Source organism: Olea europaea, chromosome 7, assembly GCF_002742605.1.
Source record: "Olea europaea var. sylvestris chromosome 7, O_europaea_v1, whole genome shotgun sequence".
NCBI lineage: Eukaryota > Viridiplantae > Streptophyta > Magnoliopsida > Lamiales > Oleaceae > Olea > Olea europaea.
The window spans coordinates 9,567,673-9,623,744 of record NC_036243.1 but is presented as its reverse complement, the minus strand read 5'-3'; the positions used below and the strand labels follow the sequence as shown (position 1 = coordinate 9,623,744).

Sequence of the window (56,072 nt, the reverse complement as noted above, 5' to 3'; positions counted from 1 at the left end):
GCACATTTATTTATTTAGTTTATTGTTCAATAGTTTCTTGTGATATAATTAATTTGATCTTCTCGTTGCACACTTTGATAATTAGTGATGCTGCACAAAAGAATGGTTAGTATTATAATATGTTTTAACATAATACAGGAGTACAAGATCAAGAGAATCTATAACAACACAAAAGTGTAGCCCAAACTGAATAGCCCAAGGAATGAAACCCAATTGGACAATTCAGGATAAAGGCCCAGATAGAGTTATTAATGAATACGGTGGAAGCCCACGAACACGGTAACATCATTGCCCAAACTTGCAAGACGCTCAAGATCTGAGCGAATGAAGTGTCTTACAGTCGCCCCAGAGCTATGACCCTGAAACAGAAATAAACCCAAAAAGTTTGATCTCTAGCAAAGTCTTTGAAGGGTCTAAATAAGAATGGTTGAAATTATTAAATATTGAATATGTAATTAATGAAATTGCATGCATATGTTCTAAATTTCTTGCAATGATTCTCCCATTTGCTCGGGTCTCCATCGTGGATCAATATATTTAAATAAGGGCGTATATGCCTTATAATTAATGTCTCATTTACAAAATATTATATTTTGCAATCACTGGTCTGTTGCACACTTATTGAAAAAACTCATACTGTATTGCCTAAAATTTGCAACCTCAAACTGGCGTCACTCCGAGAAGGTTAATGGCCAAAACTATACCACTTTAAAGTTTAGTGAGCAATTAGAGATGCCTGGCAAAAAATAATAAGCCATAAAAAACGATTTGCTTATGTAAATTTTTTCTCCTTCATGATTGGGCATTCAAAATAGTAATTGGGTGCTACATATGAAAACTGCCTGCGAGGTCAGCTCCTTTTGGAGATGGGAAGCAGAAGTGATTTTAGTGAGTAACGTCAATACTTTTAAAAGTTTAATTACCAAAATCCGACAAATTAAAGTATAATGATCAATTAAAGACGTCTATTTGAGTTTAGTGAGAATTGGAACAATTAACTCGATAAATTACTGCATAAATTGTTGGTTCATGTTTGTTTGAAGTACAATTAAAAGTTGACTAAAATTCAAGTTAAAATTAGTAATTAATTTAATAATATATTTTTTTTTATTGACCCAAACTTTTGAGACACATTTAGCCCTATTCGAGCAAAATGTTTTTGGAGAAATAGATTTTGTAATAGGATTTTTTTTTAATTTTTAAATAGAAAATGTATGAAAAGTATGGAATAATTTTGAATTTTTGTACAAAATTATTTTATTCAAAGGAGGTGTAGTTAAAAATTTTATTTCAGGGTTTTAATTTAAGATGTCCATTCAAAGCAAAAATTTATTTGAAAAGTTTATGAACTATCTTAAATAGTTAGATAGCCGAAAGATACAAAGAAAAGGAAAATACAATTTGTAAATTACTAAAATATCTTTACATGTAAAAAAGACATAATGCCCTAATTCTCCTTTCGATTTCCATTTAGCTCTAATGCAATTTTGGCTTCCTTTTCTTCCATAGTCGGGTCGACAACTCTATACAATTATTTTTCTTTTCATCACCATCTTCTCTCCTTCATGAAACCCTGAAATCTACTATTGTTATTCTCTTGAACACTCACTTAGTTGATGTAAGAATCAAAGCTTACAATCTTTTATGGACATTTGAAGAAGAAGAGAAGTTAATGTTAAATTTCAATATTTTAGATATTTTCTTTTTTCGATTTTTCTGAATCACATGTTGTGATTTGTGTTTATGGTATTCATTTGTCAATAATGGTTATGAATTCAATTTATCATTGAATTAGAGTTTTGATGTGAGTTGCTTTCTAATGTTTCTTATTACCCCTTATTTTTTAAGTGAACGTGTTGATAAATACATGCTTGACTATTCTATTTGTTGTTCTACTGTGAAATATATAATTAAAATTTGACTAAAATTTATGTAGAAATGGGTTGCTGTTTTATGTTATGGACATTTGAAGAAGAAGAGAAGTTAATGTTAAATTTCAATATTTTAGATATTTTCTTTTTTCGATTTTTCTGAATCACATGTTGTGATTTGTGTTTATGGTATTCATTTGTCAATAATGGTTATGAATTCAATTTATCATTGAATTAGAGTTTTGATGTGAGTTGCTTTCTAATGTTTCTTATTACCCCTTATTTTTTAAGTGAACGTGTTGATAAATACATGCTTGACTATTCTATTTGTTGTTCTACTGTGAAATATATAATTAAAATTTGACTAAAATTTATGTAGAAATGGGTTGCTGTTTTATGTGGAAGCCCAGCCCAAATTTAAGGACTCAGCTTATACCCGGTCCAATGACCCAAAATGAAGAAGAATCTCGAAGCTGAAAAATGGTTTTGAGAAAACGCGTTTTCAGTTTTTAAGTAACAACTTATACTAGATTTTGACACTGGGCTAAATAAAGGCCGTTGGATCAAAATGGGGCATCTCTCTTATAAAAGGGGAGTCTAGGGTTTGAGTGGCTCTCTCTCTCTCTCACAGCTTCTATATTTTCATATTGTTCTCTCTGTAATTTTGGGATTCTCTCTTAGATCTTTGTGTAGATTTCTGTAAAGGGATTGAATATTTATGAACTCTTGTGTGAGTTCAATTTGGTGTTGAATGTTTTGATAGTTGTTGTTCTGATTGTAATCGAAGTTTGTGGTATTTAGCCGGTGATTTTAGTGGATTTGAGCCTATTCCTTTATGGATGCTCAACGGGGACTAGGCGATTTGATAAATCGTCGAATCTCGGGGTTTCGGCACTGTGTTTCTACAGATCTGCGTCTATACTTGATTTTTGCCTCGAATATTTTTCGGTCTTTATAATTTCCTGAACCTACTGTGGTATCAGAGCTGGAGAAATTTTTTTTTGGTTTCCCTAGTTAAGGAACTGAAAGTTGAGTCACCGGCCGGAAAGAGAAACGGCAGATCACTACGATCTGCCAACATATTTTTATTTTATTTTTAAATTTTTCTTTTTCTTCGCATACGACTGGTGTAACATAGGCACTATTAGTGTGCTGTTTAAATTTTGAGCTAATGTTGAATCTTTCTTGAAAGGAAATCGGATGTTACTGAGTTAAATTCTTTAACAAATAATCAATGTCGAATCTATTTGATAGAAACTGAAGTTTCTTGATTATCTTTTACCTTGGTCCTCTGATTCTTATTCGTATCTGGTTCTAAAATCCTTATTGAAATCTTTTGGTGATCATACTGCACCCTGCAGTGTGTTGGTAATGAAATAAATAGAAGTTTTCTATAAATGCCTACTGATTACTGCAGTGTTGGTTCTTTGTTTGTCTGTGGTGGCACCTGCAGTAGTCAAGAGATTGCTCTTGTATAAGAATCAAACGTTTTTGGTATTTTATGTACCTGCAGTTTATGTGAGATAATTTTTTTTAAAAAACAAAACGTGTTTTTCAAACATAAGGTCTCATTGAACCTCCCCTACCTTTACCTTTGTCTAGGGTTCCCTAAAAGAATCCTAGAAATTTTGGGGACTAGGGTTTCGGTTCAAGAAACTTGTAATCTTCAAAACTGTTTTCTTAAATATCTCACTGTGAGTTGATAATAAAATCAAAATCATATTTCAATTGATAAATTGTTGTACATTCTATGTGAACTGTACTAATACACAGTTTGATCCTCTCAAGTGCTAACCTACCAAAGTATAATTGCCTCAAAGGTACACACATTGTGTTTACAGTCTTGATAGCTTATTGTGTGTAAGTTCTGTGATTAAATTTGATTGCATGCTTAGTGATATGCATAATTAAATGTGTTTAATGTTGGTTGATATACTCCTGTACATATCACACTTAAGCACTATTTTATATATATAATCTGAAATTGGAATAATAGGACAGTAAACCTTGTGACATACTGTTGACTGAATAATCATTGAGATATATGTGCTTTATCATAACTTGTGAAAAAAAATTACATACTCCTGCACAATATGAACTCTAAGGTAGATGTCCAAATGTGGGATGACAAAGGAGACTTTAGTCTCTGACGTCAGAAAATTAAAGCACTGTTGTTACAGTTAAAATGTGCTAAGGCTATTGATGAATCTTGGCTAGAAACCTTATTTGAAGCTAGGAAAACTAAACAAGATGAATTAGCCTGGAGCACTTTATTCCTACATCTGTTTGATACTGTGATTAGGAAAGTAGGAGAAACTAAAACTGCTGAAGAATTATGGACTGCCTTAGAAAAACATTACCTTACAAAGACTGTGCCACATAAATGTTTTCTTTGAAGACAGTTTTTTAGTTTTAAGTTTGATTCTAATCTTGATGCGAGAGATAATGTTGATAGGTTTAATAGGATCACACAAGACTTAACAAATTGTGATGAAAAAATTTCTGATGAACAGAAGGTAGTTGGCCTACTTAATGCTCTAGGAGATAAATATAAAGATATTAGAAATGCTCTAGAGTATGGTAGAAGTGATCTCACTATTGAAATAATTCATAGTTCTCTTCTGAATAAAGAACTTGAATTAAAATCTGAACACAAAGAAGTGTACCATGTTGAGGGTATGTCATCAAATCAAAAACCATATGCTAAAGGTGTGAGTAACTTCAGTCATTCCAATTTTGACAAGAATAAAATTTTTAACAAAAGAAAATGGAATAACACCAAAGGAAAAGGCAAGAAACCAATCAAAGGAAAGCCAAACAGCAACAATAACAGAAAATGTTTTTACTGTGGAAAGACAGACCATTTTATTAAAGACTGTTTTAAAAAGGCAAATAACCAAAAGAATGGGTCTAACACTGAAAATGCTTCTTTAGCTGCTGCTGCTAATTATAAAGAAGCAGGAGCTAATATTGGAGTAGCCTATGCATCTCTATCTGAGAATACTAATGAGGACTGGGTCCTGGACTCAAGATGTGCCTTTCATATGACACCCAATATTAGCTGCATTTCAGACTTTTGTAGTCTGGATGGAGGATTTGTAAAACTTGGGAATGATGAATCATGTCAAGTTAAGGGAACTGGAAATGTGCGGTTGAAATTTAACAATGGTCATCACATGTTATTAAAAAACATAAGATATGTACCAGCACTTAGAAGGAATCTCATATCCCTACGAGTTCTTGATGATGAAAATTTCCAAATTGGTATTAAAAATGACTTTACAAATATAACAAGAAATCAAGAACTCATTGTCAGTTCTCCTAAGCTTAATGGAATCTATGTAATAGGTGCTAAAATAATTTCACCAATAAATTCTGTGAATTCTGTCACACATCCCGATAAATCAGAACTATGGCATAAAAGACTTGGCCACTTAAGTGAAAAAGGTTTAAAAACACTATTATGTCAAGGGACATTTGGGAAAGATAGTGTTCAAAAATTGACTTTTTGTGAACACTGTATCATGGAAAAACAAGCCATACTGCCTTTTAAGGCAGGGCTGCACAAATCTCAAGATGTCCTTGAATACATACATTCTGATTTATGAGGACCTGCACCTGTTTCTACTGTATCTGGTTACAGATATTATCTTCTTACAATCGATGACTATTCAAGAAAGACGTGGATTTTCTTACTAAAATCTAAATCTGATACTTTTGCAATTTTCAAAGAATGGAGTGTACTAATTGAAAATCAGACTGGTAAGAAGATAAAAATTTTAAGAACTGATAATGGCCTTGAATTCTGCAATACCGAATTTGACCAATATTGCAGTAAACAAGGGATAATGAGACATAAAACTGTGAGCTATACTCCACAACAAAATGGAGTTGCGGAGAGGCTTAATAGGACAATTCTTGAAAGGACCAGATGTATGCTAATCAGTTTTGGCCTTCCAAAAATTTTCTAGGGTAAAGCTATAAAAACAGCAGGTTATCTTATAAATAGATGCCCTTCCAGCTCTCTAAATAACAGAATTCCCGAACAAATCTGGTCTGGTTAAATGCCAGATTACTCTCATCTAAGAACTTTAGGATGTGCAACCTATGCAAATCATACTGAGTCAAAATTGGACCCTAGATCATTGAAGGATGTGTTATTAGGATATGGAGAAAGTGTTAAAGACTATAGATTGTGGTTAAGAGATGTGAGGGGTTATAAGGTGATAACAAGTAGATCTGTTATCTTTTATGAAGATGATTTCCATTGTCTTAGTGGCAAATCTGGTGAAAAATTGGGAAAGGATGACTTCATTATCACTGAAATTAATTTTGATAGCCACAATACTGATGACCAGGTTCAGTTTGAGGTGGAGCCACATCAGGTATTATCCCAAAATGACTCTGATGTTGAAATAATTGAAGATGAACAGCATCTGGAGCCTGCACATGATCTGCAGGGCTACCAGCTTGCCAAGAACAGAGAAAGGAGGGAAATAAGACCTCCTCCCAAGTATCAACATGCTGATTTTGCATCTGATCAGTTTGACATAGAACCAGCCTCTTATGAAGAGGCTATATCTTCCAAAGAATCCTCTAAGTGGATTGCTGCGATGGAAGATGAAATGAATTCACTCTTTAAAAATGAGACCTGGACTCTAGTTGAAAAACCCAAAGATTGTAAATTAATTGATTGTAAATGAGTTTATAAAATTAAAGAGAATGAGACTAAAGCTAGAGATAAAAGATTTAAGGCAAGGCTAGTAGTTAAAGGCTTTAACCAAAGGGAAGGAATAGATTACACTGAAATCTTTTCACCGGTTGTTAAATATACATCCATTGGAGTCCTACTTGCTATAGTGACACAATTTGACTTGGAGTTAGAACAACTCAATGTGAAAACTGCCTTCTTGTATGGCTCTTTAGATGAAACCATACATATCACTCAACTAAGAGGGTTTGAAGTGGTAGGAAATGGAAACTTAGTGTGTCTCTTAAAAAAATCCTTATATGGCCTAAAACAGGCCCTTAGGCAGTGGTATAAAAGATTTGACTCTTTTATACAAGGTTTGAACTTTAGAAAATCAGAATATGATCCCTGTTTCTATTACAAGAAAGGAGGGGAATCTGATTTTTTCTATCTGCTTTTGTATGTTGATGATATGTTCCTTGCTGGTCACAATTCTATTATACTTAATTCAATTAAAGAAAATCTAAAATCTGAATTTGAAATGAAAGATTTAGGACCAGCTAGAAAGATTTTGGGCATGGAAATAAAAAGAGATAGGATAAATGGAAAGTTGTTTCTAACACAAAAATCTTATATTGATAAGGTTGTAAAAAGGTTCTTCCTTCATGAGTCTAAGCCTGTAAGTTTGCCTCTATCTACTGGTATGAAACTATCTGTTGATCAATTGCCTAAAACTGAAGAAGAGCATAAAAGAATGATAAATGTGCCTTATTCTAATGCTGTTTGATATGTTATGTATCTTATGGTTTGCTCTAAACCTGATATTGCTTATGCCGTGAGTGTGTAAAGTAGATTTATGAGTAACCCATGTGAAATACATTGGCAATGCATGAAAAATCTGATTAAGTACTTGAAAGGAACAAGTAACTTAGGTCTAATGTTCAAAACAAATAAAAATGGATTTAGATTTAAGGGATATGTAGATTCAGATTTTACTGGTAATCCGGACAATAGGAAGTCCACAACTGCATACTTTTATGTGATAAATGATACATGCATTAGTTGGAAATCTCAGCTTCAAAAACTTGTTGCATTGTCCTCAACCGAGGCTGAATACATTGCTGCAACGGAAGCAGTGAAAGAGGGATTGTGACTGAAGGGTTTGCTTAGTGAATTAGGTCTTATAGAAAATCAGGTAGAGCTATATTCAGATAACCAAAGTGCTATTTTTCTAAGTAAAAATCATATCCTGCATGATAGATCAAAGCATATTTTATTAGAGATATCATTGATAGGGGTGATATTAGATTAATCAAAATACCTACTAAGGTAAATCCAGCAGATGCCGGAACTAAGGTAATCCCTATTAGTAAGTTTGTTGGTTCTGTAAGATTAATTAATCTTAAAAAAGACTAACTTCCATTATTTTGTTTTTACAAGTAATAAGAGCAAATGAAATTGAGGTATAAGCTTAAATCCACATTAAAGTAGGCACAAAACAGCAAAGGTGGAGAATGTAGAAATGGGTTGCTGTTTTATGTGGAAGCCCAGCCTAAATTGAAGGACTCAGCCCATACCCGGTCTAATGATCCAAAATGAAAAAAAATCTCGAAATTGAAAAATGGTTTTGAGAAAACGCGTTTTCAGTTTTTAAATAACAACTTATACTAGATTTCGACACTTGGCTAAATAAAGGTCGCTGGATCAAAATGGGGCATCTCTCTTATAAAAGGGGAGTATAGGGTTTGAGCGGCTCTCTCTCGCGCGCAGCTTCTATATTTTCATATTGTTCTCTCTGTAATTTTGGGATTCTTTCTTAGATCTTTGTGTATATTTCTGTAAAGGGATTGAATCCTTATGAACTCTTGTGTGAGTTCAATTCGGTGTTGAGGGTTTTGATAGTTGCTGTAGTTGGAACTGTGTGTTCCGGTTGTAATCGAAGTTTGTGGTATTTGGCGGGTGATTTTAGTGGATTTGAGCCTATTCCTTTATGGATGCTCAACGGGGACTAGGTGATTTGATAAATCGCTGAACCTTGGGGTTTCAGCCGAAAAATCTTGTGTTCCTTTCCTGTTTTTCTACAGATCTGCGTCTATACTTGATTTTTGTCTCGAATATTTTTCGGTCTTTATACTTTCCTGAACCTACAATTTAAATTTAAATTAGTAATTAATTTAATCATATATTTTCTTTTTTTGAGCCAAACTTTTGAGATACATTTAGCTCTATTCGAGCCTAACGCGTTGGATTTTGTAATATATATATATAATGGAGAATATATGAGCTTGTTTGTTTCCATTTTTTTTTTTTATCAAGAATGCATTTCAAAATAGTAGATTGATGGAGAATGTGGAGTCAAAAATAAAAAAAAAATTTGAATTTGTATAATATATTATTATATTGAAAAATGCGTGTTGCTAAAAATAAAGAGAAAAATGGATACCCAACAAGGGATGTGAAAAGTATGGAATATTTTCGAATTTTTGAAAAAAAAAAAAATTATTTTAACTAATAAAGCGAAATTTTATTGCCATACTAACAGAAGCATAATTTCAGTAGAGTAAATTGATGTTTTATGGTTTATAGTTAAAAAATAAGAGAGAAATTCTGGTTGATTTTGAAGAGGTGAAGCAAAATCAAAATGCCAGGTGATGAATCGGAGAAATTGGTGATAGAGTACAAGGCGTATGCTAGGTGGGGCTATTGGGGAATCTGCGCGATGTTTATTATGGGCGGATAATTGCTATTAGCCTCGGCAATTTCTGGGCCTCTGTTCGTTTGCAGCCTTCGAAAGATCTGGTCATTTTGCCTCGTCCTACTCATTATCTGGTCCAATTTGATTCGCTTCCTCACTTGGTGTTTTTCTTTTTCCCTCTATTGATCTCGAAATATGTGGTTAAGCTGTACTAAATTGTGGTTTAAATTATTGGATTGTTTACACTTGTGATTTGTTGATTTTGATGCTGACATCTCGAAATGCACATTTGTTTTGTGTTTGATTGTCATTTGAATTGTGTCGTATGAGTTTCTTATTGTTGGCATAAATTGATGTCCACAGAATTTTAGCGGATATTAGATTCTGCATGGTTTATAAACACATTGGGTACTTTCCACATCATAATGATATGATTTCTTGTTTTTTTTTTCTTTTTTTTTTTTTCATCTTCCATAAAGGTCAACTTGTATTGTAACTTCTTTTATTGTAGGTGAATCGGTTGCAAGCTAAAGGGTACTATGGAGGGGTTCGTCTGCTTATGGCGATTTTTAAAGTTTATCATATATACTGCATTAAAAATAGCATCAGTCTACACAGAGAGAATTTTGCGTTGTTCTGTGATACTAATATCCCTCGCCAGGTAAGAGCCGAAGTACTAAAAATGTACATCTTTTGAAGAGTTTGAACGCTATCTTTCAGTAAAATATTGAGAAGAAAATACCAATTATAATTGGCAACCTTAGTCTTAACTCTTACATTAAAGGCCACGGAATGCGAATGCTTATTGTATTGTTCTTGCACCATGCATGAGGTGAAGTGGACGTCCAAAGAAAATGAAACATTCATGATACAATTGATTTGGTAAGATATGGGAGACCGTAGACAGGTTTCTGAATTAGCAACTGGATTTTTAAATTTTAGAAATAATGATGCCAGTTATTTGTTCCAATTCAGCTCTCTTATGCATGCTTTCTTTTTGTCAGAGGAAGTAAATTGTTATCTTCTATGTCTGATTGATTCTCAGAAGTTAAAGTATTCCTTTATTTTTTACTCTGTTCCGCTGTTGATCATATTTATAATTCGGAAAACCATTTTATTTAATCAAAAATGCAACTGAATTATAGTTGTTTTAATGTCTCAGATGGGGCTTTCTTGTTCCAGTGCTATCGTTTGCGCTACTCTGAGCTGCCTGCTTGACTTTTATAGTGTCAGGCATCTGGTTAAAATCGAGGTCAGGCCAAACCTAATTCTCAATGCTGAGAAGGAACTTGGTATTGTTGCTGGTCTTCAGGATTGGGTTGCACAGGTCTATGGGGGCCTTGTGCATATGGTATGCAACGAGACAGGCACTTCTAATCCGTGCAATACCATCTTTATCCAGCACCTAATATTATTATTTCTTTAGATTTAGCAAGAAGTATATGGAAGATCTGGGGCATGGAATATATACACCTATGGATGTCGCCTGTCGGTCTCCTCCCACCACTTCATCCAATCTATGCTGAGAATCCTAGTGATTCTGGAAAGGTAAGCATTGTAGCACTGTTCTTTTCTCATCTGTAAATAATAAATATCAAGACATGCAGTTGTTCTGTTTATTGACCCCGACAGTTTGTTAAATAAAAAGAATAAGACAATTTTGACTTTGTCATTTATGTTCATAGACTATGTAGGCTACATTAATAGTTTTTTCATCACATGTACTATCCAAAGGTAAATCTATTGAAAGATCCACAGAAATCATATCTTCTGTGATAAAGTTTAGCATAAGAAAGAAAATAGAAATAAGGAGAAAAAAGAATATAATCTAGATTTATGTTTCTGGTTCTGGTATAGATGGTTTTGGAATTTATTCTTGTGTTTCCATAACACAATCTGCTCAAATTTCCTTCATGAAATTTGTTGACATATTGTTCAAATTTTCATTTTAACTATTTTGAAAAGAAAAAGAAGTAATTCCATAAGCGAGGAATGAACATGATCTGAAAACGGATGTTTCTGGGACCTTCTTTCTTGCATATTGACCACACGAAAAGGCTAGTTGTAAGCGCATATTTTGATGAAATATTGATGTATTGCAGGTACATACTACAGTTCAACAAAGGTGGTTAGATGGTGATGGTTCATAATATCGCCCATGGAAGAGGTTGCAAAGATTGCTTTACAAGGACAAAAGGCATTGCTTGATAAGGACAATGTCAAATTCGCAAGCCTCATGAACCATAATTTTGATCTGTGGAGGTAAGAGATGTATCCTAGGTGGTTCATGGAGATGTTTGAATTGTATCCAGTGTTTTAAAAAGTGTAAAGCTTAGCTAAGCGAAAAAGTGTAAAGCGTGGCTAAGCGTAGAGTCGCAACTTCAAGTTTTACGAACTTAAGTGAGGCTTAGGCATAGAAAAGCGTTTTCTTATTTATAATATTAGATTTAATTTTTAATCATTTAAAAATTATTTAATAATTAAAATGATACATATTAAACATCTAAAATTATAATAACTTCTACCATTAATCAATTATATAATTTTCAAGTTTTCGAAATGTAAAAGTTAGAATATTTTTCATAGTTTCAATTTTCAACTAGGTAAGTCCACTTAATATATTTATGAAAACTTTTTACATGCTTTTGGATTTTATAATAAAATGAGTCTCAATATCATAATAATATAACGTAAATAACATCAAAGCTTAAATTTTATTTAACTACTTAAATAAAGTCATTTTTAACTTTTGTATATATAAAATCTTTTAAAAACTTGAAATTAAAGTCAAATGAAAAGGTTTTTTTTTTTTTTTTTTTTTTTTTTAAAAAAAAAAAAAGGTTTTTTTTTTTTTTTTTTTTTTTTTGAAAAATAATAATAAGCTTCATTTACGGTCGACGAAAAAATTGGAGTAAAAAATTCAACTATTTAGGAATTGAAGGAAAAAAGCGTTTAGGCACGAAACTAGGCGTTTTGCCCGAGCTTTAAGACAGGCGTTGCTTAGACAAGCTTTTTAGAACACTGCTTGTATTCGTTACATTTTTTCAACTATTTGTTCCTATAAGCTTACTGTTGTAGGCACAAGTTGTATAATCTTTGGTACTTAAGATTATAATACAAGATTGGAAATTAAGGTTTCATTTAGTGTCTTAATTTGAACTAATTTTAATCTTCTAAAATGTGCTCTTACATGTCCCTTCTGTGCCACATGATGCACTATTTTGTTACTTGTGAACACCATTAATATCATTCTTGTGACCAGCTTCTCCATTCTGATCACCTTTATTGTTTTTTTAACAGAGAATGTTTGAAAAATATGAAGTTACAATTAATCTAACATGTTCCTATAAGTCAATTTTCTCGTGTGGGAAAAGGAAAAAAAATTATGTTTTTAAAAGTAATTTTTATCTTACCGTGTTTTGATTGATAAGAAAATTCTTTATGGTAAAACTTACAATTTTTTATGCTTAGCAGAACGTGCTAAGTTTGGTCAAGTGGCCTCAACGTTTGCATAATGATCTTGTATATAACTTTTGTTTTGTGGTTATGACAGGCAAATGTTTGGAGAGGATACCATTGGGGCACTGAACTTAGAGATGGTTGAAGTTGCCAGACGGGTCGGTGCTGCATCAAAATTTACAGGCAGTGGTGGTGCAGTCATTGTGTTCTGTCCCAAAGGGCCTTTACAAGTTCAACTTTTGGAGGCTGCATGCGAATAAAATGGTTGTCATTGAATCAGTTAATGTTATGCGATCTTTACTAAAAGAAATTGACCTTGAAACTCTGTCATCGAAATGAAGACTATGAGAGACTTGATTATATTTTTTAACCTCGTGACCATGAACAATGAGATCTATGCAATAAATGTTTCTGCATCTTTATCAAGTGTCATCAGATTCTTTCAAGAGTTATATAAATCATAATGGCATGGTTGATAAGGATGGAGGGTTGGATATTACTATGATATTGTCGAGTCATATCCAATTCCATGATAAATGCACAGTGCATACAAGTCTGCAAAGCTTGCTCGAGAATGAGTTGTATGATTCGTTTTCTTGTCTAAAAGGCATAATCATACTTTGTCTTGTTTTCTCGACTAAAAGGACTTAAGTCTAATATCAAGGGAGCAAACTGGCTTTGAGCCACCATTATGCAAATGTCAAAACAACTAAGATCCTCTTGTCCTGTGTGAGGATGTGATGAAGAAGGGATTCCCATCTGATTGAAGGTTTGCTGTGTGGAGATTTGTTCACTTATGGATGGGAGAAATGTAGCCACAATGGTTCTTGGCCAGGTAGTGAACCTCAGAACGCTTGCATTTTCCTCTGTTCAACATTGCATTATATCAGTAAAGAATTTTTACCCACTACTAATTTCTCATAGTTGGAGCTTGTATCTTGCCGCAAACCTTCACGGAACGTGTAGTAAGGGGTTGAAGAGTAACGTGTAAAAGAAGTTAAAATTTCATGCATTATAGCTAAGCATTTAGCAATCTGATGGATAGGATACAAACTTCCCATCACTAACGTGACAAGAGAGTGAAAATTCAAAGAATCAAAATTAAAGTTCTCTTGCCACGTTTGAGCAGTTCAGGAGATCAATTCCACACCACTGCATCGACATTCAAGTAAAGAAACTGCAATATCAACAAGCAATGCATTCAAGAACCAAATATGGTAATCCACATGCCTAGGCATAGCGATTTGGAATCCCAGATTTCATCTCAAATTTACAAAATAACTTTATCAAAATACAAATATCTCATCTCACTCCCCCCATTTCTTTGCAGCCTTTGTAAGCACAAGAACAGGCAACAAAATTCTTGAAAAAGATCAATCACAAACCCTAACTGCACCTACGGTTGAAACATTTGTCTTGGATAGATGATACAAATTCCTAGAACAAACCTATTACTGTTTAGTTAATGCTTCAATGAGCTCGCGTGGCGATGATTCCCAAATCGGAAGGTCAGTGAATTGCTGCTTCAATCTCTCTTCTTGGGCACTGCACAATGCTTCTGCTAAATCGCACAGATTCGAGACGTCTCGAATTATCGCCTCTTGTGCCTCAGCCTATCAATTGAAAATAAGAATAAATAAATAAAAATAAAAATGAGCTGAAATGCCGCAAATCGAAACCCTAGAGAGGGCGTAAATCAAGCAATACCTGAGAGAAGAGATCGTCAATGAGTCGCCGGTGGGTAGAACCCGACGTGGACTGTGCCGACGGTAAAATTGAACTACTGGCTTCGTCAAAACGTCTCGTGGAATCCACTTCTCGACGCTTTTGCATTTGTACATTGGCGTTTTCTTGCATTTCCTTCATTGTGTTCGACAAAAGCTCCCACTGGCGGATTTCTTTCAAATACTTGTCTTTGAGTTTGAGGAGAGCCCTTTTCTTCCTCCGACGACGGTTTTTCTCTTCCACAGCCGGATCTGGCGGCTGCAGAGGTGCGGCGGAGGAGGTGGGGTCGAGGCGTGGCCGCTTCTTGCGCTTGTATACAAAGCCATCGTCGTTTATTAGTTCCCATTCCTCGTCATCTTCCCGTTGTACTGTAGACATGGAATCGAATTCGGAATTCCCAATCCGAGCGGGAAAGATGAATATTTGGAACAAACAAAAAGATGGACTCAACGAAAATTTGAGTCGAGATGAAGAAGAACGAGATTTCAAATTTTCAACCGAGTCCAAGTGGGTTGTGCATGATGTCTCTGTCTTTCATTTTTTTAATATTTTCATCCATATTTTCACATTTTAATTTTAATTTTTTTACGAAAAAAGTCATTTTCATCTTATTTCTCAAAAAAAAAAAAAATAATAAATAAATAATATACCATCCACTTTCTAAAAAATAATAATTAATTAATTAAAAAATAAATTGCAATTATACTCCCAAACATATTAAAAAACTGCAAATAAATCCAAATAGTATTAAAAAGGTAATTAACACAAAAACTTCCTTACCTCTCAATATTGTTGTGCCAAACATTCATACATTTCATTTTTTGTCATTTTCACCATTATTTTCACATTTCATTGTGAAGGTTATCATTTTTTTTTTATCTATTTTTTCAATTAAAAGCTATAAAATAACGACTATACCCTACTATTTATATAAAACAAAAAGGAAAGAAAAGAGAAATAAAGAACAATTCGCAACTATACTCCCAAATTTTTCAAAAAAATTACTCAGACCAAATGCTTAGAATCAAACAAGTATCAACAAAAAAGAAAAAAAAAAGATTTAGAGCTCTTTGTTGATCAGACGACATCCAAATAAATTTAAAATAAATAATTAAAAAAATTTTAAAAAAATTTAAATTATTTATTTGAAATTTCTCTGTACTTTTTTGAAAAATTTAGGAATATAGTTTCAATTTGATCTTTATTTTTCTTTTATTTAAATAGGAGACTATATTCGTCATTTTACAGCATTTAGTTGAAAAAATGGATGAAAATGATATTTTCACAAAAAATGTTAAAAAACGAAAGATATGAACGTTTTACACAATAATATTGAAAGGTAGAGAAGTTTTATGCTAATTGTCATTTTAATAATTTATTTGGACTCGTTTGTAATTTTTTAAAAAGTCTGAGAATATAATTACAATTTGTTCTTTAATTTTTCTTTTTCTTTTTTTATTTAAATAAGATGGTATATTTGTCATTTTACATTTTTTTATTGAGAAATTAGATGAAAATGAACTTTTTCGCAATGAAATGTGAAAATACCAAAACACGAAAGTTATGAATATTTTGCATAATAACATTGAAAGACAAAGACGTTTTGTGTTAATTACCCTTTGAAGAAATGACCTTTGAAAAACATTAAAAAAAAATTCAAAACATTTTAATTGACAAAATGACAAAATTACCCTTCAATTAAATAGCAAAATAATCTCTCAATTTCCCTTATTTTCACCTTTCTTTCTTTCTTCTTCAATTGCATTGTAAAAATCCTATAACTGTTTTCTTCTTCACCTTAGTTTCTTGTAGTTTTCAAGATTATAAAAGCCTCTTCTTTCATTCAAGTTTATTTTACACTACTTCATCCTGATAGGTTAAAAAGAAATTCATCTATTAGCATTGTTATAAAATGAAAAATGTATGAATAATGTGATAAAGAAATTGCTAATGAAACTAATGAATGGATAATCGAGTGAAACATGTTTATTCTAGTATCATAATATGTTTTGCACATTTAGAAGGTAGACAAAAGAACAGAAAATTTCATTTACCTCTCCTTTGAGGTATGGGTTAAATTAATTGATAAGGAGGACAAGTTGAGGTACGATAAGCTTTTTGCTCCTATCCGAAAGTATATCTTGTGGCATTGGCATTATTTTTTGTTTCTCATTTGTGATAGTCACGTATTTTTAGTGTTTTGCATTTTACACCAGGTAAAGATGGATGTTCAAAACATAATAAACGCGGAGATTGGTGTAGAATAAAATTAATTAGTGATCGGGTTAAAGTTGGGGATTTGGAGTCAACAAAGGTATATAGAAATTGCAATTCAATATTTTTACATTTCGAAATGTGCACTATATTGGATTGAATTGTGTTTGATCAACTTTTGTAGGTGATACTACAAAGCCTTTGATCAGTATTTCACATGTCTGTCAATCTGTTGAAGAAATCAATGATGCTGAGGATCCGAATTATGAATCAACTCTAGGAAAAGGGCATTGGATCAAGAGAAGAGCAGCCATGTTGCTTCTTACATATACAAATCCCTTAAAGAGGAGAAAATCATCATACAACACATGGACTCGGCCTTATAGTATTAGGGAAGGGGTAGGGACGTATCTACATATATTTCATCAAGATTGTGCCATGTTGGATTGTCATTTTTGGCAACTTGTCGAGATAGCCCACACTGAAAATGGGTACACCTAAAAAGAAAAAAGATGACTACAGTTTGACTAAGAGCTCGTCAATTATGTTGAAGGGACTTCCCTAGTGCTCACTAAACATTGGAGTAGTGACATACGTTAGGGTGTTCATCATTAGAGGTTTCTGTTGAAAAAACCAAAAATATAGGTGAAAACTATAGAATGACACAATTGGCGTTATAGACATAAAAATGACCATTGTGCTGTTACATGTGTAAACATAAGGGTAAGCATCCACGTCCCATTTGTGTTGGGAGAATTAATAAGTATAACTTATTTACATTATAAGATAAACCTGACCTATATAATAGTTGAGAGATACGTTCATTAACTTAATCGACATATATGAGTTGAATGAATTTTATGATTTTTCTAAAATTAAATTTAACCCCTTAAATTATGTATGAATGCAAGATCTAAATTAACTAAAATTAATGTAATGTTATAATTAAATGCAAGTTTTATAAAAATATAATTATGAAAAGCGTACTAGGATCCTGAATCATTTTATATAAATCCCCTAACCCAGAACTTAAAGCGATTCAATTACTAAGATCAATATTTCTAATTTGTTTAACAATATCCCTCAAGTAGAATTAAACATATTCTTACATGTGATCCTACTATATTTCTATAATGGATGTGAACAAATAAAATGCCTTAAAGATTTATGAATACTTAAAAATCATGTAGAGTATATCGGTATATTTTCATCTCATATGGAACTCTACGACAATTGACACTATTTCTAACCTATTTTCAATCTCTCGATTTAAAAATAAATCACAAAACTCATACAACTATTACGCATAGAATTGTAGAGAAAAAGAAATTCATATCAAATATTCAAGAATTAAAAATGTGCTTTAATGTAAAAAACAATATAAGATGAAAAAATTAAATGTTCATGATATAAGTTTCATCATAATTTTAGCACTAAAATAATCTAACCTAGCATTATATCGGAATTAAATACATAAAGGATAAAAGACATCGCCAATAAATTAACTAAACGAGGTTAATTTCCAAAATTCTTACACAAATATTGATGAATTATTCTCCAAATTGCTGCAGCCGTCCGTCTCTCAACACTTCTCCAGCCGCCGGCAGCTTTTTAATCCCAAAGGATGTCCAATTTATTTATTTATTTATTTATTTTTCTCTGTATTCGTGTATCGTCTTTCTTTTTAGTCCCTGTTTGATTTTCATTACTTGAAAATGATAATGGGGAGAATAATATTTTTTAGAAAAATGAGTGGTTAAAAAATAAGGAAAATTTTTTGATTTACGTATAATATTATTTTATGGAAGATTGTGTAGTTAAAAATAGAAAAAAAAAATGAAATATAATGTAATTTAATTTAATGGGGATCAAACATGGCTTAAACATCAGCCGCCAATAGTTGTTATTCTGTTTCTCTGTATTTTATTCTCCAATTTGAGTCCCCTTTGCGTGTATATAAGTTTTCTCTCTGCCACGCAATTATTTTTAATTCAATCAGCCCACTTTTGCAGTATCAGTCCAAGTGACTATTGAATTTGATTTCAAATAAGGTCGAACTAAGCCCATTTAGATTAATGCTTGCTTTCAAGTTCTTAATTCTTCCATGAAATGCAAGTTAATCCTTTTCTTCATTCTTCCCTTGATTTTGATCCTTCAATTTTTATTCAAGTGAGATTTAGTCTACAAACTTCTATTTAATAGCCAATTGATCATTTTTCTTTTCCGATTGCTTTGAAAAGATTCCAACACCGAAATAACAGAAAATCAACTTAAGTAAAGTTTAACACTTTGACGGTATAAAAACTTAGTAATATGTTCAAATAAATACACAAATTGCATTTGTCAATGTTCAATCCTTTCACATTACATACAATAAGAAATCCATTATTAGAGGTTGTTTAGTTGAAAGAAATCCAAAATAAAGACGAAAACTACATAACAACACAAGCGTTATTACTGGATAAGAAAATAGCCATTATGTCGTTACATGTGTAAACACGATGGGAATAAACGACACCACGTAGATGTCAAAAATAATTGATATTCAATCAATAATATGTAGTTATTGAACAACATTGTCGTATTATCTATGTAAAATAGTAAAAGCGACACTGGAGCTATTTTACTATATACCAAAAAACAACCTGTATGTCTTTATTACTTCATCATTCATCCTAAGACAATGAAAAAATCAATCTTTCTAAATATTATAAATAATAGTTTGCATTTTCAAAATTACAAAAGCACTACATCATAACACCACCAACCTCTTTAAGGGCTTGTTTGATAGTGATTATGAATTGATTTTTTTATCATTAGAGAGAAAAGTGGGTTCCACCTATGATTGAATAAATAAAAATAACGACGAAAATAGTGAAATAACGGTCAAAAAATTGATTTTTTTGGGTGAAAATTTGCTATTAAGTGGGGGCTAAATTTTAAAATATGCCTATTACATTTTAATTTTAAAATGAGAGAACCAAACAAAAAATGAACTAAACATTGGATAAATTAAAAGAATGTCTGTTATTCATGTCTCGCTGAGTGGTGCACAATTTGTACAAGTGGTATTATGGAAAATTTTTGATAACCTGCTACACTTGTGAGATTTGAGCTCTTGTCCAGCTAATTGTTTATTTTATGGACGTCTGTTACCTCTTCGTTTCAATAGTCGTATCACCTTTCTGAATCTAAAATTATCAAGAACTTTTCAGTCCACCTTGTTTGGTAGATAATAGCTATAGTGCTATTCAACATATCAGATAAAGCTTGGAGTTGCAGACGACGACAACGAAAAAAAAAAAAAACAACACACACACACTAAAAAAACACCAACTAAAATAACATTAAATACTATATCCAATAATAAAAAAACAATATATATGAGATTTCTATTATTACTTTTCTTCTTTCTTCAAATATAAATGGGATTTCTCAATATAGATTATGTGGTAAACAATTTTTGTTCAAATGCCCAAAAGAGGTGAAGAGTACAATGGAGAATTTTATGGAATCGATCATAGACCGCTAAAGAGGAAGAAAGCATCGAGAATTTGTCTATACCATGAAAACATGAATTACCTAAAACTAAATTGGATTGAAAAGGATGTTAAGGTCTTTTCCTATAGTGAGGTCATTTAAAACTTCCACTAAATAAAAATTGTCTTCGCATCATGCAATAAATGTTACGAAAGACATTTTGTAATGCTTAGGCGGATGTTGAGGGTTTTGATGCTGTCATAGAGTAAAAGACTACGACAACATTCAATAATCATTGCGAAATGTCTTCAATGAACACTGTCTTTTGCAGGGCTAGGCAAATCTCCCGAACCGAACCAACCGAATCGAACCCGAACCGAACTTAACCGAACCCGACGGTTCTTGTCAAATTAAATACCCAAACGGGTATCTGAATTGAGAATCGACGGGTACAGTTCAGTTCTCGGTTCTAGACCAAGAACCGAATCTTTCTAAATTTTTTTTTATATTTAGTAAATCAAATTATTTTAATTATAATTTTGTAAGAAATGCCATTATAATCTCTATCTACTTCACGTAAATCTTTGGTTATATAGTGTCAATAATGTGAACATATGGGTCTATGATATGTTCAGAGTTGTAGTAAATCTTTTGAAACTCTTGTTCAACAAAATGTATCATCCAAATAATCACTAAGAGTCATACTTCAACAATCGAATTGATTGTCTTCATAAGGTCAAGTGTATCTCGACAAGAGCTAGAGTTACAATATGATTTATAATCTCATAACAACACTTGCACAAAGCAAAATATCCATTTTGTTTGGCAGGAGTTGAACTATACTCAGAGAGAGAGAAAAAAAAGCTAATTTTGTATCCGGTGCTGTTCAACGCTACTTAACAAATATCGCTCTCGATGCATGACATTTCCATGTCAATACTACCTAACGAGCTGTAGAATTAGGTGGATCAATTCCCATTGCCTCAAAATAAGCTTTTTCTGCAGCAGACATGCGATCTTGAAACATTGCCCACTCATTTCTGCACCTCTCTCTTACCTATACCAAAAATAAAGAAAGAAGAGGTTAAGTTTAGAACCCTTCACGTCCGAGGTCCCTTAAGCTTTCAAATCACAATTGGCTGGATTAAAAGTTACTTGAGTAACTTTTTATTTCCAATAATGGTTGGATATTTCACTTTTTTCTTAATCATATGAAGAGCGTGTACATCAAGATACGTATACGTTGAGAAAATAATAAAAGACCGGATTATAGTCAAGTTAACCACGTACCCCTTCCCATGGTGCCTTGCCATTTTCTGCTGTACCCTGTTGAAAAAAGATGTTTAGAACAGTAATTCATCGTGTAACTAATCCATTTTGAGACAAGATCTCATTCATACCTGGTTTCCGAGTGAAGGAACAGTTTGATGAACAATCCATTGAGAATCTACTACTCCTATTTTCTCATGAGCGGGCTGCATTCAAGATAAATGCAGTAAGCAGGAAAGGATAGCTATATATCTATTATTCAAGAAGGAAATGATTTACATTGTGAAAGAGAAATGCCGGCTTACCTCTACACATTTCCTAAGAGCAAAATCAAGACCCCATCCATGAACCAAATCATTCTGTAACAAAGAAAGTAATTTTTGAGCTTTCAATATCATCAGTAGATTGACAATCTCTTTTCCCTTTTTTTTTGGGGGGGTAGGGGGGTTACTGTATTCTTATCTTCGACTGTGATTTTTTTAATATTATAGGGATATATTGAACAATCATACATGTATCAAGTTGCTATATTCCTAGTATTTAAAGGACTTATTACTTATTAGGGGACCACAGTGAGAAAAAACTAGTATTCTTCTTCTCCATTGTGAGGAAAACCTGCAGCGACTAGTGGACGTAGCTTTTACATTGAGTTTGAACCACTATAATTTGTGTTTGCTTTGCTCATTTTCTCATTGCTTTACTATTTATTATTGCTCTCCAAACTAAGGATTAGAGTTTAATCAGTCATGGTTGCTGTACTAAAAACATGAACATGAACAAAAAAAACAAAAGAGTACTTCGTGCCTGAATCATATGCCAGACGCAGCGCCATGCATCGCGAGAAAATATGGGTGCCATGATCTCAACGAATCTGCATATGTTGGCCTTGAGTAAAGTTATGGATATTAATTCATCTACATAACGATATTGACATCAATTCATCTACATACGCTGCACAGGGTGGCAAATGAGGATCCTTGCACCAGCCTGGTCTTTCCTCTGTCTCTCTGTGAGTAGAAAATTTAGATAGTTATATTGTAAATGGAGAAAAACTAAACATGACCGATTAAGATAACCTGAGTTTTGCCTTCCTTACTTGTGAACTTCTGTGTCATTTCGCATTCTTGTCATCTGCCATGTCATCCCACTATCAGGGGATAAACCAGGCTGTGAAATATCTAAACCATGCTTCCTCACCAGTTTTATGTATCTGCAATTACATTGGCATTTAGGTTTAAAAAATAATTTGATCAACAGCCTATATATCAACGATAGGATATCAAATTTTTTGTCTCACTCCTCTGGATCAAAATTCTCCACCCCCAGGTCCTCGTCCCAGATAAATATGTAATCATACGGTGCAACAATGTCAGGGTGCAGAAAACGCTTGGCATACCACCTTGTAAGATAAGAAATATGTCTTACATACACCAGAACATCCATTACGACATATAATGGTGCACAAGAAAATGGAGAGAAAATGTGATTGTTGTTTACCATTTAGTTTGCTTCCGCACGCTCACATGGATAGCCAGCTTTGACCACTCAAATTCGTCCCATTCACTTGTCCGACCATCATAGTGAAATAAAAGAATGGTAAAGTTCTCTGTCAACTATACAAGCCCATTAAGTAGTGTGAGAGCTATATACAAATGCATAAAAGCACCCCTATAGAACAGAAGAATGGGGAATTGGCCTAACCTTTTTCACTATAGCATCAATGTTTTTTTTCTGCTCATAGCCGACGGTAAAAGTCACAAGATACCTTGATCTGACAATAATGTCCTGAAATGATCGAATTATTCAATCTAAAATGATGAAGGAAAAAAATTATACAGATCATTTCAAGCATACATTAGAACCGAAATGAGGAAAAAGAAGTAAAATGGCTCATGGATGCAGACATGAAAAGATGCACGCAATTTTTTCTTTTCTTATAATTCTTTAGACAAACTTCAGAGAGCTCTCAAAAATTCACATAAATGGCAGATGAAACAAGCCTATGATATGAAATTACTACAGAATAAACACACCTCATTGGGAAGACCCCACAATCTGCGGAGATATAAATCAGACTCGGTTACAACAATGCCTGGTGGCAGTCCCTCAGCACCTCGCGGATTAGTAGGAGCCCATATCTGCACAAAAATCACTTAGAAAATTATGGTGGATCAAAATGGGCTGAAGTGTTAACTTAAATTTCCACTCCTGCATATCACAATCTCTTCAAAAAAATCCAGACCGAATAAAATCTATAGGAACAGATTCCAGATTTCAGTTCTAAGATTTCCACATGTCATTCTTTAAATTACCCATATCGACTTGAACACTATAGATAGAAGGATGCAAGTTTGATTAGACCTGGACAAAAAAATTGAAAAATCAATCAAACTAATCAAACCGAACCGACATGGGTCGGTTTGATACAAATAATCGGTTTGGTTTGGTTTTCTTTTAAATAAAATCATGGTGGGTCGATATATTCATGGTTTGAAGCCTCAAACCGCTAGTTAAATGAACCAACCCAACCCACTCACACGTTTACCTTGTTTTAGGAAAAAAAATAAATAAATAAATAAATAAGCTCTTATCTCATAAATATATCTCAATTCCCTCCAATCTATAATGTTAACGATAAATAATAGCATTGAAAATTTCCTTTCACAGGCTCATTATGTTATACTTAACATTTTACTTGCTCAAGCAATTAGTCTACATAATATATAAAAAAGCAACAAAATTTTTTAAGTTTTCTGTTGATCCACTTCTATTAACCTAATTTTATTTGTTGTTCAATAATTTTTGTAATATAAATTTATGTTAGTTATTGTAATCTATGTGAGCCCAAAACTTTAACATTTTTTTTAATTCAATTTGGATTAAAAGTCCAAATTAACTAACCAAACGGTTCAGTTTAAGAATTAGAGTAGGTTGGTTTGGGTTGAAATTCACTCAAATCGACTAATTTGGTTATGGTTTCGGGTTGGAGTCTAAACCGACCCAAATCAAACCGCACCCAAGCCTAATGTTTGATGGAATTTTGGGATTAGCTTCTGAGTTACCATCAAGAACAAAAAAGGAAAAGAAGCTACAAGTACTAGACAAACACAATCCACAAGATCTAAATTAAAGCATACAAAGAATGATTTCTTCTCATAAATTTCAATCATTGATCTTTAACTACTCTACAAGGCAAGTAATCATCTTCATTCAGGTGAATAATGTTAATTGTTAGGATTAAGCCTTTTTCCCTGATTCTGTAAGCAATAATAAGCTAGAAAAAAATCACAAAATTGGCCCTAAAATTCTTTATATTTTTTATACCAATAATAAATTACAGCAACCTAATAAAGAATATGAATGCCCAATATCACGTCAATCTGAGGTAGAGGAATAAGTAAATACTATACTTAGGTTCCACAATGTCCAACAATTTGTTGGACAAGTCCGAAAAAGCATCCCACATTGGATAGATGCAAGGATAATCTCGAGTTTATAAATATAAGAGTATTTCACCTAATAAGTTAACATTTTGAGATGCAACCCACGTCCTAAAAAAATAATAACTTCTAAAAGAGAAGTTATTATATATTCATAAAAAGTCACAGCTGAATAATTGAACAAGGACACTTGGTTTGGCACCAGAAGCTTCTACTATTGCAGGTAGAAATTCGCTCTGCATTAGTGCAAAAATATAATTTTATGGCAAGCTTTTCAGCAGATTAACATCTCATTCGAACAAACTTCTTTTTTTGTCAAGGAACCTAGACACTTCTACACCATGAATATGCAAATTAAACGTTCATATGGCACTTACATCAAAGACAAAGTGAATACCTTGTTATTATTAAATTTGTGTGAGATGCCTGTGTTACGCTTAAGAGAAGACCAGAAATTTAACAGTGCTTGGGTTGAGAGACCCGAGTACTTGTCCTCGATGTGGGTAATATCAATGGAAGAAGAAACGCTGGACGGTATATTCATCTGGGAAAATCAGACATGCAACGACATTATTTCTTCAAGTCTTTGTTGAACTAAAATAAAATACCAAGAATTAGAAACAGTAGGTATGCTTGCCTTTGACAAGGAAACAGTAGGAAATGAAACACCTAAAAAGTAGCCGAAAACAAGCCCAACGAAGGTTGTTACAATCAGCCTCATTGTCTCATTTGGTCTTCTTATACCCAAGCTAGAGTTAAAAAGAAAAAAAAAAGGGAAAAAAAAAGGGAGTTGTTAAATCATTGATGCAATTTCAATACTACTTCAAAATTCAAAATAATCTATAAACAAAATTTCTAATTTACTTTGAAGCTGTGGACCTTCGAATAGGTGTCCCCATTTTACTCACAACCTTAGCTGAAAATAGGCAAGTAATGCCTCTCATGTATATACCATCAACCCTGTAATCCAAAATGAGATTGATTAATTTCACTACCTCAATTTTTAATGCAAAAATACCAGACTGAAATGAAAATTATCAACAATTATGGGATAAAAACAAGTAGAAAAAATACTTATACCATTACAAAATTAACCTACCGACAGGAAATTCACTTAAAATCCAACATGGGAATGAAAAAACCATAATTAATTACTGCCTCTATTATTTATTTAAATAACAGGGTGGCAATGATATCAATTATGGGATCCAAATTAAGTAGAAAATTCACTTGTATCACTATTATAACTGATGCAGGAATTAACTGGAAAAGTTCCCCATACTAATCTAACACTATTGGGATTGAAACTACAACCCAGAATCATATATTATTAATCTGAATGGTTCAGCTAACCAGACTGAAAATGACAACCAATTACGGGCTCCGAATTAAGTAGAAGAATTACTTATACCATTATAAAATCAGTCTACAGATGCAGAAAATTCACTGCAAAAGTTCCCATTACTAATATAACAATGTAGGACTGAAACTACTGCCCAGACTCGAGCATAATTTTTCTCAATGATTCAACTATTCAGAAAGAGATTCAAGAAAAGCATTACCAAAGATAAGCTATGGTTCATAATTGACTTACCTAATTAATGGAATTTTGAATTTTCACCTGAAAAATCAGTACTCTGAAATTTCAAAATTAGTGGGTCAAGCTTTAATCGTTTGAATAAACGATGTCGCCTTGAGGGGACCCGACCGGGGGGAGGGGGGGAGGGGGAGCGAGAGAGAGAGAGATGGCAACTTTCATTTGAAAAGTCTTGTGTTTGGACACGGGTTTAAGGAAAGGGTGGGGTCCAGCTTTATGCCACGTGTGATTAAAGCAAATTTCAAATTGATTCTCTTTTGATTGGTTAACGATGGATCGAGCGATTGGATTTTAGTAAGAGATTTCCAGGTCTCACAAGTTGAGATTTTAATTACATTTGGTTTTCTTGCAAGACATCTCAAAGGCTCCATTTGAGTCTCATTATTTCTTATTACATTAAATTAAATTTTTTTTTCTTACTTTTAATCACACAATTTTCAATAAAATAATATTACATGTTAATCAAAATCTTTTCAACCACTCATTTTTCAAAAAAATACTATTCATCTCATTATAATCTAAAAATAATGGGGCTCAAACGGGGGCTAAAGTTCTAATAAGTTGAAATTTTGATGATTTTCGTTTTCTTGAAGGGCATCTCATTATTAAAGTTTCCAAATAAGATATCAATCATTAACTTATACAAGTAGCTTTATTGTAAATTTTAAGTTCCAAACATGATTATAAAAGGTCATGACCCACCAAATTTGATAGTTCGACATGTGGCAAACTATCATTTGACAATTAAAAAAAAACAATTTTCCTTCCAATCATTTTTTTAATACAAAGCGCGGGTCAAGCATGACATACACTTTGAAATGTACAAATGACATTTTCCAAGAGCAGATTTTTGCAATCATTTCATTCATATGAAAATTGATTTTAAAAAAAAAATGGTCACTTTTTCAAAAGATGCTCAAAAATGTCATTTTTAAGTTCAAAAAATCCAATTTACTCCCTCAACACCTTTTTGTGTGCATTTAATGTATAATTAACGCTAAGATGTGATGGTTGTCTTTTTGAAGAATCCATCCATGTATAATGTAAATACATTATGAATTATAGAATTGTTAACCAAAAAATAATAATAATAATAAATTTTCATAATATTTTTTTCGATGATGAATTGAAATTTGCTCTTACAAAATACAAGTGTAAATCTTTCTTCCATTGAAATACCAAGCTTCAAATTTTAGTAGACTCATCTTCCATTATGAGGTTATCCTATACAATATGTTGAATGTTTTTTATTTTATAACTTAGTATTTTAGAATCTTAAATAAAACATGCTCATATTACTTTTTGCAAATTATTCTTCATTTATTACTTTTGATTAGTTTAGTAAACCATTTTGATAAAACATATTTAATTCAAAGTATAAAAAATTGTAAAAATCTTCCTATATAATATAGCATTGTGTAGATTCTTTGTCAAGATTTGGTCATTTGATAATTGAAAATTGATAAGCATACTTAATACTTCATGAATAATGTTTCCCCTTCACACACCTTAAATGCAAGCTTGTCGGATTCGAACGGTCAAGACAGACAATGCAAATTCAATATCGACATTTATAAACTATTAGGATAGATATTATAACTTTTCGTGTCTCTAATTTGTATCTGTTCAGTAGAATTTATTCGTAGGAACCTCTTGTATGCATTTAAATTTCGAAGTACTAAATTTGTGTAGGATGCTTATCATTTTGTTTGCCTCATTTCAAGTATGAGTGCCAATTTGATATTCATCGTGCTTGCATATTTAATTTATTAAAAGAAAAAAATATTTCCATAACATTGCGAAAAACAGTACATAGCATTCTATACATACGGTTGAACTTTAGGTCTTGACGGATTTTCTTTGACTCTCTGACAGTTTGGCCTTCGCGTGTACTAAACTTTACCAGTCCAACAAAATGATTGGTTGGGTACACAATTCTCAAAAATGATTACACTTCAACAAAACGACAATTTACACATAATGTAAAAACATAACATAGACAAAACACTTTCGATTACTAGAAACACCCTTCATCTATGTCAAGCATCATCAACATTTAACATGTCATTACCGTTATACTCCACCCCTTGTTGGAGCTAATCACAATAATATTGGACGATGGGACGTTTGGAATGTAGTCGTCGTTATCTAGATTGTATTTGTAAAGGAGCTTTACATGAATAGTTAAAGTTGGATTTTAGATAAGGTCATAACAAATTTTATCAAAAACATTAAATGTCCTATAGCGATACTGCTTGTCTACTATCCAATAACACTGTATTTGCACAAATAACATGAACTACACATATATGACAATTGAGCTAAATAGTTTTTCAAATAAATACAAAAACAAGACATGAATGTAAAAACTTTCAAAATAACACAAATAACAAGTTCAAAATGTTTCACATTGTTTTTCCAATCAAGAAAGTCCTATTACTTCATGTTCTTTCCTCTCTTCCTACCACTCCTATTGTAAGGAGTCGAGCTTAATAGCAATGGTATTCAGATGCACGTATCATCGGAACAGAAGTTGTTGATTGAGTTGGGCTAAAAGTTGAATGTCAGGCAAATTGGCCAGTAAATAGAGATAAGATCTTTGGAAGTTCGATTTCTAACCTGAATGCAAATTCTGTAGGATCGTCTTAATGAACTTCAAGTTGCTGAGCTGAGATACTTGCGCAAGTAGACTCTCATCTTTGGACAAAACAAACTCGAAATCAGTCTACAAAACCATTAACACAAATGAATTCCAATGGTCAGAGGATTATATAACATGCGTTTAATTCGTACCAGACGTAATGAAGCATCTGGAACAAGTTTGGCATTATATTATAACTATTGAGATACAACACATGCTAACATGAATCAGATGGTTAAATTCCTAAATTCAACCACGTGCAATAAATTGAACAACATTTCAATATACAAATTTAGCCTACATTTAAAGTTTACATTTGCTTATGGTGTAACCACCTACATAAAGATATTATCAATGACATATTTCATCATCCTATTCAACCACATTGCTAAAAATTCAACCACTATTGCTACCGGTATTCAAGCTTTAATAAATTTTGCTAAATGTAAACCCATAAGTACACGAATTGTTTAAGAAAATCTAAACAAGTCGTTGTCATGTGGTTTGAATTTAACGACAGTTAATCTTAAAACAAATTTTAGCAAATGTAAACTATAACAATGATTTGTTATAATGCAGTTAAATTTAGAAAAGTTCAATTTGCCTACACTTTTAGCAAATGTAAACTATTACATTATTTTCAAAATCAAAAATGTAAAAAAATAAATTTCACTCAAATATACACTACCTTAAAAATCAAAGAAATCCCTAAATCGTAAATCCCTAAATTAGAAATCCGTAAATCACACAAAAATATAGTAATAATCAGTTCTTATAAGCAACAAAACAAATTTGTTCCAAATCGCTGGAACTTCAAGAGCATCTTTTCCAATTTCAGAATTTTGAAAGTTTATAGGGGAGGGTAAGGGTTTTTGGTGTTTGACCTTTAGAACTTACATTTTGATTTGTTGCTAACGTAAAAAAATTATGGGATGTGTATTTGATATTCAAAAAATGGTCTCTTGTATGAAACAAATGCTAAATCAATGACACCTAGATGGTTTGGGATGAAGTATGGATTTGGTATATATAATATGAACTGTTTGAGATGATTGGGATGGTAAAAAGGTTAAAATTTGTGATCTAGGGTTTGGGCACATAATACGGTCGGTCAAGCACCACTGGGCCCCCCAACGAGTGCTCACAATCTGTTATGGATGCTTAAATGCCCAGAGGGCGGCCAGTGAGCTCTCTCTAGGCAGTCGTTAACATTTTCATCATATTTTTCTCTTCCAATATCAGATTGAGGCTATTCAAAGTGCATTGAAAAATTAACTCAAAGAATTCTTCTAGAAGTAGCATTTTTAAAATTTTAATGTTTTCTATTTGAAAAATATATTGCAATCTGTGACTAAGAATTTGGAGCATAACTCATGCGACAATTTGACACAACTTTGTCTTCTAATTATATCACATTGATCATATTTCTTGTACATCTTTGAGCTCTTTGACTCCATCAAGACTTATACTACCAACACTATTAACTTTTTTACTTTAATTACAAATTCATTAAGTTAATTTTGTTTATGGAGTAGCCAATAACAAATAGAGATCTAAAACAAGTTATTTTAAATTTTTAGGACAAAAAGATTCAAAAGTGACAAAAAGTGATATTTTTGCAATTGAATTAGTAAAAAGTGATATTGGATGCAATTTCCTCATTATAAAATGGAAAATTTACAAAAATGTCAAAATTCATGCTTGTCAATTGAAAAGTGTCTAATTTTGATAACTATTATAAAATGGTAAAATTTAGCGTCAAGATGTCCATTATGCTTTTAATGAAAAAGAAAAACAATTTTCATTGAGTGTGATACGTATCTCGAAGTTAACAAGTTGCTTCCATTAGAAGCTACAACAATGTGCTAGTTATTACCTAGCCCTTATTTGAGCTCCATTTCGGTGTTTTATGGTATAATAATTTTTTGAAAAATATGTGGTTAAAAAGAAACGAAAAGTTTTCAATTTATGTATAAAATTATTTTATGGAAGAATGTGTGGTTGGAAATGAGATTCAAAAAATGGGGGCCAAATGCAAGCGTTATGTGTCTATTTCTTGCATTATCTACTCGGTATTGACCAATTCTTCTAGGAAAAAAAAGGAAGAAGATGAAGTAGACAATCATTAACACAAACAAAGAACTATATGCTCTAACAAATAAGAAAATCACATAATTTTTATTTTGAGAAATTTAATTTTATCTAAATTTGCAAGTTGAGTGGACACTCTACAAATTTCTGTAAGATTATTGGAGTATTTTAGAAAAAAAAATTCATGTTCATTATGGTGTATTCCCCAAACATAATGTCACACCCTTCTTAAATGACTTTGATAGATAGGAATAAAGGTAGTTGTGTATTGATTATGTCATTAATGGTGAGAGCCTCTTCTTTGGAAAAGTTTAACAAGATGATAAATACATGTGGTGAGGTTTAAGCTCGATATATTGTTCTCGACACATCATAAACGTCGAGAATAATATTTTAAATTTAATTCCTGACATTTTTTCAAATGTTGAGAATAACAGTAAAAATTGTGTGAAGTTAGGAAATTTTGTTTTAGCATTTAAAATATTACGTGTGGGCAGTATATTCATTTTAAATATTTGTATATTAGTTGATTGTATTTGTGTTGATGGCACTCAGGTATAAGGGATATCGGGCCCGTTTGGTAGAGATTTTGAGAATTGATTTTTTGACCGTTAGAAAAAAAGTGAGGTCCACATGTGAGAGAAGAAGTCAAAAATTACGGCTTGAATAGTAAAATAACGGTCAAAAAATCAATTTTTTGGAGCAAAAAATCCTTACCAAACGGGGTCATCATGAGGTTTGTTGTCTCACACGATTGCACATTTATCGATGTGTACGACGAATGGAAGTGATTTGAAGCCGGACAACATCAACTGTCATTCGAAGTGACATTTGATATAAAGAGTTTGTCAATAAATTGTTCAAGAAGTTTAATGTTGATAGAATAAAGTTTTTAATCTACTTGAAATTCAAAGTTCCAAACATAAATATAACCCCGTTGATGTAGTCGACGATGAGGACTTGTAATGGTACATTTCTATTCATACATAGGCATGTGCAAGAGCTATGAATGATTCCTAATATGGAGGTACGGCGAGGTAAAGGAAATCGATAAATTGAAAATGCAATGCAATTTGAAGAACAAGGGAAAATACCGAAGAATTAGAAATAAACAATTACACACAAGGTTTCGACTAAAGGCTTTGACCAAGAAGTTTCATTCAAGGTTAATAAGTCAAATCTTAGAATTCTTACGATATGATGCATTAACAGAACTTGCCATTAGCTAGTGTGAGCTTCGAGGAACAAAAGTCCAACCATATTTAAGATTCAGAAGTACATACTTGAACACACATGTTCTTTCGTTGTATGGATGATGCAAACAAATCATAGTTCTCATAGGTATTATTGTGGATATGGAACGTGAGTTTAGTGTGCGGATTAGCTATAAAAAAGCATGGACAATTAAAGAGAATGGACCTGAACGGCTCTTTAGTTCACTTAAAGAGAGTTTTCAGAAATTACATTCATTCTGTCCCTAAACCGTTACACACATTGAGCTCATCAACAATAACATGTTCTTGTAATTTTTCTTAGCATTCAGGTTGAGTATATGTGATTTTCAAGATTACATAAGATTGATAATATGTATTGATGTGAGCCATTTAAAGGATCAGTAAAAAGAAACACTACTGGTAGCTGTAACTTAAGATGTCAATAAGCGAATATATTCTATTGCTTGAGATGTAGCCGATGGGGGAGACAAATGCATCATGGTAATAGTTCTTCAAAAAGTTGAAAGATGTGGTTGGGGACTCAGACTCAAGATCAGTTAGTGTTTGTATTGGATAAGAAGAAGAGCTTTACGTGAGAAACTACTATGTTGTTTATGTTTTCTTACCACAGTGTTTGCATGTGGCATATCGAAAAAAGTCTAATGTTTAAGTAAACAGTACTAATCCATGTTCTTGTTCAAGCGTGCAAAGTTAATGTACCAAAACTTTAAACTTGAGCATTTAATAGGATAGATCAGAACCATCTAGCCAGCGATAACTTCGTGCATGGAATGTACTGGTATATCTACCTGGTTATAAGCAAATTTCGATGATAACCAATCAACACTATGACAAAAAATAATGTGAGGATCCTAATTCAGTTCTCAAATGATAGCGTAGTTCTCCTACAACTTCGTTGGTTGAAGACATTCGGCTCATGATACTACAATAGTTCTTCGAGATGAGAAGCACATCTACCAAATGTCAGTGATACTAAAAATGGAGGGAGAGTTGAGAAATTCATTTAATGCTGGTACGAGATTATAAATACGTGATTTGGATGAACAGGTTTCAGAGGTTTTGTATAGGGACATACATGCTCATACCAAGAGTTTCAATTGCTATAGATTCCATGCACCCATATATCTTGAGCTATTTGTGTGAAAGATAAATCGCTATATAACATATGTTTTCGCTGTTATACCACAAAGTCCTAGTGAGTTGCGTGCAACAAAGTCATTTATCCCTTTAGAAAGGAGTCCGATTGAATTGTTCTATCTAGAATCTGTTCCATCATGTATCGTCCCAAATGTGTGTAGAGCACCAAGATAACCTAATACCCAACTTAAATGGTCAATAACTGAATGGTCGACAAGCACCTAAAAATTTGGACGATGTGGGCATTCTGGACAAAACAGGCAAACATGTAAGAACTTGACCCTGTTGAGTAATACATGCACTTGAGTGTATTTTAATCTTATTAATCGATTGTCATTCTACACATATTATTCTAGAAATTCGACGATTTAGGTATTAAGAATAATATATTGAGCTTAGAAATGTTTAAAAGTTAAGTTATATTAACTTGACCAAATCTTTATTATAGATCATGCCAACTTGGAGTACTTATATGCACAACAATAACAATGATACTAGAAAATCTAACACAACAATATAAACTCAAATAGAAAAATGCAAAAACCAAAACAATGAATTAAATACATCCACTCATCTCTTTTTTGGAGGCCGAAAATTAGTTCTTGACATTTCATATATGATACTCTTGACACTTGACGTTTTACCTTTCAAGGCCACCTTTGGTTAATTAGTTTTCATTGGTTGACATTTCATAACCTTATTGACATTTGAAAACTAGTTATCGTTATTTGGTTTATGTTAATCCCGACACCGACACTTCATCTCTCTTGAATGAGGTTTCATTCATAGGTTTTCATTTATTCTCTATAATTTATATAGGTCTTAAAATTTTAAAAAAAAATAGTTTTTGACATTTGTTATCTGTTAACCTCGACGCTTGACATTTCATTTCTCAGTGACAATAGTTCGACAATGGTAAAACTTTCTCTAGAAGAACTAAAAAAGAAGAACTTGAATCCATGTACCTCATCTCATCGCTAATAACATAACCAAACTGTATAACATACAAAACTCAAACGTACCAAACTTTCATATTAAAATCAAATTTACATCTAACTCTAAAACGACTTAAATTATTAACACAAACAAACCACTATGAAATATGATATTGTTTACAGCATCATCAATTATTGGAACTCAAGATGGTTCACCCAATAACATTTTATTTCTTTTGCTTAAGTTTACAAGAGGACAAGTTCAAAAAGTATTTTACATTTACTAGACATACCTCTTACCACTTTTACGATTGTTGCATATGTATAGTGTCTTTGAGCTTGCACTGGCATCTTAGGTATCAAGAATCGAGGCCTACATGACGATAGAGCATCATCTTTTGGGGGATTGTCAATGAGGGCATCACCGTCGGATGCTGGATCAATCAAACTATGCAATGCCTTCTTTTTACTTTCACGAACAATATCCTCCAGCAATTGGTTTGAACTCCTACATTTTTGCAACATGCCCTACGCAGCTATCCTCAAACTACCTCCTCTTATATAATTCGATAACATAAAATTCTCATGATACTGGGTATTTGTCCTTGCACAACTCCGTTGGTCTCATTTGGGATGTTAGGATGTTGATTCAAAATAATCGGTAATTAGTGTTCCGTTGTTGGAAAAGTTTCGAACTCATGTAAAGATTGATCACTAGTCTAAAACCACTAGGTTCGTGTATATATAGCTCTAGTGTTTCCCCAAAATTAGTCAATGCAGATTATTAGTTTTAATAATCATAGTCTAAACCCAAACCTTCAAAAATTTTCAACAGAAATACTAATTCTGATAGGCATTTCTAATCTAGCCTATGTATGGGTTGGAGATGCTTAAAAGTAGACTAAATCTCAAAGACTAATTTTGAAAGGCATTTCTAATCTAACCTTGGTCCATACTCAGCCAGAAGGTACAAGAGTTGAAGATTAATCACAAGTTACCTAGAATTATTATTTGAATTCATGTTAATTACACAAAAATATTACGTCATATATCATCAAAAGTACGTTCAAATAACTCTACTCGTCGAAAGTATTATGTTTTGAACAATGATAAAGAAAAATAAATAGTAAATACAATATAAATGACAAATATGCAACTCGTAGAATTTTTTATAACAATTCATAAGGCAAATAGGAGAAGGAAAAATAAATGTCCAAATATCATGAATTTTATCATGATTAGTACAAAAAAAATGCAAATAAGATAAGAATATATTTTTGTACCAGCAACAAAAAGCAACTGAATGTAAGTCCCTAAAAGATGTTATTCACAAACAAAAATAGGGAAAAATTCAAGAAACTAAAAACAATCATCCATTACCTTAACAATCTAGTTCTTGTACAAATGGAGAGACCATACTTTTTTTAATTCAATCAAATGCTAAGATTTCAATGGAAGAAATAACACGAAGATAATGATGATAAAGAACAATGAAGAAAATGGATTGTGAGAATTTGACCAGATAAAGAGCAATTGAGTAGAAATCGAAAGAGTTACAGCAATGAGTGACTACAAGCTCAAAATTGACATCAGGAAGATTTGGGCGGTTGGAGGAGCTGCAATAGCCGAAGTCTGAGATGAAGGGTTGAAATTTAGGGTTAGAGAGAGAAATGGTAAATGAATAGAATGTCTTAGATTATAATTGTGCTTCAATTATACGAGTCGGTTCATGTGGGTCGGGAGGAAATACATGGAAATGGCTGGTTTAACCTGACCATATTTCCACAATAGCCTTTGACCTTATAAAAAAAAAAAGTTAAAAAATTGAAATACATATACGAATTATCATTTGTCAAATTTGTCCTCATCTTCAATAAAAGAAAGTGAGAAGAGAAAAGGAGAAAAAAGAAATTTTTATACAGTCGGCTATAATAGTCAAATACGGTCGAGAGTTATCATCCCTACAATCTATCCAACGTCGACAACCAAAAAACTCGGTTGTTATCTTCTACAAGGTTAGTTTTTTAGGAATTTAAAAGAAAGATTTTCCATTTTGCATGTATTGTGAATTTGTGATTTAAATTGTTATTTATAATATTTATTCTTCGTTATTTGATAGATTATTGGTTTATGATTATTTTTTGCTAAAAAAGTGGATTAATCTCACCAAAAATGGCGATTCCTCACCATTTCAAGTGAGCACAGTCGGTGGGTGCCGATTGTGACAAAAGTCGGTTCACAACCGACTATTTAGTCAGCCCATTTTTTGTTAAATGGGTCAACTGTTCGGCCCAGCTCGTTTGGGCCAAAAAGTCAGCCATTTCTTTTCTTTTTTTCCCTTTTCCCTTTTTTTTTTTTTTTTTTTTTTTCCTTTTTTCTTTTGTTTTTCTCCATTTTTTTCCTTTTTTTCTTTTTCCCTCAATTGTTTTTTTCCTTTTTCCTCATTCTTTTTTCCTTTTTTTTAATTCATTTCGTTTAATGATAAAACATAACTTTTTTCAATTTTAATTAAATAATATTTATTTTAAATTTTAATTTTTTCAATTTTAATTAAAAAACTTTATAATATTTTTTTTGTTTTTGTCTTTAATTTATTTACTTTTTTATTAATATCGATATTAAATGAACCTACGTCTTGCTTATAGTAGTAACAATTCGGTTTGTTTAATGATCAGCATGCTGATATTCTAAGACAGTCGTTCATCTGGGCCCTTATGTAAGTTAAGAGAGGTGTTGTACTCTAGGCAGATCATCTATGCACTATTATGTCGGCTGCTCAGGCTAGTCGACGATAATGCCTTTCACTTCGATCTAGGTGGCAAGGTTGCTACTTTCTCCTTGTTTGAGTTTGGCTTGATAATTGGACTAAAGATTAAGGGCAATGAAGCAACTCGTGACGGTACTCAGAAAAGCAATAGGCTACACGACGCTCATTTCCAGGGATAAGTATCAGTGCTTCTGTAGCAATTGATTGGCATAATCAGGGAGTGCGACTTGATGTTAGATAGACTAAAGTTAGGATCGGTCTACATCCTTGAGAGCGTACGATATAAATTATGGTACGTTCTCGAGTATGATAAACTCTCTGTTATGAAAATTGGAATACCATCATGTATACCACTCATCTATTTCCATACCCGTTGATCATTTTCATCCAATTCAAAACCATAAAAGTAACAATCCAGGATTATTACAACAATATCTGCATGATAAAATATAATTTTCAATTATAAAAAAAAGGTTAGAAATTCGATTCAACCACAGTGGCAACAAAAATTCATTAAAAATTATAGCCAGGTATGTTGTGTGAAAGAATTCATTATGTAAATAAATTTCTTTCTTGTTGATGCTTGAAATGCTTTAAAAAATTTAATATCTGTTAAAAATTTGATCTACATGTTTATTTATGTTGAAATAAGATTCTATCGATTAAAAATGTATACAAATTTAACGAAAACGAAATCAAACATACGTAAACATACTTACCAATTTGAAATGTTTGATATAAAAAAATATTTTTTGGATCAGCGATCGATAAAATTCTGAGATTCTGAATTTGGAGAAAATGGAAGAGGGGAGAGTTTTTATCTGTTCGAATAAATAGATAAAAACGTTAGCTAACTTTGAAATTTTAAATGAGAAGTGTTTCATTTTCACTTGTTAGCTAAAAGGATAGTATTGTCTTTTAAACAAAACAATATTTCGTAATTGTATAATATACTTAAGGGCAACTTCGTCTTTTACGATCCATAAGGCCATTGTGGAAATAAGATTTAATTGAAAAGTCAAAGTGGAAAATACGGGATTTGACATGGTCAATTTTTAAAGTTTCCCATAGAGTCGATTTTCACGAGTTGACTAGTTAGGTGGGTTTTTTTGGCCAATTCTATCCTCAATCGACCCTATTTATGACAAGTGAGTCAGGTCGTATTCATGGTAAACAGTTTATTTACCTAATTCTAGGAAGAAGTAAACATTTAAGAGTCATACTTGGTGTACACTCTGCTCTACTCCAAGTTTGACAGTACCCTCTTATGTGAGGGGGCTCGCCACGAATATTTTATTAGTGAGGCCCCTTCATGTATAGAGGCTGTAAGCATGTACATCACACGTAGGGATGTCAATTGGGCCGAGCCGGCCCAGCTCGTGGAAAAGAGGCTCGTGGGCGGCTCGGGCTCGTGAAATCACGAGCCCGAGCACCAGCCGAGCGGGCCTCACCCGTAGACTTTCAATCATAATATGCCATGACTTTCAATCATCCGAGAGACGAGCCGCTCGTGGCTCGTCAAAAGCGATGAGCCACAAGCCGAGCGACTCGTGGCTCGTTGAGCCTGTGACCAAAACGATCACAAAAGTGACCGTTTTGGTCACTTTTCAGTGATCGTTCTGGTCATTGAATTTTATTCAGTGACCAGAACGGTCACAAAACTTTTTGCCCCCCCCTCGTTTTTACTATAAATACCCTATTCCCCCAAAGATTTTTTTCATATCAATTGCTCTTCCAAGATTACAACTCTCTCAACTCTTTTATTATATTAATTATCGAGTTTTTACTTTCTTGTGCTGCAAAATATACAATATCAATTCAATTTTTACTGTTTATTAGTTACAATTTCAATTCATCCAATTCTCAATTCTCAAAATCTCACTACATTTATATTCATCTGGTCAAGATTTCATCATAAACAATCACAGAAACAGATCAACGTTCATTGTTGAGAGCTTGTTCGATACAGGATGTGAGCCATTGCCACATCATGGAAAATCGCCTAGGACGCCGCAAAGTCAATTTTCAAATGAATTTGCCGGTCTAATTGACATACCGATACCTGAAGATGTTCACATTCACGGTCAGGGAAGCCACACTCTAATTGATTTGGATGATATTACCGTTCCCGAAGCGGAACATGAAGATGAAGATCAACAATTAAATATCCCAGATGCGAGGTGAAAGCGAAAGGCCAAAAAACAAGCAAAATGTTGGGATCACTTTAAGTTGATTTCAACGGAAAAAGTCGTTGATGGCCTTGCAGAATCTAAAACAGTATGTAAATACTGCCAACAAAGATTGGCATAGCAAAAATGAATTGGTACCACTCATCTCAACCGCCACTACAAATCATGTGCAACCAGACATGAACTTCTTCCAGTTGGTCAAACACAATTACAATTTGGCAGTCCAGGCGCCGGTTCTACAACTTCACCCCTATCCACGTGGGTATATTCGGAGGACGAGACTCGAACCGGAATGGTGAAATTTGTTGCCGCCACTGAGTTGCCTCTGGCTATTGTAGACAACCAACACTTCGTCTCGTTCGTGAAAGAATATCTACAACCGAGGTACGTTGGGGTAAGTCGAAACACTCTTCGTGCTGATACAATAAATTATTTCAATAATTCAAAACAATAATTAATTATGGATTTGCAACAATATGGGGGTGTTATATCCTTAACTTCTGATATATGGGAAGGGGTTAATAAAAGAGCATATATAGCTGCAACCGCACACTATATAGACCCACTTTGGTGCATGCATAAGAAAATTATTGCTTTTAGAATTATTGAATTTCCTCACAATTCTAATAATATATATAATGCTATTACCGGTATTATTAAAGAATATCATTGTGAGAGTAAAATTCGATCTTTTACTTTTGATAATGCTAGTGTTAATAAGGTAGTCGTTGATAAATTGTGTAGGACACTTCAACCTGATTTTGGTGGGTATTTGTTTCATATTCGTTGTGTATGTCATATCTTGAATTTAATTGTGCAAGATGGTTTAAAACATATAAAGAATGAATTTCAAAGGATTAGGAATGCATTAGTATATATTACGATCTCTCCTAGTAGAAAACAAGAATTTGAAGATTTTTGTGCCGAACTAGGGGTGATGACTGCTAAAACATTTGTTAGCGACGTAGGTCATAGATGGAACTTTACATACTTGCTATTAAAATCATGTGAAGGTTTTAAAAATTTAATAACTGACTTTTATAATAATAGAAATGTTAGAAGTGATGATGATGGTATGTTAAATGAATCCGATTGGATTTTAGTTTTGAAAGTTAAACGATTTTGACATCTTTTTATGAGACCACAAAGATTTTATCTGGCGTTTATTATTCCACAAGCTGTATAGTACTTGAACACCTTTATATAATTGCAAGAACATTCCATAAATATAAAAATGATCCTACTTTTAGTGAAATTTTAATTGCTATGGAATTAAAGTTTAGAAAATATTGAGAAAAACTGCCTATGTTATTTCCTTTAGCATGCGCAATTGATAAGTATGTTTTTACACACTTATTTGGTTTACAAACATGACTTAAACATGGATAAAATGGGTGAATTGTGGCTTAATCATATTAAATTCATGCAATGTAGGTATTTCAATGGAAATTGTGGAATTCAGGAGAAAAGAGTCGAAGAAAGACCAAAACGCAACAAAGTGATAGTTCGAGGACCAAAAGTGCAAATATTGAGAAGTTGAGATAAATGCAAAATGAGAGTAAAAACATGCCAAGTATGAGCTCAATGACAAAGCAAAACAATTGGAAGAAGAAAGTATTGAAGAGGGACTGAAATGAAGATAATTGAAAGTTGGAGGACTAAAGCGCAAATACTCAAAAGATGTGCCAAATGAGTGGCATGAGATTTGATAGTGTCAATCATCAATTGGAAGATAAAATTTGTTGAAAAGATGAAGAAATCGAAGAAAGAAGTCAAGAGAAGCAACAAGGAAGTTCAGGGACCAAAATGTAAAGACCACATAGTTGGTTATATCTGTGCGACCGCATAGTGTAACCATCTATGCGGTCGCATAGATGGATGCAGGGAAAAAATGGTGCAATTCAAATGATCTATGCGACCACATAGGATCCTTCTATGCGGTCGCATAGAAGTAATTTCGAGGCGTTTCTGCAGTTTCCTTTTTCGACTCCAACTCTTTTTTTAACCTAATTTGGACACGCTATATATACCCTAAAACACGTCCAGAACTGGGGTACACAGTTTTGGGAGAAAAGAGGCACACAATAACATCAAGAGCCAAGAGTTTATGCAAGAAGAAGGAGGATTTCATCAAGATTGAAGATTTCAAGCATCAATTATAATAGGGTGATGTCTTCTCCTTTATTCAATCTTTGCAATTTTCTTCAAAACATGATAGGCTAAATTTTTATTTCATTGGGAGTCGATGAACCTTTGATTTTCTTATAAATTCTTATATTTCATGAGTTTAATATAAATTCTCTTTGGAACAAATTGTTTGATTTATATTGCTTTGATTGAATCCATGATTTATTGGCCATTTATCATGTGATTGTGATGGTTTATTCTTTACATTCGAAAGAAGTAGAATAGACTCGATATATATAAATTGACATAGGGTCCGATAGGGGATAGAAATATACCCCTATGCTTTATGCAGTTCGAAAATTGTTCATAGAATTTCATGCGTTTTTGTATGTTACATCATCCATAGAAATATAGGCTGATGATATGCAGAAATAGATCTAATATATATCGAGAGAGTATATTAGATAGGCGTAGGAACATTGAATTGACAATTTTCCATTGATTAATTGGATTTGTGAAATTAGGGTTTATAGAAATCAAATGGGGATTCGATATCCCAATGATTTTATTTCAACTTATTTCTACAATTTAATTTACAATATTGCATATTTACATTTTAATTGAGTTGTTGAGTCATTTAATTAGGGGAATTTCGAAATTAGGGTTTCAAATTGGGGTTTTCTTCCAAAATTAGGGCTTTTCACATTTAAACCAAATTTTCATTCAATTAAATTCGGTTAAGGTTATATTAGTCTAATTAGAGCTAATTCAATCCTCGTGGGAACGATACTTGGACTCATAGTCCATTTTACTACTTGTTAACGAACTGTACACTTGCGGTGGGTTTTTAAAATTGAAAGAAATAAATATTTCGCGAACAGCAATGGACTCCCGATATAATATTTCGGGAACTAAATACGTAATTGATGAAATCAATAAAGTTTTAATACTTGATACACCTATCACCTATAAGAATTTAGAGCAAACATTATGTGGAATGTATAATTTATATGCGGAAATAATGGGTGCAAATATTAGTCAGGTACCCTCTACTGCACCTACTCCTTCTGCTGAAACTAAAGAAGATGATGCGTAAATAATGAATTTATTTCAGGGCATTAATACATTTAGATATAATGCAACTTCAATGTGTTCATCTAGTGCCATGTCATCTACATCTGCATCTCATCAAATATCGACCGAAACTCAAAATGCGATGCCTGCTGAATTAATTGATTATTTCAATCATAATATCCCCACAGACAGAACAATTAAAAAAATTTCAGAAAAAGTAATTGAATTCTAGTAAAAGTATGAAAGACGTTGGCCAATTGTTTCTGCAATTGCGAAAGATCTATTGACACCTCCGGTTAGCACTGTTGTTTTGGAGTCTGCGTTTAGTGCAGGTAAAAAGGTTTTAACTGATGTCAGGAGTCAACTAAAAGAAAATGTTTTGGAAGCGTTAATGTGTGTGAAGGATTGACAAGGTGCTCATTTTCGACTACAAGATAAATACGCTGAAATTGCATGTCGTTAGGTAAGTGATATTTGATTTAATTATATTAATCAAATTTTTTTTTATTTTTTAATTGTTAAATTTAATTTTCTTTAAAAAATTGTACACGTTACAACAAGTTGCTCGTGTACAATTTTTAACTTCGCCTATTTAAAATTGATGTAGCCGGTCCCAAGTCCGGATAAAGGAGGAGGGTTTACATTTTATTAACTTTAAAAAGAAATCAAAAAAATATATTTTTTGTAAATGTATTTCAAAAAATAATTCGTTTTCATTATATAAATATTTTATATATTATAAAAAGTATTACAAATTACAATATGATATAAATAAAAAAAATAAAAACTTGTTTTCGTTAAATTATTTGTATTTTTTAACACTTTTGATTTTTAAAACTCTATTCTTTATTTTATAAAAAAAAAAATAGACGAGCCCATGAGTTGAAGCTCGGCTCGACCCACGAGCTCGTGGGCCGAGCTGAGCTCGCCCAATTTCAACGAGCCGAGCCCGAACTCGGCTCTTTGAAAATGAGCCACAAGCTCGGCTCGACCCATTGCCAACCCTAATCACACGTGTTGTACAAGCAGAATAACCCAACTCTTTACAAAATATTGACATGGTATTTTTTCAAATCAATAGTATAGATTATGTATCGAGTTCTTATCGGGCAACACAATTTATTAATACTATGAACTTTTTTCTTTATTGAGGAATTTGAAATTGTTAATAAGGGTATTTTGGTCAAAATTATAACAATGAACATTGAACAAATTTGGAATGTTTTTGCAAATGACATTATAAATGTGGAATTTTATTTATTTATTATTTTTTTTGGAATTTCCTCTTATAAAAATTACTTCTTTTTTTTTTTTTTGTATAAATTTACTTTTTTCAAAACGAAGTAATCTTAAACTTACTTCTAACTTTTATGAAGACTCCTTTGAAAAGAGTATATATTACAATATTTTTACGAACTTCATGCTTCCTAACAAGAACATATCTAAGTGCTAGGATTATGGTGTTAGCGTCTTTATTGCTACATCTAGGTCATGTAATTATTGGACTCAAATTGATTAATATATTTGTAAGTCTTATACTGAGTCAAAAAGATTTACTAATCTGCAAAGGAGTTTATTTATATGTTCCAATGAAGATAAGTTTGTTAAAATATCTTTATTATATTAATTGGAATTTAAATATAGATTTCTAACAAGAAAAATATGATTTTTAGTGATAAAAATTCGTGGCAAAATATTTGAAGAATGAAATTCTCAAATTTTAAAAAATGTATTTTTATCATATTGCAACATGATTTTCAAAAGAAATAATTGTAGCTACGGTCCCAAACCTTTAATTTTATTGTAGGAGAAGGCCAAATGGATGGATTCCGTCTGTTTGATCTTTAGCTTATTAGAAAAGTTCGCTTTGACCATGCTTTGAACAATTTTAAAAGGGTGTGAGGGTAAATTTACATATTTTTTATTCAAATAATGCAATTAAAATAATTAAATGTAATATAAAAATAGGAGCAATTTGCCTCACGGCCCTTTCCCCAAACAAAATTAAAATCCAAGTCCTACCTCCACATCGGCCATTGCCTACTATCTCTACCTATCTTCATCTCCACCATTTTTTACAAAGTTCGAATCACCATTCTCTCAATACTACTAGTTAGCTATGTGAATAAACAATTAATTAAGCTACACGAACATAGTCGTTGACAGAGCGACTGACCTAATGACGTGGATTTAGTTTCCTTAAAAAAATAAAACTAATTAAGAAAATCAATTAAGCTTAGTGTCAATTGGCCCAAACCTATTTGAAAATTTGTTTTAAACAATTCATCCAGAAACCCTTTCCTTTCCACTTGTGTTTGTTCGCCATCCCAATTAAAATAGAAACCCTTTCTACTTTATTTCAGTCTCCGAACTTTGGTTGCACTCTCCAACCAGCTATGTTCACTGCATAAAAATATTGTTTCGTTTCAAAGTTTCTTGCTTTGGATTGACTTTCGAACGACGCCACTATCCGACCAATAAAGATGGCAAAAAAAGGTAGATTCTAAAAATTAATGAATTTTTGTTTTTTGGTTCATTGATGGAATTCATTTTTTAACATTTAACAATTTCACCGGAACCATACATGGGTTGTCTATCTAAGAATGTCACCGAAACCAATTTGTCCAAGCAAACTTTTTAACTTTTCTATGTGTTATAAGTTGAACTCTTGTAAAAATATATTCTTAAATTTTTTATGTTTTATAAGTTGAACTCGGACTTTTGAAATTGCTTAAGTGAAAGGGAAGAATAAACAATGAAATTGGTTTTTTTTATAGGGACATAAATTTTGGAAGATGTGGATAATATTATGTTGGTGGAAGCTGATATGGACAATGTTATGGAAAATATGGAAAATTTGGGTAATAAAATGTTAGAAGTGAATGGTGTGATTGTGCCTGAGGTGGGCATGAAGTTTAAGGATGAAAATGAAATATTCGAATTTTATAAAAGATATTCTTACAAGCTAGGTTTTCCAATTAGAAAAAGAAATTCAAAAAAGGATGATGATGGAGTTCTGAGATACGTGACATTTGTTTATAGTCGTGAAGGGAAATAAGCAATAATACAAGTGATTCTCTAAAGCTAAAGGCAACCTTTTCTGAGTGGATGTAAAACTAGGATGACTGCATGTTCAGATATTTGTGGAATATGGAGAATTAACACAGTACACCTCGAAAACAATCACAAAAGAAGTCCTTCGAAGTCCAGACTGTATTGATGCAACCTAGAATTGAGTGCACAGGTTAAATGGCGGCGTGAAGTAAATGATATTGCAAGAATTTCATTGCACAAAAGTTACAACTCCTCAGTTGTCGAAGCAAATGGGTCTGAGAATATGACATGTGTGGAAAAAGACTGTCAAAACTAAGTTGAACAAGTTAGGCATTTTAGACTTGGAGAAGGAGATACCGCAGTAATACAATCGTACTTTTCAAAAATGTAAACAAGGTCCTCAGGATTTTACTTTAGTATAGATTTGGACGAAGAGTGACGTCTAAAGAATGTTTTCTAGGCAGATGATAAGAGTAGGCAAGCATATCAAGAGTTCAATGATGTTGTTACCTTTGATACCACATACCTCACTAACAAATATGACATACATTTGCTCCATTTATTGGATTAAATGAATCATCACGGACAGTTAACACTCCTTGGTTGTGGGCTGATATCAAATGATAATACAGATATATTTATGAGGCTATTTAGGACATGGCTGCAGTGAACGTACAGTTTAGCTCCCAAATGAGTCATTACCGATTAAGACAGGGCCATGCAGAATGCAATTCAGATCTGTTTCCCAATATGAAACATAGTGGTGTTTGTGACACATACTGAAGAAAAATTGCTAAAAAAGTTTGAATACCACATCGATAAAGATTTGACATTTTCTACTACACACAGATTGGTGTATGAGTCTCAGTTTGTTAAAGAATTTGAAAAAGGTTGGGTAATCATCATCGAAAAGTATAATTTGCATGGTAATGAATGGTTATTAGGACTTTACAATAACAAAGGTCGTTGGATTCCTTGCTATTTGAAACCACTTTCTGAGCAGGAATGTCAACGACTCAACGAAATAAGAGTATGAATACGTTATTCGATGGATATGTACATTTGAAAACCTTGTTGAAGTAATTCGTTGAACAATATGAATGAGCATTGAAAAATAAGATTGGGAATGAGGTTTAAGCAGATTTCAAGTAATTCGATGCCGTCATTGGGCGATTCCTCTTCAGAGGCTGAACTTCCTCCTTCGTCTCCTCGGAAGGGCTCACAATCCAAACTGGAGCCTCCCTCTTTTTTCATTTCACAACGGTTGTTGCCTTGGCGGCCTTATAACCCAACATTTCTGGAACTTGAGCTGAATAACACAAGTTGACATGACATTTAGCATTTCTATAAGGAATTGAATTTCAAGAAAACTAGTTCAACCTTCACCCGAACTGACTGGGTTAGAGGTAGATGCTCTAACCATGGACAGACCTGGGACCCTCACACAGATTAAACATGCATGGAAGAGATTGGAAGTTGAGATAACGTGTTTATAGGACCTCTGTTTCTTCGGCAGAGCCCTTATCTCCTCAGCTTGTCTCTGAGTGTCCTTTGTTAAAGTCACTTTCTTGTAATCTGGAAAATAAAGCAAAACTTAGTATTACTCTACCAGTTACCTCAGCCAAAGCATCAAAAGACAATTACTTACATGAAGATTGGTAGAGGATGGGGAGGACATCATCTCGATTCACTTTGGCAGGACGAAACTGCCACTCCCCCAACACATAAAAGAACTCTTCCTTCTACTTCTTGATGGATGAGGGGGTTTCCAGCACTAAGGGACCACCCGTCCTTGGCCTAATACTGGTAAACCACCAGCCGGAGTTCTTCCCATCCTCCTTGAATGTGATAAGGGAATTAAATTGTTCTATACTCAGCTCAAGATATCCTAGCCCATTCCACAGAATCAGGGTAGCAATTAAGTTTTGCTACCTGTTGGGACATAACTGAGTAGGAGCTATACCCCAGAAGGAGAGGAACCTGTGAATAACTCTAGGAATGGGCAATCTAAGCCTGACATACAAGATAGCTGAGTTTGGAGTGACACACTCCATGGGGGGAGAGTTAGCCCGATCAGAAGGTTCGAGGATTATCATTATCATAGAGCTCAGAATGTCATATTTAGCCCGTTAACTAGCTAACATATCACCCATCACAACCGACCTATACGAGCTTGCCCTCCATTCCTCTTAGCTATTCCTTTACTCTCTCCATGAGAGTTGATCTCACCTTCTCTCGAACCCCTTACAGCCAACTCCATATTCGTGGGATGCTCTAAATCTATGGGGCTAACAATTGAAATAGGGACAGGGGTTAAAATCTCTTGACAATTAGACGATGAACTAGAAGCAGGAGGTATAGACTCTTCTTGCTGGTTTTCCCAGGAATGTACCATAGACTTGTCAGAGCTCAAGAAAAGGTTGAATAGAAAGTACGAAGAGAAAAGATCGAGTAGAAGAAGCAGAGGAATACCCGAGGACTAGGATCTGACTACCTCACTCAAGAGAAGGTAAAAATGCTCTCAAAAAGAAAAATTCTCTCACTACCTTGTAGAGAATAAATCGCACAAAGTAAAATGATAAAATAAATGGTCAAAAGGAATTTAAAAAGAAGGAAAACCAAAGGACTTAATCTGGGCCGTTTGCTTAATAAAATGGAGGAAAAACCAGTGGACTAGATCCTATGGACCCTAAACGATGTAGTTTCCTCATAAAGCATCCCAAAGAAGCTATTAACAACTCATACCGATGAGAAAGTGACATGTGGCACTGCAATAATTGCACTTTCAGAAGAAAAGGACCTAGCGAGTTCAGAGGTCAGTGTTTGTTCACAACCGACCTTAGGTCTCTCATCTATTGCTCGCAGGGCCCGTCTCATACATGTGTGAGCTCGGTCATAAAAGTTCAGCTCGGTATATTGTCGCCGTAACCTCAAAAGACATAATAAATGTAGATTCCTTATATCATGTCACATCACCCCTTCAATCACATACACTTGTAAAAGATAATGTCAATACCGCCTATACCCATCAATCATCCACCTTAGCTCCCCTATCCTTTGCAGTCCATCACTATTTGAAGGAAACGGTAACGTGATGGTTGCTGGTCTCATTAACCAATTAAGGGAGAGATCGACGGCATGTGGCCTGAGCTCGGCACAAATGGCTTATTTGATTGAAATGACATAATTTCGACCAGTCCCTTATAAATAGTGGGAAATGATTCCCTTCAAAGAGGGGGGTAAGGGGAAAAAAAAAAAGAGAAAGTGTAAATATTGATCTCTCTAAATGAATATGAGTGGTCCTTTTTCTTAAAGTTGGCTTAAAAATTAGTCTCCACAATTTTTGACGTTAACACCATCCAAATGGGCAAAAGAATCATATGGACAACTAAATACTGAGATTGAATACTGATAATATGATTAAAAGAGCAAAGTCGTTATCCATTACATCCTAATCACACTATCGAGTCATAAACAACATAATTGAAATAACAACATCAGTACATTAATAGCTATACAACTCAATCATTTCTCTTTCCTTTCTTATCCCTTTCTGTACTTGCTCTTCCTTTACGTATTGTCACGTTCACATAAATCTCCACATCCTACTTATTAGTTAATCGACAAAGAGTTTCAAACATGCTTGAAAGATCTTTAGCTGAACTAGATTCACTACTCATTTCAGTAGCTCGAACTACACATTTCGCACTACAAGAATTGAACGGTCTGCCTTTGTTATCATTCTCCTTCTCCACTTTAAAACATTTTACGAAGGTATGCTTACACCATTGGCAAGGACATTTCCTTGGACATTATGCAAAAGAATGACCCTCCTTTCTACAACTATGACAACTCCTTGATTATTTTCCTACCATTGTCAACTAGGACTCAATCACAAAAGATGGAATGTCAATAATCCAAGCAGCTTGTTAATGAGAAAATACATACAACACTATAACATATGCATAAGCTGAAAAATACCACAAACATAATCATATTTTGATTTCATGACCTTTATAAAATGGGAAGCGTATGTAGTACCGAGCTAAAAAAAACAACCGAATGATAACGAGATGCAATTCAGGCCATCACCAGGCTGCACCAAAATTTACACCGTTTTGCACCAAACCAAAATTATTCTTCAACCATTACACCAAAACTTACATCAAATGAATAGTGCTTTATTATGTTATTCATTCTTTCGATTTTTATCAACGTATTTATTTAAAAAATTATTTATTTATTTTATATCTATATAAATTACTAAATCATAACTTCGTTAAATTAACAAATATATTGATTACTAAATTATTTACGTGTTTTATATATTATGTTAAATTGACAAAAATAACTGATTATATTATTAATTTATGATAAACAATTATGTTAAATTTACAAAAATAATAAACTTTAATAATATAAACTTTAAGTTAAATTAAACTTTAAACGTAAATTTTACGAATTAAACTTTATGTTAATTATTATTGATTATATTATTAAAAATAATAAACTTTAATAATATAATTAATAGTGTAATTTATTATTATTATTATTATTATCATCATCATCATTATCATCATCATCGAACAAAAATGAAACAAATACCCTTAACCATTATCTTTGAAAAAATAAAAAATAAGGGCAAAATGAACATTGCATCATTTGAGGCAAAAAATTGTGTAATGAATAGTGTTGCACCAAATATGGTACAGCACTATTCACTTTGCAAAATGATGCAAAGTTTGGTGTTGCATTAGAGTAACTTTACACTAAAAAATGGTGTCAAATGATGCAATGGTGTTAGGATTGGAGTTGCCCCCGGAAGCAATGGTATTTTGGCAAAATTGAACTTAGACTCTTCGAAATGTGTGTAGCAAAAAATTTAAATTAAATAAAAATAAGAATTTCAGTTGTTCAGATGTAGGATTCTCCATCTTCATCTTTCATGTTTGTAGGATTCGACCAACAATTTAAGTTGCAAGAAATAGAGATAAAGTCTTAAATAATCCCACAACATCCCACCACCACCATCACCTTCCCATGTCTCACCCATGAAAATTAAAATAGATCCGACAGATTTGGATTTGAAGATAAACAAATCCACTAAATCAAACTTATTGTGTTACAGGCTACAAATTTGAATTTATGCAAAGAAATCCATACCCATTAAATCGAACAACATACTTACTTCCGTTTGCTGACTATTATGTAGAAGAAGATGGGTGGTGTCGCCTTCGAAGCAATAAACAACAACGGGTTAAAACTGTGCACGAACTAAAAATCAAAGATATGGAGCAAATGGCTTCTGACGCGATGGAAAGTTTAGCTACCGCAGTTGAAGAAGTGTCGCAGAGTTGCCGGGTTCATTGTGCTCAAGGGTTTCAAACTTTTAGTGATTTGGCATAAAATGGTGGGATGAAGCGGGTTCTCAATTTGGGCCGATTTTGATAGAACACGGAATCTATTTTCTCTTTTTCTGCTCAGGATTTGTTTTTGTTCTTTTTTGATTCATTTTCATTTATCCACTTCACAATGTCAACGCGCCTGTCACCCCTTTGGTTACCATAGCAGAATTGAACAATGAATGTGGTTGTTGGGTTAGGACATTTAGGTGCTATACAATTAGCTGTATATACATAATTTGTATTTCAATTACCAATATCTGGTTCATTACTAGGATTAGGTTTGTTTTGTTAGTTTATTTTAAAGATTTCTCTCATTTTTTCAACTAATCTTTCCTGTTATTTACATGTAGTAAGAAACACCAGCAAGAACACATAATTCAACATGGATTTAGGCTTACATAGAGGGAGAAATTTCAAGAATCCAAGAGAAACTATTTAAGATTGCCCCGCTGGAGGAGAAATTTGGCCATTTGGGGTTGTCGGCGAGTAGAATGAGTGCATCAAGCTTTATAAAGTGCGTGATTGTCAATGATGGGACAATGGGTAAAACTTGCGTGCTTATTTCATATACCAACGATACCTTTCCCACTATAAGTACCCCATCATTTCTTTTTTGAATAATTAGACTCTTCAATCTATGTTTTCTCGATTGCCAAAAGAGGTGGGAAAGAAGATGGGTGGCGATGTTGGCAATGGCCAATATGGAATTCGGATTTCTGGATTTTGGTTTTGTTTGGGATGGGAAGGGTAGCATAGGATGGGGGTTGGGGTGTTGTGGAAAAAAAATTGAAGTGTGTTGGGGTAAAGAGGAAAATTTCTCCTTTTCATTTTACATTTATGGTGTGTTTGATTACATTTATTTTTCATGGAAAATATCAATTTTCCACTCAAATTCTTACTTGAGGTGTTTGATTACTATTTTTTTCTACGGAAAACATTTTCCAACTTTTGAAAATATACCTAATTTTCCTTGGGTGGATGTGGTTTTTATTTTCCACAAAAGATGGAAAACATTTTCTTTTCTAGGTGATATTTTTCATACCAATCAAACACACTCTTAATTATTTTAATTCAGTAATTTTTAAAAAAATGTAAATTTACTACTATACCCTTTCAAAATTGGTCAAAACATGATCAAAATCAACTTTTTTAGTTAAGGTAAAATGGATCCATCCATCCATCCATCCTTCCCCTGCAACGAAATGAAAGATTTCGAACTGTAAGTGATACGAACGAAAAGTTTGAGTAAAGTCTACAAAAAAAAGAAAAAAAAGTTTAGAATTGCAGCTACTATTATCTCTTTTATGAAATGTTGCAGCATGATGAGATTTTTCATATTGATCAAAATCTTTTATAATCTCAACTAATTTTTCCCAATTAATATGCAACGATGCCAAGATAGACGATATGTACAAGTCTTAGAATGTGTCCGTAATATGTTAAGTTAATGAATTTTTCGCCCCTGTTTGAACCCCGTTATCTCAAAATACATTTTTTTTTTCAAACTCATTTACAACCGCACATCTTCCTATAATATAATTCACATGTAAATTCAAAACTTTTTTTCTAACTTTTTAACCATATAATTTTCAAAAAAAAATCACTATTATAAAACTCATTATGCCCCATCGATGTAGGTAATCGTCGAACCATGCCACATTTCTTCTGTTATTAATTTTGCAATGTACTTCTTCACAAAACTAAATAATCTGACATTAATTAATTTTGATAAATTACTAAAGATTATCAACAATTAGTAATTGATGCACAAAAGTTAAAAGGGAAAATCATAAACCACCTAGAATATAAAAGAAATAAAAAGGATCTACAAAAACTGTGTCAAATTGTAGTCACTGAGTCCAATTCATAAGCATTTTTTGATTTTTTACATTTTTGCTTGGTGACTTTGTCTAACTTTTTCATCATTTAGGACTCTGTTTTAGCATTTTTAGTTCATTTGATGGTAATTTTGTCATTTTTATAATTTTATTTTATTTTATTTGGATTTGTTTTCTCATTTCTTAATTTATTTGGATTTGTCTATAGAATTAGGGTTTCGTTTTGATAATATTTTGTTTTGAATCTTTAAATATGTGTTAAGGTTTTAAAACTAGACATTCATTTTTCTTAATTAATAATAATTCAATTTTTTCATTATTTGGTATATTCCAATATTTCTTATGAACAAAATTCAAGCAACACCCATTCGTGTGCTATGGATAAGAATCTTTAATTATTGTTCACTTTTCAATCCTGCGTTAGGTGGTACGAGAACGATGGTAGACAATTAGAGTAAAGCTTTAGAGACGAGGGTTTAAGCGATTGAGACTAAACTGCAAGAAATACGCAATCAACTTAAGGATGTACTGGTTGCCTTAAATCTTAGAGGCGATAATCCTAGAAAACAACCACATATCAACCATGTTTAAATTCCTGCTCTTGTAAATCTAGCTCCAATTCGTTATCATGATTGTCATAATGACTTGATTATTACAAAGTCATAGTGAAAATTCACGTTTTCTATGGGAATTTAGATGATCGGGATCATGAATATGTTGGAGATAAGGAAGAATACATCGATGAAGTTTCTGGAAAAGAACAAGGAGATTTTGTTTGATGTGCATAAAATATTATGGTCTTCTAAGGGAGCTTGCCTCGAGGAGAAGAGATCGGAGAGTCTTCTTCTACCGGAAGCAAGTATAGAATTTAGAGTCACACTCTGAGCTGCCGACCATGAAGCTCTCCCGTGAGCCCAAAAAGCGGGAGGGAGAGCTGTAATTAGAGAGCAGCTCAATGAGTGAGACAAGGGCCTCCGCCCCACCGTCGGTCGCAGTGTAGCGTTGCTGGGTTGGTAGCCGCAGCGTTCATATTTGCCATGGAGGTCTCCTCCCGAGTACCTGGGGAACCAAGGACTCTCAAAACATGGCTCCCTTGAGGGGAGGGAACTCCTACGCTCGTGTGCCCTCCTCCCAGGGCCCACTTCGCTCGCGGATACGAGCATGCATTTCAGCGAGCTCTACCGTTGTTTCGCGTTCTAAGAGAAGACGGCTGTGGTACTCTATTTACTGGATCGTGCGTGATTGATGGATTCCTCTTTTACTAGCTAGTGCTATATCTATGGATTGAGTCAGGCAAATTATGTTAGATATGACTCATTGTATATAGATCTTTCAAGCCAAGTATTGAGTTCATGATGACATTTGCAGTTTGATCATGGACAATTGCAGTTGTGAGAATTTGATCACCAAGAAGTTGTTGGATCAATTAGATCTATCAAACGAAACAACATCCAGCTCTTTATTATATTGGTTGGATTAAGAAGAGTTTGTCTATTCAAGTGTCTCAAATTTATAAAGTACTTTTGTTAATGAAGATTTCTTACAAATCAACAGTTATTTGTCATATTGTTGAGATGGACGGATATCATATTCTATTGGACAGATCATCAGCAGATTGATGTGCATGCCGTCCATAATGATAAAGAAAATATCTAAAAGTTTAAGTGGAATAATAAAAAGATTATAATTGCACCAATAGGAAGGGCACACCAAGCTTTCAAAGTGGTAGGTATAACTTTCATGGCTATTACAAATTTAGTTAGGTAGCTTTCCCTGGACTAGGCATTTATATCTATCAAAATGTGCATAACTTTTAGCTCGAGTGTCAGATTTATGTCTTTGAATTTGTATCGAAATCATTTTTTCAATTCTGCACATTTTCTCCTTTTAACGTTATCAAACTTTTGAGATCAAATTTCATTGTTTGGGAGGTCTATTTTAACGTTTTTATGCTTTTACTTTATTTAAAGGCAATTTCATCATTTTTATAATTTTTTTTTGTTTTATTTGGATTTGTTTTGTTATTTCCTAATTTATTTGGATTTGTCTACAGAATTTGAGTTTTATTTTTATTAGAATTTGGTTTGTGTCCTTAAACATTTTCCATGAAAAATATTGACAATAAAATAATTTTCATATTTTTTATCACGTGGCCACATTTTCTTAGAAAATAAGGAAAATATTTTCTTTAGGAGGAGTGCTTTTTATTTTCCAAGTAATTCACTATCTCTTCATCTCTTATCTACCCCCTCTTATCTACCCCCTCTCTCTGTTATTTATCTATCAATAATAAATGGACAAATGTATCATTTTTTAGGTTGAAAATAAGGGAAGTGCTATATGTACATAATTGTCTACATAATGGTATCCATAATTACACGTCGCATTGGATCCAATCTTTAATTCAAATCTCACACTTGCATATCAACAATCAGATGATTGCCACATCACATTATGGATACCATTATGTGCAATAATTATGTATAAGTAAAATTTTCCATATACATATTTTTTTTTACTTAAAAACTTCAAAGATGATTGAGTACAACTTGAAAGCCAATTGAACAACTAGAAGGGTTATAACGTCCATTCTTCAAAGAACTGCTGGGTCAAATTTCAAATTATGATTAAGGTCCTAATTTCTTGTTTGACTAAACAATTATAAGTCCCCCCCCCCCAATTGAATAATTAGCTTAATTTTCAAAATATGAACAAAGGAGCCTTGTAATAAGGAGGGATCGAGGAAATTGAACGTTTTTTAAAGAACCAGCTTAACTATCTTGGCCCAATCTACTTATCATATGGGCCCAGTACCAAGCATCTGATATGCACGAGCGACTTTAAGTCCCCGTTTGAAAACCATTATAATGAGAAATTTTGGTAAAATATATTTTGGAATAGTAGTTTTTGAAAGAATGTGTAGTTAAAAATGGGAAAATTCATAAGTCATGTATTAAGTATGGACAATTCAAAAATCAGGTTTTAAGTATAAAAAAGGCAAAAAACAGGTACTAACTAATTAATTAAAAATGTTGATTAATTAAATGTAATAAAGTCACAATTATACAATTAATTATCACATATATATAACTATAGGCCAGAGCTTATTTATTGGTCACATATTATCAAATTAATTGAT

At 32.9% G+C, this 56,072-nt stretch overlaps 3 protein-coding genes and 1 pseudogene across 9 annotated transcripts; 1 reads left to right on the top strand and 3 right to left on the bottom strand.

Moving 5' to 3' along the window:
• Nucleotides 1-9,011: 9,011 nt before the first annotated feature.
• On the top strand, nucleotides 9,012-13,222 carry LOC111396927 (annotated as a pseudogene).
• Nucleotides 13,223-13,952: 730 nt separating this feature from the next.
• Nucleotides 13,953-14,964, bottom strand: LOC111396926. Its single transcript, XM_023023542.1, has 2 exons — nucleotides 14,423-14,964; nucleotides 13,953-14,328 (listed from the first exon to the last, which is right to left on the bottom strand). The coding sequence occupies exons 1-2, from the start codon at nucleotides 14,816-14,818 to the stop codon at nucleotides 14,167-14,169; spliced, it is 558 nt and encodes a 185-aa protein (XP_022879310.1). The 5' UTR covers nucleotides 14,819-14,964; the 3' UTR covers nucleotides 13,953-14,166.
• Nucleotides 14,965-20,771: 5,807 nt separating this feature from the next.
• LOC111396925 lies at nucleotides 20,772-26,558 on the bottom strand. Of its 3 annotated transcripts, none has more exons than XM_023023538.1 (15): nucleotides 26,438-26,558; nucleotides 25,708-25,803; nucleotides 25,481-25,592; nucleotides 25,241-25,387; nucleotides 23,437-23,541; nucleotides 23,105-23,188; nucleotides 22,901-23,016; nucleotides 22,701-22,802; nucleotides 22,500-22,613; nucleotides 22,354-22,410; nucleotides 22,208-22,274; nucleotides 21,709-21,762; nucleotides 21,535-21,609; nucleotides 21,425-21,460; nucleotides 20,772-21,191 (listed from the first exon to the last, which is right to left on the bottom strand). In XM_023023538.1, exons 2-15 carry the CDS (start codon nucleotides 25,785-25,787, stop codon nucleotides 21,078-21,080), a joined length of 1,263 nt encoding a protein of 420 aa, XP_022879306.1. In that variant the 5' UTR covers nucleotides 25,788-25,803; nucleotides 26,438-26,558; the 3' UTR covers nucleotides 20,772-21,077. The 3 variants fall into 3 exon arrangements, with proteins under 3 accessions (XP_022879306.1, XP_022879309.1, XP_022879307.1); XM_023023541.1 differs by having other exon boundaries at nucleotides 25,723-25,803; XM_023023539.1 differs by lacking the exon at nucleotides 26,438-26,558 and adding an exon at nucleotides 26,255-26,394.
• A 2,122-nt stretch (nucleotides 26,559-28,680) lies between these two features.
• On the bottom strand, nucleotides 28,681-36,205 carry LOC111396924. Of its 5 annotated transcripts, none has more exons than XR_002703093.1 (3): nucleotides 34,773-36,205; nucleotides 29,060-29,165; nucleotides 28,681-28,990 (listed from the first exon to the last, which is right to left on the bottom strand). XR_002703093.1 is itself a non-coding variant. In XM_023023537.1 (3 exons), exons 1-3 carry the CDS (start codon nucleotides 35,002-35,004, stop codon nucleotides 28,959-28,961), a joined length of 342 nt encoding a protein of 113 aa, XP_022879305.1. In that variant the 5' UTR covers nucleotides 35,005-36,205; the 3' UTR covers nucleotides 28,719-28,958. The 5 variants fall into 5 exon arrangements, 1 of the variants encoding a protein (XP_022879305.1); XM_023023537.1 differs by having other exon boundaries at nucleotides 28,719-28,990; nucleotides 29,060-29,137; XR_002703090.1 differs by having other exon boundaries at nucleotides 28,719-29,165.
• Between the last annotated feature and the right edge of the window lie 19,867 nt (nucleotides 36,206-56,072).

Bases quoted from the DNA above. Each gene is read 5' to 3' on its own strand.
- LOC111396924 (XM_023023537.1), bottom strand. From the start codon at position 35,004: ATGTTGCAAAAATGTAGGAGTTCAAACCAATTGCTGGAGGATATTGTT. The intron at 29,138-34,772 runs GTATGTCTAGTA...TTTTGTCCAAAG, and splicing joins AATCGTAAAAGTGGTAAGAG to ATGAGAGTCTACTTGCGCAA. The intron at 28,991-29,059 runs GTTAGAAATCGA...TTCAACTTTTAG, and splicing joins CCTACAGAATTTGCATTCAG to CCCAACTCAATCAACAACTT.
- LOC111396926 (XM_023023542.1), bottom strand. From the start codon at position 14,818: ATGTCTACAGTACAACGGGAAGATGACGAGGAATGGGAACTAATAAAC. The intron at 14,329-14,422 runs GTATTGCTTGAT...TTCAATTGATAG, and splicing joins TTGACGATCTCTTCTCTCAG to GCTGAGGCACAAGAGGCGAT.
- LOC111396925 (XM_023023538.1), bottom strand. From the start codon at position 25,787: ATGAGAGGCATTACTTGCCTATTTTCAGCTAAGGTTGTGAGTAAAATG. The intron at 22,803-22,900 runs GTAAACAACAAT...TTATCTTACAAG, and splicing joins GTGCGGAAGCAAACTAAATG to GTGGTATGCCAAGCGTTTTC. The intron at 22,614-22,700 runs GTGAGACAAAAA...ATGTAATTGCAG, and splicing joins GAGAATTTTGATCCAGAGGA to ATACATAAAACTGGTGAGGA.